This window comes from Rhinoderma darwinii, chromosome 12 (genome assembly GCF_050947455.1).
Source record: "Rhinoderma darwinii isolate aRhiDar2 chromosome 12, aRhiDar2.hap1, whole genome shotgun sequence".
NCBI lineage: Eukaryota > Metazoa > Chordata > Amphibia > Anura > Rhinodermatidae > Rhinoderma > Rhinoderma darwinii.
The window spans coordinates 36719397-36791485 of NC_134698.1; the positions used below are offsets into that span (position 1 = coordinate 36719397).

Below are 72089 nucleotides of genomic sequence, written 5' to 3' on the forward strand. Positions count from 1 at the left end.
ACGACTTCTTTCCATGTACAAAGAGACGCCTTACACAATTCCGAGTTTGAAAGACTAAAAATTTTTTGCAAGGTACTAAAACGTAACAAACGATAAATTTGGGATCACCGTGATCGGACAAAGCCACAGAATAAAGATGTAATTTTCACTTTACAGAACACCATAAAAACAAAACCCATAAGAACATGGAGGGACTGCTGTTTTTTTTTCCCAATTCCACCCCATTCTGAATATTTTTTTTCCAGCTTCCCAGTACATCACACAATATTAAATCTAACGATTAGAAAATACAACTTGTCCTGTGAAAATTAAGCCCTCATATGGCTGTCAACGAACAAATAAAATTATGAGCTTTTGAAGGCAGGGAGGCAAAAACAAAGGCATAAAAACAAAAATTAGTCTGGTCCTGAAACGGTTAATGTCTGCCAGATTTGTCAAAATAAGATCAGACCACTTTAGTGAGAGACGCACAGATTAAATGCTATGTACACCTTTGAAAGGGATTTATATATATATATATATATATATATATATATATATATATAAATATTTTTTTAATAAAGGTCAATCAGTGTGTTTGCAACTTTTATAATTCGTTTTTTAAAAAAATGTTTGTTTATTGAGATGCAGCTGCTCTGTATTCTGCATACAGAGCAGCTGTAGTTAGCTGAATCCTGTACTCGTCAGGTCCGTGGGACTGACAGACACGCGGGACCTGCTTTCACTGAACCTGACACGCAGGATCCACATGTTATCCGGCACATCTAAGTTCAGAACTTAGATTTGATAGATTACAGGACACGCAGGACCTGCTGACACTGAACCAGTCAAGTCCGTGGGATTGACTGATTCAGGTCTTAGCGGATAACACAGTTGCTCTGTAAGCAGAATAGAGCAGCTGTATCTCAAAGTAAGAATAATCTTACATAAGAACTAATTATAAAGTTGCACCAAACTGCCCTTTTTTTTTAAATAAAAAAAAATAAAAATCCTTATCAAAGGTTATCATCCTTATCATAGCCTTTAAGTCGTCCTAAGCCTCATTTTTTTTTTTCTGCACCCAGTACGGTGGCAATGCCAGTTTGTGCTGATAAACACAATTTAAATTCACTGCAGTATTTAAAGATGTTATGGTGGGATAACCATCGCCTATCCATAGAATAGGTGATAAGTGTTTGATTACTGTGGGACCCGTCGTTTACGCTCTATTCATACGTGATGAGCGCATTGCGTTCAGATTCCGGTCAGTCACTTACACAGAGGCCTATGCAGCTATTCTTGAAAAAACTTGCAGATCTCCCTTTGATAATGGCGTTTCATGAAGCCAAAACTTTTAAGGAAGTTTTGCTTATGCCTGACAACCACTTCACTGCAAATTGTCTTTAAAAAAAAAAACACCAACTTTTCAAACATGTTCTAATCTAATATACCTGATGGATCAACTTTGTAATTTACTTACAGTTCACAGAATTTGCATGGATAAAGAAAAATGCTAAGTTACTGCCACTAGGTGACTCCCTTCCTGTAATCTGCTGTCCACTCCCTGTTGTCAAGCAAAGTTCATCCCTGGTTACTGAGCAGAATAGACAGACTGCAGATGGTTGGGATGTGTCTCTTCACAGCCTGCCTATAGAAGTCTATGGAGAAGAGAGGGTGGAGCAGAGTGAGTTAGACAGACACGCTGTCAATACAAGTCTGGAGTAAGGAGGAAGTGAAAAAGGTACACTCCAACATGCTGCAGCAGCTCCTGGTAAGTTCTCACCCTAGTGCTGGATTCTCAGCTACACTGCTCATTACAGCTGTATTAGCTCCTCCATGCTGCAGCAGCTTCTGTTTACACTACTCAACGTTGAACTTGCAACACCAAGATGGAAAAGTTCCTTTAATTGTGGAAATCACAGGATCGATAGACATGTTAATGATATGCAAATGATGAAAAAGTGGAAACAAAATATTACTAACATCTTGGTTTATTCGGTATAGTGCGAGCGCCCCGTTCAGAAATACATTCCCCAGCACGCATTGGCATACTATCAATGAGGTTAATGGTTGTCTGAGGAATGTTATGCCACGCTGAAAGCACTTGAACACGCAAATCATCAAGTTTGGCGACTGGTAGCTCCCTTTGCAATTGCCAACCAATGACATCCCAGATGTGCTCGATGGGAGACAAGTCCAAATACAATGTAGGCCATGGTAGCACATTTAAGCCACACAGGCTGCTCACAGTAGCACGAGCAGCATGCGGCCTGTTTTTGTCCTGTTGAAAACTAGTCTAGCCATTTCTCCAAAGTATCCCAGAAGCTAGAGGGGTCTGACTACTGTATATTATGCCAACTCACACCAGTAGGACTGGTGTCACGTTGCCTTGTTAAGGTCTCTTCATGGCGTTGCCCACGTGGTTTACAGACCAATCATTGCATCCGATACAAAAGCGGGACTCATCGCTGAAAGGGATAGACCTCCATTGCCGTCTTGTTGTGCACCATAATAGCCATTGAGAGCGGTGGCGTATGGTCAATGGAACACATGTAGCTGGACTTCTGGCTCGTGGCCCAATGTCGTATCCGCCTTCTGATTGGTTGTGTCTTCCAATCAGACTATTCGTCCATGCAGAGGTTCGCCTCTGCACTTCTTGCTGTCATTACCGTTCGTTATTGTTCTCCCAACCTCTGGGACGTGCAACGTTGAACGGTGCTGACCTCGGCCTAGACGCATATCTATCTGCCTGAGTGATAAACCAAGGTCTCTCAGTTAAGGGATTCATTCTGTCCCCCCTCAGTCTGTGCCAAGTGGCGATAACTGGCACGTCGACAAACAGGCATCGCACAATCTTCCCACACCACTTGATCCGGTTTTTGATGTTTCAGGTGGCTAATAAAAACTTTCCTTTTAAATCTGACTTTTATGCTTCTCCCACATGCCACAGATTGGAGCGAGGTGCTTGAGAATTTGATAATGTGCAGATCTTAGAGACACCTGCTACTTCCTCGATTTGCATAACCTTATGCCTTGTCCTTCTTGGTGTTGCAATTTCAATGTTGAGTGTATATATGTGATGGCAGAGCAGAATTCTCCTTTTCTAGCTCTATATGTGCAGTGTATATAAGACCGCAGTTAGGCTCCGTCCACTAGCACAGAAACAACTGAGAATTGGAGAGAGCCTGCAGAGGGGATAACTGCTAAAAAAAATAATGTAATATAATGGCCAGAAATGGTGATGTTCCTCATGTACACACACATGACAGATTATTCTGAAAAGTTAGGTACGCTTTAACCGAACAGACTTCGTAACCCAGTAACTGAGCACATATGGCAGCTGATGAATTTATAAATTCACGTGATTAAAAATGACCTTGCAGCACAAGTGGAAAAGTTTTTATTTCCGCTTGGGTTACACTTTCTTTTCCTCTTTCTTTAGGTGTTGCTGACGATTACAACCGAATAGGCTCCTCCATGTACACGTTGGGAACCCAGGATAACACTGATATATGCAAGTAAGATACATATGTACATAGAAATCTTTGACTGCATCTTTGGAGGCAGTCCTTGACCAGTTTTTTGGGAATCTCTAATGCAACCGTTCCTTTAACCCCCTTCACGCACCAGGACATGCCTGTACTTCCTGGTGCGGGGAGGGTGAATTATGGAGGGGGCTCGCGCGCTGATCACACTCCATACGCTGCGGGTGTCAGCTGTGTATTACAGCTGACACCCTGGACTATCTGCCAAGAACAGTGATCGCAGCATATGAGCCGTTAGAAAGAGGGGCGGTCCCCTACGAAACCCCGTCGGCCCCCGATCAGAGTGCCAATGGTTATCATGGCAGCCCGGGGTCCCAATTCAAGCTCCAGGTCAGCCGCCTTTCTGCCTCAGAAGCCTGTAAAAATGACAATCCACTGCAATACATTAGTATTGCAGTATATTGAACCAGCGATCTGAATATCACTGGTTTAAATCCCCTAAGGGGACAAACGTAAAAAAAAAATTGAACAAAGTTTTCAGTATTGTACCGAAAAAATAACAAAAGTGTAAAATAAAGAAAAAACAAAAAAACTTCCGAAACGTTAAAAAAAAAAGTGAACATAACTGGTATCACGTCTGTAAAAGTTCAAACTATTACAATCTAACGTTGTTCAACCTTCTTGGTGAACGCTGTAAAAAAAAAATACATTATTCCAAATTTGCTGTTTTTTGGTCTCTGTAGCTCCCCCAAAAAATGGAATAAAGTCGCATATACCCCAAAATTATGCCAATAAAAAACCACAGCTCGCCTTGAGAGAAAAAAATAAGCCCTCACACCACTCAATTGACAGAAAAATAACATTATGGCTTTCAGAATGTGGCGCCGCAAAACTTTTTTTTTTTTTTTTTCAACAAATATTTTTTTAGTCGTTAAACATAAAAAAATTGGTATTGCTCTAATCGTATTTAGAATAGAGTGCACATGTAGTTTTTACCACACAATGAATGTCGTAAAAACAAAACCCCCAAAAAATCGCACAATCACTGTTTTTTGCTTCTCACCCCACTAATAATTTTTTTGCAGTTTCCCAGTACATTAAAGGGCGCCATGAAAAACTACAACTGGTCCTGCAAAAAGCAAGCCCTCATATGGCTGTCTATTTTAAAAAAATAAAGCCTTTTAGAAGGCGGGGAGGAAAAAAGGAAAATTAAAAATTGTCCGTGTCATTAACCCCTTAAGGACGCAGCCTAGTTTTGGCCTTAAGGCTCAGAGCCCATTTTTCAAATCTGACATACTTCACTTTATGTGGTAATAACGTTGGAATGCTTAAACCTACCCAAGCGATTCTGAGATTGTTTTCTCGTGACACATTGGGCTTCTTGTTCGTGGTAAAATTTGGTCGATATATTCAGTGTTTATTGGTGAAAAATTGCAAAATGTAGAGAAATTTGAAAAAATTGCATTTTTCAGAATTTAAATGCATCTGCTTGTAAAACAGACGGTTATACCACCCACAATAGTCACTAGTTCACATTTCCCATATGTCTACTTTAGATTGGCATAGTTTTTTGAACATTCTTTTATTTTTGTTGGACGTTACAAGGCTTAGAACATAAACAGCAATTTCTCATATTTTTAAGAAAATGTCAAAAGCCTTTTTTTTAAGGTACCTCTTGAGTTCTGAAGTGGCTTTGTGGGGCCTATGTATTAGAAACCCTGATAAAACACCCCATTTTAAAAACTAGACCCCTCAAAGTATTCAAAACAGCAGTTAGAACGTTTTTTAACCCTTCAGGCATTTCACAGGAATTAAAGCAATGTGGAGGTGAAATTTGCAAATTTCATTTTTCTTGCTGAATTTCAATTTTATTCATATTTTTTTCGGTAACACAGAAGGTTTTACCAGAGAAACACTACTAAATATGTATTGTCCAGATTCTGCAGTTTTTAGAAATGTCCCACATGTGGCCCTACTGCGCTCGTGGACTAAAACACAAGCCCTAGAAGCAAAGAAGCACCTAGTGCATTTTGAGTCCTCTTTTTTTATTAGAATATATTTTAGGCAGCATGCCAGGTTTGAAGAGGTGTTGAGGTGTCAACACAGTAGGAATCCCCCAATAGTGACCCCATTTTGGAAACTACACCCCTCAAGGAATTAATTTAGGGTTGTTGTTACCATTTTGGCCGCACAGTTTTTTCACAGCACGTATTTGAATTGGGCTCTGAAATGAAAAAAATGTCATTTTTTCCAATAAAATGTCATTTGTGATCAAAATTTCTTATTTTCACAGGGAACAAAATACCCCATTTTGTTGCCCAATTTGTCCTTAGTGTGGCAATACCCTATTTGTGGTGATAAACTGCCGTTTGGGCCCATGGGAGGGCTCAGAAGGAAAGGAGCGCTATATGTTTGTTGGAGTCCAGATTTTGTTGGATTGGTTTTCAGGTGCCATGTCGCATTTGCAGAGCCTCAGAGGTATCAAAGCAATGGAAACCCACCAAAAGTGACCCCATTTTGGAAACTACACCCCTCAAGGAATTCATTTATGGTTTTTGTTAGCATTTTGACCACACAGTTTTTTCACAGCACCTATTTCAATTGGGCTGTGACATTAAAAAAATGTCATTTTTTCCAATAAGATGTAATTTTTTACCAAAATTTCTTATTTTCACAGGGAACAAAATACTCAATTTTGTTGCCCAATTTCTCCTGAGTGCATCAATACCCCATTTGTGGCAATAAACTGCCGTTTTGGCCCATGGGAGGCCTCAGAAGGGAAGGAGCGCTGTGTGTTCTTTGGAGTACAGATTTTGCTGGTTTGGTTTTCGGGTGCCATGTCGCATTTGCAGAGCCCCAGAGGTATCAAAGCAATGGAAACCCACCAGAAGTGACCCCATTTTGGAAACTACACCCCTCAAGGAATTCATTTATGGGTAATGTGACCATTTAGACTCCATAGTTTCTTCACAGAACTTATTTGAATTGGGCTGGGAATTAAAAAAATATATTTTTTTTTCCAATAATATGTCATTTTAGCTCAAAAATTCTTATTTTCACAAGAAATAAAATACTCAATTTTGTTGCCCAATTTGTCCTGAGTGCGGCAATACCCCATTTGTGGTGATAAACTGCCGTTTGGGCCCATGGGAGGGCTCAGAAGGAAAGGAGCGCTGTGTGTTCTTTGGAGTACAGATTTTGCTGGATTGGTTTTCGGGTGCCATGTCGCATTTGCAGAGCCCCAGAGGTATCAAAGCAATAGAAACCCACCACAAATGACCCCATTTTGGAAACTACACCCCTCAAGGAATTCATTTATGGGTGTTGTGACCATTTTGACCCCATAGTTTTTTCACAGAACTTATTTGAATTGGGCTGGGAATGAAAACAAAATTATTTTTTTCAAATAATATGTAGTTTTGGCTGAAAATTTCTTATTTTCACAAGAAACAAAATACCCCATTCTGTTGCGCAATTTGTTCTGAGTGCCGCAATACCCCATTTGTTGTGATAAACTGCCGTTTGGGCCCATGGGAGGGCTCAGAAGGAAAGGACCACCATTTGGCCTACTGGGGATTTTCTAGTGCGAAGTCATGTATGCAGAAGCCCCTGAGGTACCAGTACAGTTGAAACCCGCAAGAAGTGACCCCGTTTTAAAAACTACACCCTTAAGGCATTCATCTAGAGGTGTAGTGAGCATTTTGACCGGAGACCTACACCCCATAAACTGTAATGTGGGTTCTCCCGGGTATGGCAATACCCTACATGTGGCTGTTATCAGCTGCCTGGACACACAGCGGGGCCCAGAGGGGAAAGACAAGGGGGGATAAGCTGTGTGGAGTGCATCAGGGTAAGTAAAATTGGGGTAAATTATAAACCAAGGGATGTATGATACATTTTAAAACACTTTCATACAGAGCTCTGGTTATTCGGGACACGTGTCACATTGATATATTGTGTCATCCATTATCGCCCTCTTATAGCAGACTTTGCACCTCTTTTGACTTTTTCCCTTCTTGCCAGTTTGGGGAACTTCTCCTGGAAAGTGTTGCCCTGGTACGATGCGTGTGGGCTCGCTTCCAGAAGTACTGGGTGCCCCCCCTTCTTGGTCCCTAAAGATTAGGTTCTTGATAATCACCTCTTGAAATTCCAGGAAAGTTCCCGTCTGGCCTGCACATCGACGTAGCATGTACGCATTGTACAATGCCATCTGTATGATGTGCCCGGCCAGCTTCTTATACCACACCGCATGGCGCTGTAGGGCTTCAGGGCTTGATCTTACAAGTCCATCCCTCCCATGTACCTATTGTAGTCCAGGATGCAGTCTGGTTTGGGGGTGGCCTTTCCTTCATATATCCTAAACCTGTAGGTATACCCTGATGCACTCTCACAGCTTATACATCTTCACGCCATACCTTGCCCTCTTACCCGGCAGGTACTGGCGCAATTGAACCCTCCCTTTAAAATGTACCAGGGACTCATCAATAGAAATACACTTCTCGGGGGTGTATGCTTGGGAAAACCGGGCACTGGAACGGTCTAATAGGGGTCTCTGTTTATACAAACGGTCAAAACTGGGGTCATCTCGGGGTGGGCACGGCTCATTATCAGTATAATGTAAGAAGCGAAGTATTGCCTCATTTATTTATTTTTTTAGGTTCCAGTTCAGTTCTGAAGTTGCTTTGAGGGGCCCATATATTAGAAACCCCTATCAAATACCCCATTTTAGAAACTAGACCCCTCAAAGTATTCACAACAGCATTTAGAAAGTTTATGAACCCTTTAGGTGTTTCACAAAAATTTAGAGCAAAGTAGAGGTGAAATGTACATTTTTTTTTTTGTCAGAAAATCCTCTTTATACCATTTTTTTTATAACACAAAAGGATTTATCAGTGAAACGCAACTTAATACGTATTGCCCAGATTCTGCAGTTTTGAGAAATATCCCATGTGTGGCCCTAGTGCGATAATGGACTGAAGCGCCGGCCTCCGAAGCAAAAGGAGCACCTAGTGGATTTTGAAGCCTCTTTTTTATTAGGCACCATGTCCGGTTTGAAGAGGTCTTGTGGTGCCAAAACATTGGGAACCCCCCAAAAGTGACCCCAATTTGGAAACTAGACCCCTTGAGGAATCCATTGTAGTTTTCTTGGGGTGCATGCAGCTTTTTGATCAGTTTTTATTCTATTTTTAGGTGGCGTGGTGACTAAAAAACAGCAATTGTACGATTTTGTTTTTTTTTTCTTTTTTACAGCGTTCACCGTGCGCTATAAATGACATATTCACTTTATTCTGCGGGGCGATACGATTACGGCGATACCAGATGTTTATAGTTTTTTTTTATGTCTTATGGCGTTTGCACAATAAAATACGTTTTGTAAACAATCATTTACTTTTTGTGTTGCCTTATTCTAAGAGCCATAAAGTTTTTATTTTTCAATCAATAAAGCCGTGCGAGGACTTATTTTTTGCGTAACGAACTGTAGTTTCGATCAGTACCATTTTTAGGTACATGCGACTTTTTGATCTCTTTTTATTCCATTTTTTGGGAGGTGAAGTGACCAAAAAATTGTGATTGTGGTTCGGTTTATTATTATTTTATTTTACGGCGTTCACCGTGCGGGATAAATAATGAAATAATTTTGTAGTTCAGGCCGTTACGGACGCGGCGATACCAATTATGTATAGTTTATTTGTTTGTTTATATATTTTTATTAATAATAAAGGACTGATAAGGGAAAAAGGGGGATTTTTACTTTTAATACTTTTAAATCTTTTATTTTCTTATTTTTACAACTTTTTTTTTTACTTTTTTTTTACTTTATTACTTTGTCCCACTAGGGGACTTAAGGGCAGGAGGCCCTGATCGCTATTCTAATACACTGCACTACATGCGTAGTGCAGTGTATTAGAGCTGTCAGCTACTCACTGACAGCAAGCATAGTGGGTCCTGACGTTGTCAGGACCCACTAGGCTTCCGTCTATGACATAGCCGGACGCCATTGTTTGGTGTCCGGTTGCCATAGTCACCATCGCCGGCCGCTATCGCGTAGCAGGCCGGCGATGGCAGCTTAACCCCTAAAAGTCTGCGATCTCTATAGAACGCGGCTTTTAAGGGGTTAATCAGCGGGGACACAGCGATCGGTCCCCGCTGTAGGAGCTGTGACAGCTGCTGAACAAGACAGCAGCGTCACAGCTCCTGTATGTGTCGGGAGGACGGCCGTTACTCCCGAGACGTACTATTACGGCATGGAGCGCGAACGATACAGCTGCCATGACGTAATAGTACGTCAAGGAGCGGGAAGGGGTTAAGGGCTTAATATTACAAATGCCAAAAAATGCTGAGTATATGAACTCAAGAAAGGTATAGGAATGGATCCAGCGCTGAGACCAGGTTGATTGGTTTTAAAATCGGAAACTTCTTCCAAGTTTTATTTTACGAAAAAAAGGTGGTTTTAAAAAAAAATAGACAATCAGTGTTCCTTCAGGATACAATGGCTAGTTGAAGGGAATAGGCGGGTGCCTACGCGTTTCAGACGCGATCTGCATCCTGGTGCAGGTAGAGTTTATATCCGGTCGTTCATGCGAGGTTAATTGCGGTCCAAACTAATTACTAAGTTGAAACGCTTCTTCATTTTATATCCAGCAGACTAATTGGATGAATACGAGCAAGGTGACCGGAAACAACTAAACTGGTAAGATGAATACTTTATTAATGTATCTTATGTTGTTTTTAATTGTGCCATGGCCTTAGTTTATCAGATAAATATAAAAGACCAGTAAACAGAGTTTTGTCTAATTATGAGCGAAGTGGGTTAACCCCTTAAAGGGGTTGTCCAGGGAATTTTTTTTTTCTAAAAAATGTCCCCCAGCCTTGAATTGCCTTCCCTAATACCCCCTATTAAACTTCTAACCAGTTTCTGTTTGATTTCCATCGTCACTGCTGCTTTTTCTGTTTGTTTACATCCCTTGCTGTTTGTTTACATCCCTTACTGGCTGTTTCCTGTCTTGTAACCCACTATACCCATGATCCCCGGCTGCATCTGAGGAGACAGTTGCATCCTCCCCCTTCCTCCAAAGCACCTCAGCTATTTGCATACTGCCACGCCCCTCTATGGTCACATGGTCCTTCCCTGCTCTAATTACAAATAACAGGCAGACGGCTCCCTCCCTGCACACTGTCTGAGGCCGGATTACACCAGCGTATGCCTTTTGCTTGCGCAAAAAACACGTCGTTTTGTGCGCGCAAAAGGTACATAACAGCTCCGCGTGTCAGCCCCGTATGATGCGTGGCTGTGTGATTTTCGCGCAGCCGCCATCATTATGACACTCCGTTTGTATGTTTGTAGCACGTAGTGCTTTTCTGTTTTCATTCATACTTTTTACTGCTGTTGCGCGTACCACGGAAGTGCTTCCGTGTGCTGCGATTGATTTTCACGCACCCATTGACTTCAATGAGTGCGTGATGCGCGAACAACACACAAATATCGGACATGTCGTGAGTTTTACGCAGCGGACACACGCTGCATGAAACTCAGACAGTCTGCACGGCCCCATAGACTAATATAGGTCTGTGCGAGGCATGTGAAAATCACGCGCGTTGCACGGACGTATTACACGTTCGTCTGAATAAACCCTTACACAGTAATAATCATCATTATCCTTTGTGCCTCCATCTATCCCTGATCTAAGTACAGGCACCCGTCTCCCTCCCCCGCCCCTTCCACAGCCTGATAAATGTCAGGGTATGTTCACAGGCAAAGACGTCTCAAAATACGGAGCCGTTTTCAAGAGAAAACAGCTCCTGATTTTCAGAAGTTTTTTGTGCAAATCGCGATTTTCGCTGCGTTTTTTACGCCCGTTTTTGGAGCTTTTTTCACTACAGTCTATGGAAAACGGCTCCAAAAACGTTTCAAGAGGTTTCCTGCACTTCTTTTTCGCGGTCGTTTTTTTTATGTGTAAAAAAACACATCAAAAAACACTCCTTCGGAACAGAACGCCGTTTTCCCATTGAAATCAATGGGCAGATGTTTGGAGGCGTTCTGCTTCGGATTTTTCGGGAGTTTACGGCCCGAAAAACGGACGAAAATAGGCCGTGTGAACATGCCCTAAGTCTGCCCACTCCACCTAAGTCCGACATCTTGGTACACACAATCCAGTCAGCACATTTACCTCACCTGCTGCTGGATCTGTTCCAATAGATCCTGTATTAGGCCCTGTTCACAATTAGTTGTTTTTTTGCTGGCAGAAAATTCTGCATCAAGATTCTGTCTTGAATTTGGAGGCAGATTTTGACCTGCATGCACGCCGTTTGCCACGTTTTTTGCCCGTGGCCATTGAGGGAAAAAGAAGCGACATGCCCTATCTTCGGGCGTTTACTCCTCTGACCTCCCTCTGACATCTATGGAAGGCAGAGAAAGCGTTTTTCGCAGCGTTTTTGCCCGTTGCGCTCAATGCCCGCGGGCGAAAATCGTGGCAAACGGCGTGGAGGCAGATCAAAATCTGCCTGAAAATTCAAGCGAAATTTTGAGGCAGAATTTTCTGCCTGCAAATAACTGTGTGAACAGGGCCTTACAGTGAAGCAAACACCAAACACTACTCCAAACAATGGTAAAACGTTTCTTTTTTTTTTTGCACATAATTTACTATAAATGTATGTAAGGCCCCATACACACTAACGTGCTTTTGTGGGCGCAATTCCCCCGAAAATTCACGAGAGAATTGCGGCCCCATTCACTTCTATTGGCCCATGCAAAAGACCGTGGTTTCCAAGGTCCGTGCATGGCCCTGGACCGCGGAAAGAACGGACATTTCTTAGTACGGCCGTGTTCTGCGGTCCAGGCTCATAGAAAATAATGGACGCGGCCATGTGCGCGGCCCGCAATTTGCGGGTGGCTCGCGGGTGACACTCCGGGGCAGGCCGACCCGAAGATCACGGCCGTGCACATGGCTACGATCGTGTGCATGAGGCCTTAGTGTGTCTCCCTATTTATATATATTTTTATATATACAATTTTGTGTGTATATGTATGTATGTGTATATATATATATATATATATATATATATATATATATATATATATACACATACACACAAAATTATAGATATATATAGATATATACACACAGTGCGGGAACTACAAGTGTGAAGAAGGATGAGAAGGTGTGGACGACGAGATTGTCAGAGGAGGGGGCGTGTTCTGTGATTGATGACGCTCCGTGTCTTTGCGAAGACAGCACTTTCGACTGTGTAAAGACACGGCGCGCCATCAACTACCTTTAGGCTCTATTCACACGAGAGGGTCTGAGTGTCGGCCTATAAAAAACTGCGTTTTTGGTCAGTTCTCTCGGCCGTTTTGCATCTGTTCCGTTCCGGGCCATGCTTTCGTTTTTAACCCGTTTCGTACCCATTTTTTTTCCTTGTCCGTTTTAAAAACAGATGAATTTCATTTGTCAATTTCCTGCCACACACTGCCCCCCTGTAGATAATGCCACACACTACCTTCTATAGATACTGCCACAGCCCCCTGTAGGTAATGCCACACAGCCCCTCTGTAGGTAATACCACACAGCCCCTCTGTAGGTAATACCACACAGCCCCCCTGTAGGTAATACCACACAGCCCCCCTGTACGTAATGCCACACAGCCCCCCTGTACGTAATGCCACACAGCCCCCCTGTACGTAATGCCACACAGCCCCCCTGTACGTAATGCCACACAGCCCCCCTGTAGGTAATGCCACACAGACCCCCTGTAGGTAATGCTACACAGCCCCCTGTAGGTAATGCCACACAGCCCCCTGTAGGTAATGCCACACAGCCCCCTGTAGGTAATGCCACACAGCCCCCTGTAGGTAATGCCACACAGCCCCCTGTAGGTAATGCCACACATCCCCGCTGTAGGTAATACCACACAGCCCCTCTGTAGGTAATACCACACAGCCCCCCTGTAGGTAATACCACACAGCCCCCCTGTACGTAATGCCACACAGCCCCCCTGTACGTAATGCCACACAGCCCCCCTGTACGTAATGCCACACAGCCCCCCTGTACGTAATGCCACACAGCCCCCCTGTACGTAATGCCACACAGCCCCCCTGTAGGTAATGCCACACAGACCCCCTGTAGGTAATGCTACACAGCCCCCTGTAGGTAATGCCACACAGCCCCCTGTAGGTAATGCCACACAGCCCCCTGTAGGTAATGCCACGCAGCCCCCTGTAGGTAATGCCACACAGCCCCCTGTAGGTAATGCCACACAGCCCCCTGTAGGTAATGCCACGCATCCCCGCTGTAGGTAATGCCACGCATCCCCGCTGTAGGTAATGCCACACATCCCCGCTGTAGGTAATGCCACACATCCCCGCTGTAGGTAATGCCACACATCCCCGCTGTAGGTAATGCCACACATCCCCGCTGTAGGTAATGCCACACATCCCCGCTGTAGGTAATGCCACACATCCCCGCTGTAGGTAATGCCACACATCCCCGCTGTAGGTAATGCCACACATCCCCGCTGTAGGTAATGCCACACATCCCCGCTGTAGGTAATGCCACACATCCCCGCTGTAGGTAATGCCACACATCCCCGCTGTAGGTAATGCCACACATCCCCGCTGTAGGTAATGCCACACATCCCCGCTGTAGGTAATGCCACACATCCCCGCTGTAGGTAATGCCACACATCCCCGCTGTAGGTAATGCCACACATCCCCGCTGTAGGTAATGCCACACATCCCCGCTGTAGGTAATGCCACACATCCCCGCTGTAGGTAATGCCACACATCCCCGCTGTAGGTAATGCCACACATCCCCGCTGTAGGTAATGCCACACATCCCCGCTGTAGGTAATGCCACACATCCCCGCTGTAGGTAATGCCACACATCCCCGCTGTAGGTAATGCCACACATCCCCGCTGTAGGTAATGCCACACATCCCCGCTGTAGGTAATGCCACACATCCCCGCTGTAGGTAATGCCACACATCCCCGCTGTAGGTAATGCCACACATCCCCGCTGTAGGTAATGCCACACATCCCCGCTGTAGGTAATGCCACACATCCCCGCTGTAGGTAATGCCACACATCCCCGCTGTAGGCAATGCCACACATCCCCGCTGTAGGCAATGCCACACATCCCCGCTGTAGGTAATGCCACACATCCCCGCTGTAGGTAATGCCACACATCCCCGCTGTAGGCAATGCCACACATCCCCGCTGTAGGCAATGCCACACATCCCCGCTGTAGGCAATGCCACACATCCCCGCTGTAGGCAATGCCACACATCCCCGCTGTAGGCAATGCCACACATCCCCGCTGTAGGCAATGCCACACATCCCCGCTGTAGGCAGTGCCACACATCCCCGCTGTAGGCAGTGCCACACATCCCCGCTGTAGGTAATGCCACACATCCCCGCTGTAGGAAATGCCACACATCCCCGCTGTAGGTAATGCCACACATCCCCGCTGTAGGTAATGCCACACATCCCCGCTTGTAGGTAATGCCACACATCCCCGCCTGTAGGTAATGCCACACATCCCCCCCCCCTGTAGGTAATGCCACACATCCCCCCCCCTGTAGGTAATGCCACACATCCCCCCCCTTGTAGGTAATGCCACACATCCCCCCCCCTGTAGGTAATGCCACACATCCCCCCCCCTGTAGGTAATGCCACACATCAGCCCCCCTGTAGGTAATGCCACACATCAGCCCCCCTGTAGGTAATGCCACACATCAGCCCCCCTGTAGGTAATGCCACACAGCCCCCCTGTAGGTAATGCCACACAGCCCCCCTGTAGGTAATGCCACACAGCCCCCCTGTAGGTAATGCCACACAGCCCCCCTGTAGGTAATGCCACACAGCCCCCCTGTAGGTAATGCCACACAGCCCCCCTGTAGGTAATGCCACACAGCCCCCCTGTAGGTAATGCCACACAGCCCCCCTGTAGGTAATGCCACACGGCCCCCCCCTGTAGGTAATGCCACACAGCCCCCCCCTGTAGGTAATGCCACACAGCCCCCCCTGTAGGTAATGCCACACAGCCCCCCCCTGTAGGTAATGCCACACAGCCCCCCCCTGTAGGTAATGCCACACAGCCCCCCCCTGTAGGTAATGCCACACAGCCCCCCCCTGTAGGTAATGCCACACAGCCCCCCCCCCGTAGGTAATGCCACACAGCCCCCCCCTGTAGGTAATGCCACATAGCCCCCCCCTGTAGGCAATGCCACATAGCCCCCCCCCCCCCGTAGGCAATGCCACATAGCCCCCCCCCCCCCCCTGTAGGCAATGCCACCCCCCCCCCTACTTTCTGTAGGGGACGGCTCTGGAGAAATCCCTCACTTCACTGTCCATATATGAACAGTGAAGTCAGTGACTTCTCCTGGAGCGGAATCCCCGGCCACATCGGCGGGGATTCCGCTTCAGAAGTCCCTGACGGCACTGTCCATATATGGACACAGTGAAGTCTGTGACTTCTCTTGGAGCGGAATCCCCGGCCACATCGGCGGGGATTCCGCTTCATTAGTGCCTGACGTCACTGTCCATATATGGACACCGTGAAGTCTGTGACTTCTCTTGGAGCGGAATCCCCGGCCAATTCGCCGGTGATTCCGCTTCAGAAGTCACTGTGTCCATATATGGACACAGTGAAGTCCGTGACTACTCCTGGAGCGGAATCCCCGGCCACATCGGCGGGGATTCCGCTTCATTAGTGCCTGACGTCACTGTCAATATATGGACACCGTGAAGTCTGTGACTTCTCTTGGAGCGGAATCCCTGACCAATTCGCCGGTGATTCCGCTTCAGAAGTCACTGTGTCCATATATGGACACAGTGAAGTCTGTGACTTCTCCTGGAGCGGAATCCACAATCCCGGGCTTGGGGATTTCGCTCCTACAGTCACCAAATAAACACCCTCCTCCTCCTCACATGCGCTTCGGACTGTCAGGAGGAGAAGGAGAGAACGAGCTACAGCAGACACGGCCGTCACAGTGTACACCGACGCCACATATTAAAACTTGCGCATGCGCAATGAAACACTGCTGCTGAAGACGCAGCCATATCATTTAACAGCATGCGTGGTAGTGTCAACCACGCATGCTCTAAGCAGATGGGGAAAACACGTGGTACAGTTACGTCATTTATGACGTAACAGTACACTGTGAAAACCGGAAACCGCAAACCGGAAGTTAGGCACGAATGGACGGGTATGCACAGGAAGTGCAAATTTTACATGGACAAGCGGTCACGTGACGGAAGAGGGGATACGACGATACATCCAGCAAATCAAACGTAAGTACATTACAAAGTTAAATGTTTTTTATTGTTTCGTTTAATTAAAAGTAATTTTTTACTTCTGGAAAACCCCTTTAATGACCAGCTTATTTTAGACCTTAATGAGCAGGCTATTTTTTACGTTTTTTCATCGTCTCATTCCAAGAGCTATAATTTTTTATTTTTTTTGTGTCGACATAGCTGTATAAGGTCTTGTTTTTTGCGGGACAAGTTGTATTTTTTAATAGCACCATTTTGAGGTACATATTATTTATTGATTAACTTTTATTAACTTTTTTTTTGGGGGGGGGGGATAGAAAAAAATCTGAAATTTCACCACTCTTTTTTGCGTCCTAAATCTACGCCGTTTACCGTGTGGTATAAATAACACAAGTTTATTCAGCGGGTTGTTCCTATTGCAACGATACCAAATTTGTATAGTTTTTGTATGTTTTACTACTTTTACACAGTAAAAACCCTTTTTTTTCAAAATTATTTGTTTTTGTGTCTCCATATTTGAAGAGCCGTAACGTTTTTATTTTTTAGCCGATGCAGTTGTATTAGGGCTTTTTTTTTTGCGGGAAGACTTGTAGTTTTTATTGGTACCATTTTGGAGTAGATGCGACTTTTTGATCACTTTTTAATCACATTTTTTTAAAGTCCGGATTCACAGAAAACTGCAATATTTCCGTCGTTTCTTTTTTTACGGCGTTCACCGTGCGTGTTAAGTAATGTAATAGCTTTATAGTCGGGGTCATTACGGACGCAGCGATACTAAATATGTGTAACTTTTTTACTTTATTTTGGTTTTTTAATAGTAAAGCAGTTTGTAAGGGGAAAGTGGGTTTTTCATTTTTATTTCACTTTTTTTTTAAATTAACTTTATTAAACTTTTTTTTTTTTTTACTAGTCCCACTAGGGGGCTTCACTATACGATCCTCCGATCGCTATTATAATACACTGCAGTACTTTTGTATTGCAGTGTATTACTGCCTGTCCGTTTAAAACGGACAGGCATCTGCTAGGTCATGCCTGCGGCATGATCTAGCAGGCATTCATTACAGGCAGACCTGGGGGCCTTTATTAGGCCCCCGGCTGCCATGGGAGACACAGACACTCGGCGATCTTATCGCCGGGTATCGGTGGGATGAGAGGGAGCTACCTCCCTCTCTCCAAAACCACTCAGATGCGGTGCACGCTATTGTGCACCGCATCTGAGGGGTTAAACGGGTGAGATCGATACTAATATCGATCTCACCCGGTCGAGCAGGGACGCCCCCAGCTACCTCTGGCAGCTGAGAGCAGGGAGATTTGACAGCTCCCTGCTCTGTTTACTTATGCCGATGTCGCGACGTAAAAAGTCTATGGCATCGGAATAAGGCCCGTTAGTGACCGACGTAAAAAGACTATGGGCCGGTCACTAACGGGTTAAAATATACACATGTGGGTGAAAGTGTGTTGCATAAAATCGTTTTATTACACTGTTACTGGAGATAGGTAGAACTATTAGTGCAATGTTGTTTTATTTTATTTTTCTTGTATTTGTTATATATTTGTTGCTTGGAATGTGACAGGTGTTGAGTTCGATGCAGATAAACAAACAACGAAATGTATCAGTTTTTCAATGTCGTACCCTGTTTGTATATCTATCATTGCTATTCCCTCTTCCATTGAACTAGGTTCAATATTCTGTACATTGATAATGTTAAATTAAATAAGCTTAGCACTAAAACTAAATACCTATACTTGTATAAGTGGGAAAAGTGCTGGAAAGAATGGTTTTATTTTATTATATTATTACTAAACGTAGGTAGAAAATCAATACGAGTTATTTTGTGTTGTAATTCTTGTGTTATGTACTGTGTTGTTCATTGGGGTGTGACAGCGAAGGAATGTATACTACTTGTATCAGTTTGTAGTATAATGACAATATATTTTAATGTGAATATTTATTTATTTTACGGTCGGATAAAATGTAATATTTTATATTTCATATGATAATGTTGTTAATTGAAGTGATGTTAGGTGGTGAAACTATAGGCTTGTTGGATTATCTCGTTTGAGAGTTTTCAATATTAGGCATCGAGATTGAGCAATATTTTGCGGGTATTTGTTTTCCCGTCAATTAAATCTAATGTCTTATTAATGGACTTAATAGTATAATTTCATGTGGGTTGTTTATTATTGAGTTAAGGGTTTTCAAAACAGAACCCTCTCTGACTCGTAATGTATTGCGAGTATATGTTTTCCCGTTAATTACTACTATTGTCTCATTGAGCAATAGTATTGGTATTGGTTTAAGTAGAGGAAACTTAATATAATTCCGTGTAGATTATAAGTTTTCAGGTTTTATGTAGGTGGTCAGTAATGGAACATTAATTCCTTTTGGCACCCTGGTTTGTAATCTAAAAATCCGATCTGCTGCAATAGCAGATAGGGGTTGCAAAATCTGGTGACAGAGCCTTTTTTAAGGGAGATAATAAAATATCATATGCACTACACAAAATTGAGTTTTTGGTTTGTGGCATTTTTTAAGCAAATTTGCGGTCGGTGGTGTGTTTTTCCAAATACAGTATACTCTGGGTATGGCATTTTTTTTTTACAAGCATTTTTCCCATAGGCTTCTCTAAGACTTCCAAAATGCCAGGAATAAAAGCATATTCAAAATAACACCTAATGAGAGGCATTAAAAACGCCATAAATAAATGCATTTCCAAATGCTCTTTATTTGTCATATATTGCCCTTTTTACAGAAGGTGTAAGTCGTGTGGGGTCCAATTCTAGTCGTTTATACTTGGTACCTAAAGGAATAAATTGTGTACTATAATTACCCAAAGTAGATTTTATTAAAATCTCCCATTTATCATTTGTACCATTATTTGACATTAGTTCTTCCCAGTCTATCTCCTGAATTGTAGCCCTCACCCTGGGGAAATTGGCCTTCTTAAAATTAAGTGTTTTTGTCCTCCCAGCCTACGTTTGTTTTTTACAGTATAGGTAAAATATAACTATATTGTGATCACTGTTACCGAGGTTTTCACAAACATTAACATTCCCAAAAAGCTCTGCATTATTAGAAATGACCAGATCCAACAGAACTTCACCTCTAGTTGGGTCTTCCACAAACGGGCCCATAAAATGTTCCTGCAACAGGTTGAGGAAATTTCTCCCCTTTGCAGTTGAAGCTGAACCATGATAACAATTAAAGAGGCTCTGTCACCAGATTCTCAAATCCCTATCTCCTATTGCATGTGATCGGCGCTGCAATGTAGATAACAGTAAAATTTTTATTTTTTTTTAAACTTTCATTTTTGGCCAAGTTATGATATATATTTATAGATATATATTTATATATATATATATATATATATATATATATATATATATATATATATATTATATACAAATGAGCTTTGAAATGGACAACTGGGCGTGTTTTTTTTCGTATGTCCAACTGGGCGTGTATTGTGTTTTTAACTGGGCGTGTTTACTTGTTTTACTAACTGGGCGTTGTGAATAGAAGTGTATGATGCTGACGAATCCGTGACCAATCAGCATCATGCACTCCTCTCCATTCATTTACACAGCACATCGTGTTCTTACTAGAACGATGTACAGCCACATACACAAGTGTCCTGATAATGAATACACATGACATCCAGCCTGGACGTCATGTGTGTTCAGAATCCTGACACTTCTGAATCTTTTCTGTGAGATTTCCAGCAACGGAAACGAAATCTCGTTTACCTCGTAATCTGGCGAGATTACGTGTGGTCCTGCTAACCCATGCCTTCACCCTCCAGTTATACCTCACTACCTCACTAACTGCTTGCTCAGGGGCATACTCCGCTCAAGATTGTCTATCACCCTCAGTGTTGTATTTTGCTCCTCCAGATCTCTAATGCGAGCTTCCAGATGAACAACATGCTTAGATCTGTCACAGAAGTATTCACCCTGGAATTCCGACTCCAGTCGTGCATAAATATGGGTACTTTCACATGTGCAGATTTGGTGCATTTAAAATGTGCATGCAGATACTGAAAAAAACCGCGTTAATTTTTTGGGTGTGTCTTTTTAATTGATGCTGTTATTTAATTAATTAGGATTTTTAAAGTATACATTTTTCAAAACTAGGACACAACGGCACGTTTGAAAGTACCTTAAAAGTGGAGCTGTTGCTGTAACTCCAGAAATTACATTGGCATAATAGAGAATTTTGCAAACCAGTGTTGGAGTGGAACAGATTCTGAGGGCTTACTCTACAGCTGTATAGATAATGGGTTACTTATGAGATAAACCCCCCCAGAAAAAATTATAAACCTCAGCAGCATGTGATCTATTTTTACTGTAGCTCCTAATGGGCTTAAATGTTGCTGGATACCATTGAACCCCATTATGACATATTGAGCAATCCCATTAACCGTGTCCTAACATAATCCCATCCAAGTGTCCTAGAAACAGTGTCCGCATAACAGTAACGGAAGAAAGAAGTTGAGATCCAGCGCACAAATGTGTTTAAAATGGAATCCAGTTCCAATTTTATTGGAAAAACAGCATAAAACAGGGAGTCTTATTCCCCAGTGGGTAGGGTGGATGTAGGTAGAAGAAAAATGAAAGCGTAGCTTTCATTTTTCTTCTACCTACATCCACCCTACCCACTGGGGAATAAGACTCCCTGTTTTATGCTGTTTTTCCAATAAAATTGGAACTGGATTCCATTTTAAACACATTTGTGCGCTGGATCTCAACTTCTTTCTTCCGTTACAATTTCATCAGCGTGTGCCGACACGAGGATCCGTGCGCATCAGGCATTCTGTTATTCTTCTGCCTCAAGGTGAGCTGGAGGTTCCCTCCTATTTACTTTCTTCCGCATAACAGTGTCAAGAATGCCCCCATAAAACAGTGTCAGTCAGTAAGTTTCAATTTATAAAAAGCATTATGATAGACCAATTTCTTGATTTTCACTGATTCTATTTGATACACAGTCAATGATTTGTTATATTACACCTGGCTTTTGGTTTTTGTTGTTTTCTAGGGCGCCTGACAACGCACCTCTTAAAAGCAAGATGATATATGCCAGTTCAAAAGATGCAATTAAGAAGAAGTTCACAGGTATGTGCTATAGTACTTCCTATACTTCTGTCAGCTTACTTAAAAAACAGGTTACTAAATCCTTTATATCCCAGATTACAACTCCTTCAGGTACAAATGTCACATCCACACCTGATATTGCGGAAGCTTTTAGAACATATTACTCTTCTCTGTACAATCTAACCAGTGAAATCCCTTCTCACCCGTCTTCTGACACTTCTGAATTGGTAGATAATTTTCTCTCCATGATGACTTAACCACAACTTAGTCCCGAGCAAAAAGAAACCCTTGTCCAGCCCATTATTTCGTCTGAAATCTTGGCCACTCAAATCTATTCCTAATGGTAAAAGTCCCGGTCCTGATGGGTTTCCTATAATCTATTATAAAAAGTTGCTGGATCCCCTCCTTCCTCATCTAGTCACTCTCTTTAATGGATTGTTGAGGGGGGATTCTCTCCCTTCACAGGCTTTATCAGCTCATATCACCATTCTCCCGAAAGACGGAAAAGATCTGTCCCTATGTAGCAGTTGTAGGCCGATTTCATTATTAAACACAGATATTTAGCTTTGGGCCAAGGTACTGGCGAGACGGATGGGTACTATTCTCCCATATATTATCCATCGAGAGCAAACAGGATTTGTGGGGGGTCGTGAGGGGAGGGACAACTCTGTTAAACTTCTACATATAATCAGACACGCTTGCGTGAAAAAGGTACCATTGGTACTTCTTAGCACTGATGCTGAAAAAGCGTTTGATAGGGTTAGCTGGTCATATATGGTAAAAACCTTAGAGCATTTTGGATTTCCGGCTCAGTTTGTGGAAGCAGTGCTGTCGCTCTACTCGGTCCCTACCGCAAGGGTGAGGGTGAATGGTTCTCTATCATCTACGTTTAGGATCTCTAATGGGACAAGACAAGGGTGTCCCCTATCACCCTCCCTTTTTATAATAGTTATGGAAACATTAACTCAAAGCATAAGGGAGACACCGCAAATTTGTGGCATCACTATAGAGGGAAAAACCTATAAAATGGCTGCGTTTGCAGACGACTTGTTAGTCCTGGTTTCGAACCCCCTTCAGGCCTTTCCAATTCTTATTTCCATATTCAAGGAATTTGGCCAGATGTCAAATTTTAAAATAAATTATTCAAAATCTGAATTATTAAATATTTCCCTGAACCATACCTCGGCAGATATTCTAAAGCGTACTTCACCGTTCAAATGGGCTGAACACAAAATTAAGTATTTAGGTGTTTGGCTGGCAAGGGATACAAAAGGCCTATTTGTTTATAATTACACTCCCTTATTGAACTCCTTGAAATCCCTACTAAAGGCCTATGATACACTTATGCTCTCGTGGATGGGACGTAAAAATGTCTTAAACTTATATTATGCCCACGATATTATATTTGATGAATATGGTACCCATCAAACTGCCTTTATCTTACTTTACAGCAGTTCGGCGTATGTTTTCTCAATATCTATGGGCGCATAAGAAACCTAGAATTGTGCATCATACACTAATTAGACCTAAAGGGCTGGGAGGGATAGGCTTGCCAGATGTTTTATATTTATTATATTTCTCTTCACCTGGGTAGGTGGCTGGACCTGGTTAGATCTCCTCCCAGGACGTTAGCAATTGAACTCGAACTTGCTCTGTTAGGTGCTGACCGCCTACATATATTGTGGACGGAATCACCGAAAAGTGCCTCGTTAGGAAAAATCTCAAATATTACTTGGAATACTATTATGGTGTGGCGTAAAACAAATGTCCAACTCCATCTGTCACCTTTTCCATCCCCCATAGCACCCGCTACGATAATTGCTTATGTTTTGGAAGGTTCGTTTAAAGACCCTTTCAATATTTGGAAGGACCTATGGTCCACTCCGTGGACAAGATTATTAGTGGATGGAAAGTTGCCAGTTGTGCATGAATGGAGTAATTTTCTGGGAGGGAGACGGCTAGGCACAGCCCACCTATCTTATCTCTCAGTGACTTGTACGATATTTCTTTCCAAAGTCCCTTCTTCAAGGGATATTTCGTGGTTTGAAACCTATGTTATGTTACCAAAACCTATTCCGAAACTACTATCTTCTTTGTATAATAAAATAATATCTCTCCAATATCCTGAAGTGCCATTATATCTGAGACAGTGGGAAGTAGAGTTAGACACCAACTTTTCAGATGCAGATCTTAAAGCTTTTGGGAAAAACGCATTGCATCAAAATGCAAGAGAGCTTCTTTAAACTAATTGCTAGATGGTATAGGACCCTTGAAATATTATATAGATTAAATCTGACAGAAAATGATCTTTGTTGGAGATGTCACGCAAATACAGGGTCCTTGTCTCATATTTGGTGGACGTGTACCAAAATTCTAAAGTTTTGGTCAGAAGTAGAAGGGTACCCGAGGGACATTGGATTGGTTTCTTCCCCTTTGTCAATCACAGAGGTGTTGTGATCTTTGTCTTCTCAAACATATCGCCCCTCTAAAACTAATTTGGTAACATATCTGTTGATCGTCGCACGAGCTTTAATTCCTCTCCATTGGCTAGACGGTAAACCCCCGGGACTACAAGAGTGACTGGATAAGGTCCAAGATGTATATAGATTGGAAGAAATCTCTAGTTGGCATACACATACACATTCTCTATTCCTCAACATATGGGCTCCTTGGCGCATCTGGAAGCAATCACAAGGTGAAAATAATAAGGGAGGCTCTTCCCAGTTAATCTGTTCCCTCTACTTAGGGCCCAACACAGGTTATCTATCGTCTCTTGGGCTTTTTGTTTATCCAAACTTTCTTTTATTGGTGTGCATCTCAAACTTTATAAAATTAAATTAGAGAGCAGAGGATTCTCAGTATCAATATCATTATAATTATAATATATTTATTTCTCGGCAATTACTCAACTCTTTGTATGGGGTTTTCTTCTTCTTCTGTATAGGGGTATTGAGGGCTTACCTAAGTTGATGATTCGACGTCTAGTATCTAAATGAATATATATCTACGTACTTATTATATATGATGTATCATGAAATGTTTATTTTTCATTGTTTTATTTTTATTCTCATTTTTATATTTTATTACTTCTTATTTTTATGTCTATGTCATTATTAATTCGCTGTACTGGATAGGTCTCCCGATAAGGTAGACTTCTACATGTAATAATATTTTTTGAAAAATAAATAAATAAAGAATTTAAAAAAATTAAAATAAAGTACATTGTGGCTGGCATGGGGGATTTGTGACTGGGAAAATGGATATAGCTGTTGTCATTTTGGCATTGTAGATTGCACAGGGGCATTGTGGGTGGTATGGAGACTTTCCTTTTGGAAAGATGGCAATGAGGGCATTCTGGCTGGCATGAATTTAATTGTGGCTGTAATAAGGACATAGTGGCTGAGATGAGATATTGTGGGTGTCATGGTGGCATATTGGCTCTTATGGTGGGCATTGTGACTGGAAAATATGAGTTTTTGCTGGCATGGAGTACTGTAGCTGGTATAAAGGATATGATGGCCTTCATGGGGCAATGAGACTGATTAGAGGATCATTAAGCTTATTGCAGTTGTCTTTGAGGAATTCTAATTCAGTGTGGCTGTCATGGGGGCATTTTAATAGTTATGAAGGTATTAGGGCTGGCATGGAGGGCATGGAGGTATTTATGTGGGCATTGTGGCTGGTAAAATGGGCAATGAGCGCATTGTAGTTGTCATGAGGGCATTTTGGCAGATATAAGGGATATTGCAGATGTCATGGGATCATCGTGGCTGTTATGATAGTTTAGTGGCATTCATAGAGACATTGCGGCTGGCATAGTTAGTTACATAGTTAGTTACATAGTTAGTTAGTACGGCTGAAAAAAGACACATGTCCATCAAGTTCAACCAAGGGAAGGGAAAAGGGAAGGAAAAATTTCTACACATAGGAGCTAATATTTTTTTGTTCTAGGAAATTATCTAACCCTTTTTTAAAGCCATCTACTGTCCCTGCTGTGACCAGCTCCTGCGGTAGACTATTCCATAGATTCACAGTTCTCACTGTAAAGAAGCCTTGTCGCCTCTGCAGCTTGAACCTTTTTTTCTCCAGACGGAGGGAGTGCCCCCTTGTTTTTTGAGGGGGTTTTTACAAGGAACAGGATTTCACCATATTTTTTGTATGTGCCATTAATATATTTATATAAGTTAATCATGTCCCCCCTTAGTCGTCTTTTTTCAAGGCTAAATAGGTTTAATTCTTTCAATCTTTCCTCATAACTTAAATTCTCCATGCCCCTAATTGGCTTCGTTGCTCTTCTTTGTATTTTTTCCAACTCCAGGGCATCCTTTCTATGAACTGGAGCCCAGAACTGGACTGCATATTCTAGATGAGGCCTCACTAATGCTTTGTAAAGTGGTAATATTACATCCCTGTCCCGCGAGTCCATGCCTCTTTTAATACACCACAATATCCTGCTGGCCTTTGAAGCAGCTGATTGACACTGCATGCTGTTATTGAGTTTATGATTTACAAGTACACCCAGATCCTTCTCAACAAGTGAATCCGCCAGTGTAGCTCCCCCTAGGACATATGATGCATGCAGGTTGTTGGTACCCAGATGCATAACTTTACATTTATCTACATTAAACTTCATCTGCCAAGTGGACGCCCAAACACTTAGTTTGTTTAAATCTGCCTGTAATTCATGAACATCTTCCATAGTCTGAACTATATTACATAGCTTGGTGTCATCTGCAAAAATAGAAATAGTGCTATTAATCCCTTCCTCTATATCATTAATAAATAAGTTGAATAATAGTGGTCCCAGCACTGAACCCTGGGGTACACCACTTATTACCGGGGACCATTCAGAGTAGGAATCATTGACCACAACTCTCTGGATACGGTCCTTGAGCCAATTCTCAATCCAATTACAAACTATATTTTCTAAACCTATAGTCCTTAATTTACCCATTAGGCGTCTATGGGGGACAGTGTCAAATGCCTTTGCAAAGTCCAAAAACACTAAATCCACAGCGGCCCCTCTGTCTAGACTTCTGCTCACCTCTTCATAAAAACAGATTAGGTTAGTTTGACAACTTCTGAACTTCTGTCCTTAGTAAAACCGTGCTGGCTGTCACTTATAATGCTATTTATTGTCACATAATCCTGTATATAGTCCCTCAATAGCCCCTCAAACATTTTCCCCACGATGGATGTTAAGCTTACTGGTCTATAATTACCTGGGGAAGACCTAGAGCCCTTTTTGAAAATAGGCACCATATTTGCCCTGCGCCAGTCCCTTGGCACTATACCAGTCACTAGAGATTCTCTGAATATTATGAAAAGGGGGACAGAAATAACTGAACTAAGCTCTTTAAGAATTCTAGGGTGTAACCCATCTGGTCCCGGGGCCTTGTGCACATTTATTTTATTTAATATAGCTTGGACCATCTCTACATTCATCCAATTCAGTATATCAACTGATATATTAACAGCACTGGCACCGGCTACATCAGCTGCTCCTTCTTCAGTTGTATATACAGAGCTAAAGAACCCATTTAGTAACTCTGCCTTCTCTTGATCCCCTGTGATCAACTCCCCATTACCACTATCTAGGGGTCCTACATGTTCAGACCTGGAATTTTTTGCATTTATATGCTTGAAGAATTTTTTAGGATTTGTTTTACTATCCTTGGCCACCTGCCTTTCATTTTGTGTTTTTGCTAATTTTATTACATTTTTACAGATTTTATTCAGCTCTTTATATTTTACAAAGGCTACAGCTGTACCCTCAGATTTGTATTTTTTAAATGCCCTTTTTTTGTCATGTATTGCCCCTTTCACAGAAGGTGTAAGCCATGTGGGGTTTAATTTGAGTCGTTTATACTTGTTACCTATAGGAATACATTTTGCACTATAATAACTCAAAGTAGATTTGAAAATCTCCCATTTATCATTTGTTCCATTATTTGACATTAGTTCTTCCCAGTCTATATCCTGAATTGCCGCCCTCATCCTGGGGAAATTGGCTTTCTTAAAATTAAATGTTTTTGCCCTCCCAGCCTGCGTTTGTTTTTTACAGTATAGGTAAAATGTAACTATATTGTGATCACTGTTACCGAGGTTTTCACGAACATTGACATTCCCAACAAGATCTGCATTATTAGAAATGACCAGATCCAACAGAGCTTCACCTCTAGTCGGGTCTTCCACAAACTGGCCCATAAAATTTTCCTGCAACAGGTTGAGGAAATGTCTCCCCTTTGCAGTTGAAGCCGAACCATGACACCAATTAATATCCCGGAAATTAAAATCTCCCATTATCACTACAGTACCCGCCTGTGCAGCCTGCTCCATCTGTTTATATATCTGACCTTCCATCTCCTCAGTTATATTGGGGGGTCTATAGATTACACCAAAAGTAATTTTTTCAGTCTTTACCTCCCTTTCTAGTTCCACCCACAAGGTTTCAACCTCCTCACAGTATTCACCCACTATTGTCTCTTTCACACTCGCCTTCATATCATTTCTCACATACAGACATACACCACCACCTTTTCTATTTGTCCTGTCTTTCCGAAAAAGTGTAAAACCCTGTAGATTTACAGCCCAGTCATGTGAAGAGTCCAGCCATGTTTCAGCAACACCAACTATATCTATATTTTCTTCCAGTATCAAGGCCTCCAGCTCCCCCATTTTGCTTGCTAGACTTCTGCCATTTGTGAACATACACTTTAACTTGCCTGTCAGTTTTTCACTTTTATTATCAGAAATGTGATTTGACATTAATTGGGCCTTTTTATTTACACTGATGTTTTGTAACGAAAGGATCTCCTTATATTGTTGTCTAGTCCTCTCCCCACATTCTGTTTCTCCCCCCACCAATATAGTCTGACCCCTCTCTAACCTGGCTACACCTTTTTTTTCTACATTGACCTCCCTCCTCAGCCCTAGTTTAAATACTCCGCCACCCCAGCTAGAATTCTCTCCCCCAGCACAGCGGACCCCCTTCCATTTAGGTGCAAATCATCTGCAGAATACAGTTTGTACCCCAATGAAAAGTCAGCCCAGTGCTCTAGGAACCCAAATCCTTCTCCTCTACACCAAGACTTCAGCCATGCATTTAACTCCCTGAGCTCCCGCTGTCTTTCCTGTGATGCGCATGGCACAGGCAGTATTCCTGAGAATACAACCTTGGAGGTCCTTCCCTTCAGCTTGTAGCCTAGTTCTTTAAAATTATTCTTAAGGCTCCTCCACCTACCATTTATTCTGTCGTTGGTACCGACATGGACCACGACAGCTGGATCATCACCAGCCCCTCCCAGCAATTTGTCCACCCGTTCCACCACATGCCGAACCCTGGCACCAGGGAGACCGCAAACCATTCGGTTGAGGTGGTCTTGGCGACAAATTATTCTATCCGTCTTCCTGATTATAGAATCCCCTACGACTATCAATTGTCTTGGCTTACCTGCATTACCATCCCGCCGACTACTAGCTGGGCTGTTCTCCCGGCTGTTAGGGAGATCAGTATCCACTAGGGCTGCCATTTCTGAGACTGACACCCTCGCATCATCACCCAACTTGGCATGATGTATTTTTTAGCTGTCATACGGCACAGTTGTCCTAGGGTCTTTGAGGGCATTTTGGTTTTCATGGTTGTATTGCGGTTGGCTTATTGGACATTGAGGGTAAGTGGCCAGCATAAGGGGCATTGTGGATGGGATAAGGAACACTGTGTAGCTGTCATAGGGGCATTTTTGTTGGGTTTTGGGATATTGTTGATTTCATGGAGGTATTCTGGCTGTCAAGGAGAATTTGGTGGTCCTGGTTGTATTGCAGTTGGCATTTTACTTCTGCAATGTGAGGCATTATAATTGGCATGAGGACATTTGGGTACACATAGGAGGCATTCAGGGTATTGTTACTTCTATAGAGGACATTGTGGCCTTTTATGGGGCATTGTGACAGGCATAGGGCGCTTGAGGACATTGTTGTTGTTCTCGAGGAATTGTAATTGTTTGACATCGAAGCATTGTTTACTGGCATATGATGCATTAGGGGACTGTGGTTGTCAAGGGCACATTGTGGCCTTCAAGGGCATATTATGACTAGAATTAGAGACAGCGTGGCTGTCATGAGGGCATTTTGACTTTTTGGAGAAATTGTTGTATTAAAGTGGGCATTGTGATTGAGATAGTGGGCATTATCGTTATGAGAGCATTTTGGTTGTTATGGGCGCATTGTGGTTGTCAAAGGAGGCATTGAGGGCATTGTGGTGTTCATGGTTGGCATTGAGGGTAATGTGGCTGGCAAGGATGGACTTGTGGCTGTAATGGAGATATTGTGGCTGGACTAAGACAGTGTGCATGTCATGAGGGCATAGTGCATGTCATCATGGGCATAGTGGCTCTTATGAGGGCATTGTTGCTTGAATAGGAGCCATTGTGACTGCCATTGGAATATTTGGATAAGGCATATAGCGGGTGCAGTGGGTTTCCATGGGGCCATTTTTTGTAGAAAAGGGCAATCTAGTTGGCATAGGGCCATTAATAGCATTGTGACTGGCATGGAGGGCATTGTGTCTGTCATTTCTGCATTGTCGTGGCAAAAGGGGAATTGAGAGCATTTTGCTGTAATGGAGACATTGTGGCTGGGTTAAGGGACAATGTGGTTGGTCATGGGGGCATATTGGCTCCAATAGGAGCATTGTGGCTGGTACGTGGGCATTTCAGCTGCCATGGTATGAATTCTGGCTGACATAGAAACTTTGTAGTAGTCGAGGGGGCATTGTGGTATGCAAAGGAGGCATTTAGGGCATTGTGGTTGAGATGCAGTGCAATGTGGACATTGTGGGGGCATTGGTGAAAGAATAGATAGAATTGAGAACTTGGGCTGTTCTCGAAAAATTTGTAATTGCCACTGAAGGCATTGTGGCTCGCGTATGGGGAATTTGGGGATTGTGGCATTCATGGGGGCATTGTGACTGTGTCATGGAGGCATTGTGGATTTTAGGCTAGCATTGTGGCTGGTAAAGTGGACAATGAGGGCATTGTGGTTGTAATGGGGCATTTTGGTTGTCATGGTTGTTTTGATGTTATCTAAGCGAGCATTGGGGGCATTGTGGCTGGCATAGTGGGCATTCAAATTATTGTGCTTGTCATGGGGCATTGTGTCTGGGATAAATTACATTGTGGGTATTGTAGCGGTCATGGCTGCATTTTAGCTGGGAAAAGGGACATTGTTGAATTCATGGGCGCAATTTAGCTGGCATTTAGAGCACTGTGGCTAGCATGGAAGACAATTTAGCAGTCATGGGGGCATTAGCGCTGGCATAAGGGGCATTGTGGCTACGTTAAATTACATTGTGGCTCACATCAGCATTGTGGCTGCTGGCATTAGGGCTAGTGACTGCATTTTTGGCTAAAATAGTAGCATGATTACTTTTTTGACGGTCATGGGTCATTGTAGTTGTCATAGGGCCATTGAAATTATTGTGGTTGTGATGGTGGTATTGCAGTGTGCTTAGGCGGCATGAGGGCAATGTGGCTTGCATAAGGGGCGTTGTGAAAGGCAGAAAGAACACTGAACTTTGCAGCTGTCATTGGGCCATTTTAGCTGCGATATGGGATATTGGTGAATTCAATGAAACATTATGGCTGTCGCTGAGCATTGTGGCTTTCATGGGGCTTTTTGGTTGGTTGGCATTGTGACTGGCATGGAGGAAGTGCTGGCTAACATTGGGGACAATTTGACTGGGATAAGGGACATAGCAGGTATCATGAGGGCATTGTGGCGTTTATTGGGGTATTGTGGCTATCATGGAGGGCACTACGGTTGACATTTTAGGATTTTGGTTGGCTGAGATGGTATTGAGGGTATGGTGACTTGCATAGGGGGCATTGGTGGCTTTGTGGTTGTCATGTGGGGCAAATTTGTGCATGGCATTAGAGCCATTTAGATACTGTGGGACAATGTAGCTGTATTAGGTGCATTTTGGCTGCCATTGGAACATTGTGGCTGTCATGACTTGTTAATTTAGAGTTTGCGTGAGCAGGGTTTACTATTTTTGCTATGAGTGGAGCAGTATAGTTGATGTTTGCCCTTTTCTTTGCCTCTGTAGTAATTTGGCCAAACGTTGCAAGTCAGTGTCAAGCTATTTTCACTACTAGTGATATCACTTTGTGCCTTAACTTGGCGCATGTGAGGTCTATATTGAATGTGTGATATATTACCTGATGGATGATATTATCTATGCTGTGTCCTCTCTGGGGCACATTTAGGCCAATGACATACATGAGTTGTAAATGCTCCACTGAATAGTTTTCTGTTTTATACAAGTATGAAGGAGAGTGCTGTTTCTTCTTGGCATCTGATAATTGGTGTAATTGGTGAGTAATTTAGGAGTTGTGGCTTCTAGTCAGGATGGTGTGATCGGTCCATTCTCTTGCATAGGAAGACTTTAAGTGGGATTTCTAGTTTGACTCCTCAGAATGTATCCCAGAAAGGCTTTAATTGCCCCTTAAATTTTGGGGGTTTTATCAGAAATTAGGCACACTAACATCTCTTTACTCTTTCCATTACATCTATAGAATGTACCAGGAACGTATTGGCAAAAGCAGAATTAAGGGCATTGTGGCTGGCATGGAGGGCACTGTGGCTTTAATGGAGAGATGGGGGCATTGTGACTGGCATTTGGACATTGTTGCTTGAATGGGAGGCATTGTGGTTGGCATGTGAACTTTGTTGTGGGCATGGAAGCATTGAGGTATGCAAATGAGGCATTAAGGGCATTGTGGCTCATATGAAGGGCAACATGGCCTTTGTAGGGGCATTGTGTCAGGTATAGGTAGAATTAAGGGCATTGTTGTTTAACTTAACAAATTTTATATTGGCACTGAGGGCAGTGTGGCTCGCATATGAGGCATTTAAAGATTGTGGCTGCCATGGGGGCATTGTGGAATTTAGGTGAGCGTTGTGGCTGCTAAAGTGGACAATGGAGGCATTGGAGTTGCCATGAGGGCATAGGAGTTACGATGGGGTTTTGGGGGTTGCCATGGGGGCATTGTGGTTGTCATGGTTGTATTGATGTTGACTTAAGGAGCACTGATGACAATGTGGCTGTTATAGGGGGCATTGAGGTTGTTGTGGGGCAATGTGGCTGGGATAATGGGATAAGCGACGCTTGACATTGTAGCCTTCATTGCAGCATTTTGGCTGGGATAAGATACATTTATTTTATGGCGGAAATTTGGCTAGCATTTAGAGCATTGTAGCTGGTGTGGAGGAGAATTTGGTGGTCATGGGGGTATTGGGTCTGGCATAAGAGGCATTGGCAGTGATAAAGTACATTAGGGCTGCTGGCATAAGGGTCATTGACAACATTTTGGCTGTTATAGCGGCATGTCGGCTGAAATAATAGACATAATGGGTGTCATGGGGCCTTGTGACTAGAATTATGGGTGTCATGAGAGCATAGTGGCTGGTATAAGTGCCATTGCAGGTGTCATGGGATCATTGTGGCTGTCATGGGGTTATAGTAGCTTTCATGAAGGCAATTAGGCTGGCATAGATGATTTTTTGACTGTTGTGGGGTATTGTAGTAGTCATAGGGAGCATTAAGGGCATTGTTGTTGTCATGGTTGTAAAGCGTTGGCTTACGGGCATTGAGGTCGATGGAACTGGTATAGACGGTATTGAAATTGACATGGGGCATTGTGGTCGGGATAAGGTACATGGTATTTTGGTGGGGATTTCTTGCTCTCATGGGGCTTTTGTGGCTGTCATTGGGGCATTGTGGTATGTTGGAATATGGGGAAATTTAGGGCATTGTGACTTGCATTGATAGCATTGTAGTTGCCTTGGTGGCATTGCGTCTTTCATTTGGGTGTTGTGCCAATTCTAAGGAACATTGATATATTGTGTCTGTCATGGGGGCATTATAAATGGGATAAGGTACGTTGTAGATGTTATTGTAACTGTTATATGAGGCATTGTTGCTCACATAGAGAGCATTGAGGTATGTATGTGGGCATTGTGTCTGGTAAACTGGACAATAAGGGCATTGTAGTTGTCATGGCGTCATAGTATCTGTTATGGGCACTGTGGGTGCCGTATGGTTGACGCATTGTGAGTTTCATATGGGTACTGTGATTGGGATTATGAACATTGTGGATGTCATGAGGGCGTTTTTGAGGAGATAAGGAATATTGCAGATGGGGGTTTAGTAAATTTCATGGAGTCATTGTGGCTGGCAAGATGACTTTTTTGACTGTCATAAGGCATTATAGTTATCATAGGGGCACTGAAGCCATTGTGGTTGTCATGGTTTTATTGCGGTTGGCTAAGGGGGGCATTGAGGGCAATGTGTCTGAAATAAGGGACATTGTGAGTTATAACGGATACTCGGGACATTGTAGCTGTAATGGGGGGATTTTGGTTTGGATATGGGATATTGGTGATGTCATATAAGCATGTTGTCTGTCATGGGGGTACTGTGACTGTCATGGTGTTTTTGTGCTTAGTTAGCATTGTGGCTGGCATGGATGAAATTGTGGCTAACATTGGGGGAATTTTAACTGGGATAAGTGACATAGCAGGGGTCATGTGGGCATTGTGCCTTGCAGGTGTCATGGCTAGCATGGGGATTTGTATATGTCATGTGCTAGTTGGCATAGGGGGAAGTGAGCGCATTGTTGCTTTTTATAGTGGCATAGTGGCTGGTAAAGGGATATTGTCAGTTTTTAAATACCACTTGGGCATTGGGGCTGGCTTAAAGGGCATTGATTGTTGCATGTAAGAGAGTTGATTGTGACTTGAAAGGAGGCAATATGGCTGGCATAAGGCATAGTGGCTCTTATAAGAACCTGGTGGCTGGCATGGGGCATAGTAGATGGCATAAGGTACTTTGTGGGTGGTACGGGAGCATTATGGCTGGCCTGAAGAGCATTGTGGCTTTTATTGGGGGTATTGTGGCTGGTATAGAGGGCACTCTGGTTGTCATGTAGGAATTTTGGTTGGCCTAGCAGGAATTGTGGCTTGCATGGGGTTCATTAAAGTTATTGTGGTTGTCATGGGGAAACGTGGTTGGCACTGAGGACTTTGTGGCAGGTACTGCAGCTTTTTAGGTATTGTTGTTCTCAAAGGGGCATTGTGACTTCTTAATTTAGGAGAGCAAAGGAGAAAAAATAACTTTACTCAAAAGGGTTTTTGTTCCAGGAGGCATACGTTAAGTGAGAAATGGTTACTTATACTTTTGGGTAAAAGTATGTTTTCAGTCTTTTGTGGGGCTAATAAATGTTGATAAAATTACTCTTGAAAGTATTATCATTACGTAAAGTAGGCGCGATAGAAATAATTCACACAGTTTTGACAATAAAATTATTTTGAGTTGGATTTCCCTGGTCAGGTTGTGTTTGGTTGTGGTTTGCAAAAGGTTTTTTTTTCGATAGTAATTGTTCTTGTAGGATATTCTTGAGAATGTGATTGGTGAGTAATTTAGGGGATGTGGTCAGAGACTATTCTATGCTACTTGTGGCTTCTAGTCAGGATGGGGTGGTCGGTGCACATTCTTGGATAGGAGTTCTTCAGGTGGGATCTCTAGTTTGGCTCATCAGAAGGTATCCCAGAAAGGGTTCAATTGCCCTTTAAAAATTACTTTTGTTTTATGAGAAACTAGGCACACTAACATCTCTTTACTGATCCAATGCATCTATAGCATATACCAGGAACGTATTATCACACCTCTTTGGTTTTTTTCTAGGTGTCTATTTGAAAGTGAAAAGAAGCAAGATATGGAATCCTCCAGTCAGCGGCAATAGAGGAATCAATTATCAGTAATTAATAATAATATTAATTACCAGTCCTCTATCAGGCTAGTTTCTAGCTCTGGACTTTCAGAGGTGTGGTAATACCTTCCTAGTATCTAAGAATACATGTCTAGTAGTACATATATTGGCGACAGATATTTGAGGGCATTGTAAATGCCTTTGCGTTCTGCACATGGATTCACTGCATTTACATTCCAACATACACATTCATCACCATCTCCCCTTTCCCAATAGGAAATTTTTGCTGTCATGTGGGCATTGTGGCGGGTATGGAGGGTCTTGTGGCCGGCATTGAGAGAAATGAGATAACTGGCCGTCATGGGGCATTATGACTGGCAAAAGCAGAAATGAGGGCATTTTTTGCTGGCATAGAGGACATTTTGGCTGTCATGGAGATATTGTGGCCGGGATAAGGGACATTGTGGGTAAAATGGGTTCATAATGGCTCTTATGGGAGTATTATGGCTTGCATTTAGGCATTGTTGCTTGAATGGGAGCCATTATGGCTGGCATTGGAGCATTCCAGATGGAATAAGGCATATAGCGGGTGTCATGTGGGCCTTTTGGCTTAAATTAGGGGCATTATGGTTAGAACAAGGCCATTCTAGTTTGCATAGGGCTAATAATGGCATTGTGACTGGCATGGAGGGCATTGTGGCTGACATGTGCCATCATTGCTGGCATAGGGATTTGTGACTGTCATGTGGACATTGTGGTTGACAAAGAGGAAGTGAGTACATTGTAGCTGGCATGAAGGGCTTTGTTTTTAGGCAAATGAGAGCATTTTGTCTGTCATATGGGCATTGAATATATGTAGCTGTCATTGTGTCCTTGTGGTTGGCATAAAGGGTATTGGCAGCATTGTTACTGGCTGTTCAGGCGCCATTTTGACTGGAATAATAGACATCGGGTGTTATTGTGACTGGCATGGGGGCTTTGTGGTTGTCATGTTTTCATTGTTTTTGGGCCAAGGGTGAAGTGAGGGCGTTGTGGCTGGCATGGATAATATTGTGTCTCGCAAAAGGGGATGTGAGGACATTTTGGCTGTAATGGAGGCAATATGGTTGGTATACAGGCATTGAAGGTTTGTGGTTGTCGTTTGGGCAATGTGGCTGGCATAAGGGGTATTGTTTCTGGGATTAAGTCATTGTATCTGGTATTGTGTCTGAAATGTGGAATTCTGGCTGGCATGAGGGCTTTGTGGTTGCCTTGGGGATATTGTGGTTGGCTAAAAGGAAATTAAGGGCATTCTGGTTGGCATGGAGGTTATTGTAACTGGAGAAGGAGGAAGTGAGGGCATTTTGGTTATAATGGGGATTCATGGCTGGCATAAGGGCATTAAAGGCTTTTGCTGGTCAAAGAGGCATTGTGGCGAGCATAAGGTGCATCGACAGCATTGTTGCTTTGATAAAGTACATTGTGGCTGGCATGGGGGATTTGTGACTGGGAAAATGGATATAGCCGTTGTCATTTTGGCATTTTAGATTGCACAGGGGTGGTATGGAGACTCTCCTTTTGGAAAGGTGGCAATGAGGGCATTCTGGATGGCATGAATTTAATTGTGGCTGCTATAAAGACATAGTGGCTGAGATAAGAGATATTGTGGGTATCATGGTGGCATATTGGCTCTTATGGGGAGCATTGTGACTGGCAAATATGAGATTTTGCTGGCATGTAGCACTAAAGCTGGTGTAAAGAATATTATGGCCTTCATGGGGGCAATTAGACTGATTGGAGTATAATTGAGCTTATTGCGGTTGTCTTTGAGGAATTGTAATTGGGGGCATTGTGGCTGGCATGTAAGGCTTTTAAGGGATTGTGGTTGTCATAGGGACATTGTGGCTTTCATGGGGGCACTGTCTGGGATTAGCGACAGTGTGGCTGTCATGGGGGCATTTTGACAGTCATGAAGGTATTAGGGCTGGCATGGAGAGCATTGAGTTATTTATGTGGGCATTGTGGTTGGTAAAATGGGCAGTGAGGGCATTGTAGTTGTCATTGGGGAATTTTGTCCATTGTAGGGCAATAGTAACTGTCATGGGCACTCTGGCGCTCATGTGGGCTTTATTGTGAGTTTCATGGGGTTTTGTGACTGGGATTATGAACATTGTGGGTGTCATGAGGGCATTTTGGTGGAGATAAGGGATATTGCAGATGTCATGTGATCATTGTGGCTGTCATGATGGTTTAGTGGCATTCATAGAGACATTGTGGCTGGCATTATGTCTTTTCTTGCTGTCATGGCATAGTTGTCATAGGGTCTTTGAGGGCATTGTGATGGTCATGGTTGTATTGCGGTTGGCTTATTGGACATTGAGGGCAAAGTGGCTAGCATAAGGGGCGTTGTGGATTTGAAAAGGAACACTGTGTATATTGTAGCTGTCATAGGGGCATTTTGGTTGGGTTTTGTGATATTGTTGATTTCATTAGGGTATTCTGGCTGTCAAGGAGCATTTTGTTTGTCATGTTTGTTTAGCGGTTGGCCTTTTACTTCTGCAATGTGAGTCATTATAATTGGCATGGGGCATTTGGGTACACATAGGAGGCATTTAGGGTATTGTTACTTCTATGGAGGACTTTGTGGCCTTCCGTGGGGCATTGTGACTGGCATAGGGTGCATATAGGGCATTGTTGTTCTCAAAGAATTGTAATTGATTGAGATTGAAGCTTTGTTTCTTGGCATATAATGCATTTGGGTACTGTGGTTGTCAAGGGGACATTGTGGCCTTCAAGGGGACATTGTGACGGGAATTAGAGACAGTGTGGCTGTCATGAGGGCATTTGAGACATTGTGGTATTAAAGTGGGCATTGTGATTGAGATAGTGGGCATTGAGGGCATTGTAGTTATGAGAGCATTGTGATTGTCATAAGAGGTATTGTGGGCATTGTGGTGTTCATGATTGCCTTCCGAATGGCTAAGTTAGCATTGAGGGTAATGTGGCTGGCAAGGATGGACTTGTGGCTGTAATGGAGACATTGTGGCTGGGCTAAGGGACATTGTGCATGTCATGAGGGCATAGTGCTTGTCATGGGGGCATAGTGGCTCTTATGAGGGCATTGTTGCTTGAATGGCAGCCATTGTGGCTGGCATTGGGATATTTGGATAAGGCATGTAGCGGGTGTCATTGTGGATTTCATTAGGGGCATTTTTGGTATAATAGGGCAATCTAGTTGGCATAGGGCCATTAATGGCATTGTGACTGTCATGGAGGGCATATTGGCTCCTAAGGGAAAACAAATGAAAAAGGAAGGGGAAGACAAGGGCAAGAAGCATAAAGATCAATGGATCTCTTTGAATAGGAAAAAAAATAATACAATACCAGCTTAGAGAGGTGTAGTATACCTAACAGGGATGGGTTGAACGTTCCCTCATTTGAGTACACCCCATGAAATTAACAGATCCCATTCAACTTATATGATTGAAATAGTTGGATGGGAATAGAGAGGGAAAGGTGCATACATTAAGTATCCGGTATCTACAGTAGGGTGCACAGAGGGGCAAACATGTGGTAATGTTGTATCCCGAAGCACGCCACTATACTGTATTCTGATACTAGGTTATGATAATGGAATTAGTCAGTATCTGACTGCGTAGACTATACTTAGTGATATATTTGGTATGTCTCACTAGATGTCATAATGCAGCCAGCTGCACACATTAGTGTAGTGAAGTGTGTCATAGACCACAGACTAAATACAATTGTCAATGCTAAATATTATATTTTATTTTATTATCAGCAAACTTATTAATTGTAGCAATCTGGCAGGATGAATTGCAAGGCAAACTGAGCCAGTACTTATGTTAAAATTAGTACCAGTAACACTTTAATATTTGTTGTGAATATCTGGCAACATAAGAAGCAATGAGAGCAGCTTGAGGAATGCTGCCCCTCTCTCCAGTAATTTCGGAGAGCACGTTGCCAAGCAGCAGGCCGGATGCCGAAGAGCTAAGGCAGCAAGTCTGCTGTTTGATTCACTGCTCACACGCTGTTCAAGCGCTGTGAGCAGCATAAGTTGATATTCAGCTGTAAGTTTAGATCACTCGTGTATGTATACACGTAACTTTGTGAGCGGTGTCCAGCAGTGCAACTACAGGGATGTGTTTCCCTGCCTGGTGATTGCTCACCAGCAAGTATTGTACCTGAATAATCTTTCCCTTCAGATTTGTATTGTCATTCCCTGATCTTAGACCGGATAAGTCCCGACGCGGGTTTTGATGACATCCGTCAGCTTCTTCTAGGATTGGTTGTGATGGTTGGCTTAGGGGGCAATGTGGCTTGCATAAGGGGTGTTGTGAAAGGAATAAGGGACACTGTACTTTGTAGGTGTCATGGGGGGCATTTTAGCTGTGATATGGGATATTGGTGATTTCAAAGAAACATTATGACTATCACTGGGTATTGTGATTTTCATGGGACTTTGTGGTTGGTTGGCATTGTGACTGGCATTGGAGGTAGTTCTGGCTAACATTGGGGACATTTTGACTGGGACAAGGGACATAGCGGGTGTCATGACGGCATTGTGGTTAGCCTGAAGAGCATTGTGGCTTTTATTGGGGGTATTGAGGCTGGCATGGAGGGCACTACGTTTGTCATGTGGCAATTATGGTTGGCTGAGCAGGTATTGAGGGTATTGTGACTTGCATGAGGGGCCTTGTCATACATGAGTTGTAAATGCTCCACTGAATAGATTGTAGAATCGTTTTCAGTTTTATACAAGTGTGAAAGAGAGTTCTGTTTCTTCTTGGCATCTGATATTTGGTGACTAATGTAGGAGTAGTGGTTATAGCCAATTATATTCTACTTGTGGCTTCTAGTCAGGATGGTGTGATCGGTGCATTTTCTTGCATAGAAAGACTTGAGGTGAGATTTCTGGTTTGAGTCCTCAGAATGTATCCCAGAAAGGCTTTAATTGCCCCTTAATTTTTTGGGGTTTTATCAGAAAGTAGGCACATCTCTTTACTGTTTCCAATACATCTATAGCATATACCAGGAACGTATTATCACATCTTTCTTTTTTTTTTCTAGGTGTCTATTTGGATGTGACGAGAAGCATGATATGGAATCCTCCAGTCAGTGGCAATAGAGGAATCAGAGGACTGGTAATTAATATTATTATTAATTACTGATAATTATCAGGCTCGCTTCTAGCTCTAGAGTTTTAGAGGTGTGGTAATACCTTCCAGGTATATAAAGATATATGTCTAGTAGCACATATATTAGCTATAGGCGCTGTAATGTAGATAAAAACAGTGGTTTTTATTTTGAAAAACAATCAATTTTGAGCAAGTTATGAACAATTTTAGATTTATGCTAATAAGTTTCTTAATAGACAACTGGATGTTTTTGAACTTTTTACCAACTGGCGTCATACACTTCTCATCGTTCCAGCCCAGCTGGTTTCACTGCATACACAGCGTGATCTCGCTGTGAATGACAGCACAGCGTTATAACGTGAGATCACGCTGTGCTGTCACTTATCACACATACCAAAGTGTATGTCACTTATCACACATACCTCCAGCCAGGATGCAATGTCTATTCACACTCTAGACTCTTCTGCAAAGTTTCTGTGGGACTTACTCACGCAGCACAGAGTGGTCTCATGAGATCACGCTGTGCTGTCATTCGCAGTGTGATCTCGCGAGATCACGCTGTGCTGTCATTTAAGTCCCACAGAAGTTTTACCAAAGTGTCGAGAGCGTGAATAGGCATTGCGTCCTGGTTGGAGGCAATGTCTATTCACTCTTAAGACACTTCGGTAAAGTTAATGTGTGAGTAAGAGACAGCACAGTGTGATCTCACGAGATCACGCTGTGTTGTCATTCACAGCGATATCACGCTGTGTGTGCAGTGAAACCAGCTGGGCTGGAACGATGAGAAGTGTATGACGCTGATTGGTCAGCGTGATACGCTTCTCTTTACAACTCCCAGTTGGTAAAAAAAAGTTCAAAAACGTCCAGTTGTCTATTAAGAACTAATTAGCATTAAATCTAAAATTGTTCATAACTTGCTCAAAATTGATTGTTTTTCAAAATAAAAACCACTGTTTTTATCTACATTACAGCGCCTATAGCTAATATATGTGCTACTAGACATATATCTTTATATACCAGGAAGGTATTACCACACCTCTAAAACTCCAGAGCTAGAAGCGATCCTGATAATTATCAGTAATTAATAATAATATTAATTACCAGTCCTCTGATTCCTCTATTGCCGCTGACTGCAGGATTCCATATCTTGCTTCCCGTCACTTCCAAATAGACACCTAGAACAAAAAAGAAAGAGGTGTGATAATACTGCCGAAACCCACAACCTTCTGATTGCCGGGCATAGCCAGAAACAATGGATCAAATCTGTGTTCACTCCTTCACCCCTTTCCGCTTTTGGGCGTGACTGTACGTCCAAATTCAAAGTGCGTTCATACACAGCTGACATCCCGCTGCAATGGCTGTGATGGCTGTTACCGCTGATCGCAGCCATTTAACCCCTTCAATGCGGCTGTCAATGACGTCTGCCGCATTGAAGTGGTTGACAGAGGGAGGGAGCTCCATATGTACCCCCCGGGCCCCCCCGCGATGGTTGCTATGGCAACCAGGAAGCCGTTACTAGACTTCCTGGTTGCCCAGGTACAGTAGCCTATTAGGTCCCTCCCGAGGCAGGACGTAATAGGCTAACTGTCAAATGAAGAATGACAGTTACGATACACTGCTCTACATAAGTAGTGCAGTGCATCGTACCAGGGATCAGAGACCAGATCTTCAAGTCCCCAGGTCAGTGTAATAAAAAAAAGTGAAAAAAGAAAAGTTAAAGAAAAATAAATAAATAAAAGTTAATAAATAATAACTAAATAATAAAAACAACACTTGCCCTGTTTCCCTGATCAACTCCTTTATTAGAAAAAAAATGAAAATATGATAAAAAAATAATGGGTATCTCCGCGTTCGGAACAGCCTGATATATAAAAATATCACATTATTTTTACCGCACGGTGAGCACAGTAACATTTTTTAATAAGAAACTATGAGAGCATTTTATTTTTTGGTCATCTTGTCTCAAAAAAAATGGAATAAAAAGTGATCAAAAATCGCAAAATGGTACCAATAGAAACTACAGTTCGTCACGCATAAAACAAGCCGTCCCGCAGCGATCTCAACTAAAAAATAAAAAAGTTATGGCTGTAAGAAAATGGCAACACTAAAACATGATTTTTTTAGAAAAGAGTATTTTTATTGTGGGAACGTTGTGAAACGTAAAAAAACGATATAAATTTGGTGTCGCTGTAATCGTCTCGCCCTGCAGAATAAAGTTAACATGTTGTTTATGCTGCACGGTGAACACTGTAAAAAAGAAATGTGCTAGAATGGCTGTTTTTTGGTTTCCTCATCTCCCAAAAAATGGAATAAATAGTGATAAAAAAATCGCATGTACCCCAAAATGGAACCAATAAAAATTACAGCTCGTTCCACAAAAAACGTGCCCTCACACAGCTCCGTCAACAGAAAAATAACACGTTATGACTCAAAACGCAATGATACAAAATTACGGCCCAGACTCACTTTTAGGTCCAGTAGAATTTCACTAAATATCCCACATCATCATTTGCTTTACCTCACAGGTGGACCCTGTAGATGCAGCGGAGATGAGGAAACTTTAGGGCCTTGTGCGGCTTATAGGGCTAGTGAAGAAGTCAAATATAAGGCAATACTGGAGCGCAGATATTTTGTATAATACCCAATAAACCCGGCCTGTGTATAAAGGATTGGTTCAAAGCGTACCACATCAATCCATGGATTATTCATTCACCCCATTATTACATCATGCTATTATGACCTGATGCACTCTGCCCAGCTTACATATGCCCTTATGTACTCCGCCCAGCTTACATATACCCTGATGTACTCCGTCCAGGTCACATATGCCCCCACATTATAAGCTGAAATACCGGTAAAACACCAAGCAAAATCTGAGCTTCAAAAGCCAAATGGTGGTCCAACTGAGCCCGGCAGTGTACCCAAACGGTAATTTATGACCACATATGGGGTATTACTGTATTCTGGAGAACCCGCTTAACAATTTATGGGATGTGTGTCTACAGTGGTACAAGCTGGGCACAATACATTGGGCACTGAAATGGCATATCTGTGGAAAACAGCAATTTTCAATCTGCAACAACTATGGTTTACTCATTTTTGCAAAACACATGTGCGGTCAAAATGCTCACTACACCCCTAGATCAATTCTTTGATGGATCTAGTTTCCAAAATGGGGTAATTTTTCGGGAGTACCACTGTACTGGTACTATAGCTCAATGCAACATGGTGTCAAAAAACGAATCTTATAAAATCTCCACTCCAAATACTAAATGGTGCTCCTTCCCTTTAGAGCCTTGCTGTGTGTCCAAATAGCATTTTATGAGCACATGTGGGGTATTTCCGTACTCCGGAGAAGTTGCTTTACAAATATTGGGGTGCTTTTTCTCTTTTATTTGTTGAGAAAATGAAACATTTTGAACTAATGCTATGTGTTATTGGAAAATAATGTAATTTTTCATTCTCACTGCCCATTTGGAATAAAATCTATGAGACACCTGTGGGGTCAAAATGCTCACTACCCCCCAGATGAATTCCTCAATTAGTGTAGTTTGCCAAATGGAGTCACTTTTGGGTAGTTTCCACTGTACTGGTACCCAAGGGGCTTTGCAAAAGCGACATGGTGCAGAAAAACCAATCCAGCAAAATCTGCTCGCCAAATGGCGCTCCATCAATTCTGAGCCCTGATGTGTATTCATACCGTGGTTTATTACCACATATGGGGTATTTCCGTACTCTGGAGAAGTTGCTTTACAAATATTACGGTGCTTTTTCTCCTTTATTTGATGAGAAAATGAAACATTTTGACCTAAAGCTACATCTTAGTGGAAAAAAATTTAATTTTTCATTTTTACTGCACAATTCTAATAATCTATGAAACACCTGGGGGGTCAAAATGCTCACTACACCCCTAGTTGAATTCCTCTAGGGGTGTAGTTTCTCAAATGGAGTCACTTTTGGGGGGTTACCACTGTACTGGTACCTTTAGGAGCTTTACAAATGCGACATGGTGCCAAGAAATCAAACCAGCAAAATCAGCGCTACAAAAGCTAAATGGCGTGCCTTCCCTTCTGAGCCCTGATGTGTATTCATACAGTGGTTTATTACCACATATGGGGTATTTCTGTACACTGGAGAAGTTGCTTTACAAATGTTGGGGTGCTTTTCCTCATTTATTTGTTGAAAAAAAAAAAATTCTGAGGTAAAGCTACATCTTATTGAAAAATAATGTAACTTTTCATTTTCACTGCCCAATTCTAATGAAATCTATGAAATACATGTGTGATCAAAATGATCACTACACCCCTAGATGAATTCCTCTAGGGGTGTAGTTTCCCAAATCGAGTAACTTTTGGGGGGTTTCCTTTTTGTTTTTGCACCACAAGACCTCTTCTAACCTGACATGGTGCCTGAAATATAATTTAAGAAAAGGAAGGCCGAAAAATCCACTAGGTGCTCCTTTGCTTCTGGGGCCTTTGTTTCAGTCCAGTAGCGCACTAGGGCCACATGGGGGATATTTCTCAAAACTGCAGAATCAGGGCAATAAATATTCAGTTGTGTTTCTCTTGTAAAAACCTTCGGTATTACAGGAAAAATGGATTAAATTGGAATTTCTGCAAAAAAAATGAAATTTGCAAATTTCCCCTCCACTTTGCTTTAATTCCTGTGACACGCATAAAGGGTTAAGACATTTTCTAAATGCTGTTTTTAATACTTTAAGTGGTGAATTTTTTAAAATGGGGTGATTTGTGGGGGTTCCTAATATATAAGGCCCTCAAAGCTGCTTCAGATCTGAACTGTTCCCTAAAAAAATATGAGAAATTGCTGCTAAACTTATAAGCCTTGTAACGTCCTAGAAAAATAAAAGGATGTTCAAAAAATGATGCAAACATAAAGTAGACATATGTTAACTATTTACTATTTTGTGTGGTATAACTATCTGTCTTACAAGCAGATACATTTGAATTTAGAAAAATGCTAATTTTTGCAAATTTTCTCAAAATTTTGGTGTTTTTCACAAATATAAAATTTATCTACCAAATTTTTTCACTAACATAAAGTACAATATGTCACGAGAAAACAATCTCAGAATCACTTGGATAGGTAAAAGCATTCCAGAGTTATTACCACATAAAGTGACACATGTCAGATTTAAAAAATTAGGCTGTGTCATATGGTCCAAAAGTGGCTGCGTCCTTAAGGGGTTAACCCCTTAGTGACCACCAATAAGCCTTTTCACAGTTTTTGTCACTAAGGGGCTTTAGGCTAGGCTGACGCCTTTTCACGTGAGCCTAGTCTAAGTCCTGCACGGGTGTCCCGTGCAGGCAGGAGCCGGGGCTCTGCTGTCTGATGACAGCTGGGCTCCTGCTCCAACGGCGTTTAACCTGTTAAATGCCGCCGTCAATAGCGACCGTGGCATTTAACTTGTTTACAGAGGGAGTGAGCTCCCTCTGTCACCCATCGGCGGCCTGCAAATGCAATCGCGGGTCTCCGATGGGGTGTCATGGCAGACGGGGGCTTGATAAAAGCCCCCAGGTCTGCCCTGGACATATGCCTATTAGGACGTGCCGGAGGCTGACAGGCAATAATTCTCTGGTATACGAAGTATACCAAAGCATTCTAGCAGCGATCTGAAGATCGCACAGTAAAGTCCCCTAGTGGGACTAATGAAATAAGTCATAAATGTGAAATAAAGATTAATAGTAAAAATTACAGTAAAAAAATAAATGAATTTTTTTCCATAAAAAGTGGTTTTATTTAGTAAAAGTGTAAAAAATAAATAAAAGTACACATATATGGTATCGCCGCGACCGTATTGACTGTTAATAAAGTTAATATGTAATTTAAACCGTAAAAATAAAACGCAAAAAACAATGGTGAAATTGCAATTTTTTTTCATTGCCCCCAAAAAAGTCATAATAAAAATTAATCAATAAGTCCCATACACCCCAAAACAGTACCAATCAAAACCACGTCTCGTCCCGCAGGAAACAAGCCCAAAAAATCACTACATTGATGGAAAAATAAAAAAGTTACGGCTCTTGGAAAGCAACGATGCAAAAACAAATTATTTTAGCTCAAAAGTGTTTTTATTGTGCAAAAGTTGTAAAACCTAAAAAACCTCTACATATGTGGTTTCGCCGTAATCGTACCAACCCATAGAATAAAGGTAACATGTTATTTACGCCGCACAGTGAACGGCGTCAATTTAAAAACGCATAGAACAATGGTGGAATTTCAGGGTTATTTTTATAACACCCCCCCCCCTAAAAAGTTAATAAAAGTTAATAAAAAAATTATATGTACCCTAAAATGGTGCTATTAAAGAGTACAACTAATCCCGCTAAAAACAAGTACGTAGACGAAAAAATAAAAAAGTTATAGCTCTTTGAATGCAACTATAGAAAAACGAATAAAATAGCTTGGTCATTAGGGCCTAAAATGGGCTGGTCACTAAGGGGTTAAGGACCCAGCCGATTTTTTTTTTTTTCAAATCTGACGTGTTACTTTATGTGGTAATAACTTTGGAATGCTTTTACTTATCCGAGTGATTCTGAGATTGTTTTCTCGTGACATGTTGTACTTTGTTAGTGAAAAAATGTGGTCGATAAATTCGGTATTTATTTCTGAAAAGACACCAAAACTTAGAGAAAATTTGCACAAATTTGCATTTTTCTAAATGTAAACGTACCTGCTTGTAAAACAGATAGTAATACCACACAAAATATTAACTAGTTAACATTTCCCATATGTCTACATCGTTTTTTGAACTTCCTTTTATTTTTCTAGGACATTACAAGGCTTAGAACTTTAGCAGCAATTTCTCATATGTTAAAGAAAACTTCAAAAGGCTATTTTTACAGGGGGCAGTTCAGTTCTGAAGTGGCTTTGAGAGCCTTACATATTAGAAAGTCCCCATCGATTACCCCATTTTGAAAACTTTACCCCTCAAGGTACTCAAATCAGCATTCACAAAGTGTTTTAACCTGTTAGGCGTTTCACGGGAATTAAAGCAATGTAGAGGTGAAATTGCCACTTATTTTTTTTTTTTGCAGAAATTAATTTCTAATAAAAAAATTGTACCACAGAAGGTTTTACCCGAGAAATGCAACTCAATATTTTATTGCCCAGATTCTGCAGTTTTTAGAAATATCCCACATGTGGCCCTAGAGTGCTAATGGACTGAAACACAGGAGCACCTAGTGGATTTTGGGCACACTTTTTTTTAGAATATATTTTAGGCACCTTGTCAGGTTTGAAGAGGGTTTGTGGTGCCAAAACAATAGAAACACCCCAAAAGTTACCCCATTTTGAAAACTATACCTCTCAAGGAATTTATCTAGGGGTATAGTTAGCATTTTGACCACACAGGTTTTTCGATAAATATATTGGAATTAGTCTGTAAAAATGAAAATCTATTTTTTTATGAAAAAACATAGAAATTTTTAATATTTACAAGGAATAACGAAGAAAATGCATCCCATTGTAAAGCAATGTCTCTCAATTACAATAATACCCCATATGTGGTAATAAACTGCTGTTTGGACCCACAGCAGGGCTCAGAAGGGAAGGAGCGCCATTTGGATTTCTGATTTTGCTGGAATGGTTTTCGGTGCCATGTCGCATTTGCAAATGCCCTGGAGGGACCAAAACAGTGGAAACACCCCTAAAGTTACCACATTTTGGAAACTACACCTCTCAAGGAATTTAGCTGGGGGTTATAGTTAGCATTTTGATCACACAGGTTATTTGCTAAATATATTGGAATTAGTCTATGAAAATCTACTTTTTTTCTGAAAAAACACATTTTTAATTTTTACAAGGAATAAAGGAAAAAAAATAACCAATATTTGGAAAGCAATTTCTCCTGATTACGGCAATACCCCATATGTGGTAATAAACTGCCGATTGGACCCATGGCACCGTTCAGAAGGGAAGGAGCGCCATTTGGATTTTGGAGCACAGATTTTGCTGGATTGGTTTTCAGAGCCATGTCGCGTTTGCAATGCACTGGAGGGACCAAAACAGTGGAAATCCCCCCAAAAGTTCCCCCATTTTGGAAAAACCCTCAAGGTATTTTTCTAGCGGTATAGTGAGCATTTAGACCACACGGGTCTTTTGCAGAATTTATTAGAATTAGGCCGCGAAAATGAATATCAAAATTTTTTTAAATGTTTAATTTTCTCATTTTTACAAGGGCTAAAGGAGAAAAAAAAACAACCATTTTTTTATAAAGCAATCTCTCGCTAGTACAGAAATACCCCACTTGCGGTCATAAGTGTTTTCATCAGAAATGAATTAACCCTTTCAGGACTGATCCGTTTTTTGCTTTCTTATTTTAGTTTTTCACTCCCCACCTTCCAAGAGCCATAACTTTTTTTTCCATCAATAGAGTGGTGTGAGGGCTTATTTATTGTGGGAGGAGCTGTAGCTTCTATTGACTCCATTTAAAGTACCATAAAATTTACTGGGAAACTGAAAAAAATAATTTGCGAGCTGAAATTGGAAAAACATCTGATTAAATTTTTTGTGGGTTTCGTTTTTACAGCTTTCGCCATGCGGTAAAAACGTAAACTTTACTTCTGCGGCTCAATACAATTACGGTGATACCAAAGTGATATCGTTTTTTATATATTTACTACTTTTACAAAGAAAAATCTAGTCGTTAAAATAAAAATTGTTTTGTTTCACCACATTCTGAGAGCCGTAACTTTTTTCTTTTTCGGTTAGTTGAGCGGTGGGAGGTCTTATTTTTTACAGGATGAGCTGTCGTTTTTATTGGTATAATTTTTTGGTACATAAAAAGTGATTCAAAAGTTGTATTACATTTTTTTTTAGGGCTAAGGTGACAAAAAAAAAACAGTGATTTTGTAGGTTTAAATTCTTAAATTTTTTTACGGTGTTCACCGTGTGAATTAAATAATGGTATATTGTAATAGTTCGGACTTTTACGGACGTAGCGATATTAATTTTGTTCATTTTTTTTTACATTACTTTAGAAGAAAAATGGGAAAAGTTTTTTGTTGTTTTTTTTAACTTTAAAAAAAAAAAAAAACATTCTCACTACTAATAACTTTAAGTCCTCATGCACACGACCGTAGCCATGTGCACGGCCGTGATTTTCGGGTCGGCCGGCAGCAGACGGTCAGCCGAAAGCCGTCCGCACATAGCGGGCCATGCACATGGCCGCGGCCATTATTTTCAATGAGCCCGCACCGCAGAAGATGGCTGTAATAAGACAGGTCCGTTCTTTCTGCGGTACGGGCTCCCGGGCCATGCACGGACCGTAACAATTACGGTCGTGTGCATGGCCCCATAGAAATGAATGGGGCCGCAATTCTCCCGCGGCCGCAGAAGTACGTTTGTGTGCATGGGGCCTAATTCTTCTACACATTTTATTAGTCCCCTTAGGGGACTTGATCTAGAGATCATTGGATCGTTGGTACAATACACTGCAATACTAATGTATTGCAGTATATTGTTATTCTTACAGGCTTCTTTAACAGTTTAACTAGTGATAGCTGTACCTGTCCGTTAGTCCCGGGTGTCAGCTGTAATACACAGCTGACTCCCGCAGCGTATGGAGCGGGCTCAGCACGTGAGCCGGCTCCATATATCAACCTCCGCACTATGACGTGCTATTAAGTCATAGTGCGCAAAGGGGTTAATGCACAGCAGATGGTTCAAAGGGAAAATTGCAATTTTCCACTGATATACCATTTTAGTGCATAATATGTTGTGCCCAGTTTGTGCCACCGAAGACAAATACCTCATAAAATGTTAAGCGGGTTCTTTCGGGTATTGCGATGCAATATATGTGGGCGCAAACAGGGCATGCTGCAGGGCTCGGGAGAGAGCGCCATTTTGCTTTTGGAGCGCAGCTTTTGCTTGGTAGTAGTTTTTTTTGGGCTTTTACTGGTATTTCAGTTTATACTGTGGGGGATATGTAATATGTGCGGAGTACATCAGGGCATAATAAGAGTGTATAATAATAGGGTAAATAAATAGTAATTCATAGATATGGGGCCGGTGTTGCACTGATAAATGGTGCCCAATCTTATCCGCTTTTGGAACACTGAAAGCCAGAACCTTTTTTCACCACCGGAGCTGTGTGAGGGCTTATTTGTTGTGGGACAATCTGTCGTTTTTTATTGGTACCATTTTCGCATACATGCGATTTTTATTTATTTATTTATTTTTTTAAATTTCTCACATTTTATTACATTTTTTTGCAATCCTGACTAAAAAACAGGAATTCTGACAATGTTTTTTAGTTTTGTTTTTTTGTGGTGTTCACCGTGCACTATAAATGAAATTTTTTCTTTATTCTGCGAGTCGGTACGATTATGGCGATACCATATGTACGGATTGAAGTTTTTATTGGTACTATTTTTGGGTACATGCGACTTTTTGATCACTTTTTAATCTTTGTTTTGTGAGGGGTGGTGACCAAAAAAAAAGCGATTCTGGCGTAGTTTTTTATTGATTTTTTTTGGGTGTTCATCGTGTGGGAAAAATAACATCGTTTTATAGTTTGGGTCGTTACGAACGCGGTGATAACAAATATGTGTACTTTTTTAACATGTTCATTTTTTTCCTATAATAAAAGTCTTATTATAGGAAAAAAAACATTTTTTGTTTATGTAACTTATTTCTACACTTTTTTAAAAACATTTTTATTACCTTTTTTTAACTTTTTTTACTTGTCCCACTAGGGGACATTTATACTTGCAGATTTGATCGCTGCTAGAGTACATTACACTACGTAGTGTAATGTATTCTAACTGCCATTGTGACGTGACTGTAAAGGATCTGCCAGGCACAACTTCTGTGTATACGCCCATAGGTAATCCGTCTGCACCTGAGTCTATGTCTCTGAGACTGACTCCATCTTCCACCACTCAGGATGGCAGGCTTAGGAGTGGGAGAGCCTATCGCAGCCTGGCCAGACGGAGCTAGCTCCCGCCCTCTGTCTATTTATACCTGCCTTTCCTGTTCCTCCTTTGCTTGTGATTCTTCTCCTGTGGTTTCCTGGCCCAGCTACAGCTTCTAACTATTTGATCCTGCGCCATACTGACCCTGGCTTACTGACTATTCTCCTGCTCTGCGTTTGGTACCTCGTACACTCCTGGTTTGACTCGGCTCGTTCACCACTCTTGTTGCTCACGGGGTTGCCGTGGGCAACTGCCCCATTTCCCTTAGCTTTGTGTACCCTTGTCTGTTTGTCTCGTGCACTTACTGAGCGTAGGGACCGCCTCCCAGTTGTACCCCGTCGCCTAGGGCGGGTCGTTGCAAGTAGGCAGGGACAGAGTGGCGGGTAGATTAGGGCTCACTTGTCCGTTTCCCTACCCCCATCATTACAGTGACAGTCACACTGACTGGAAGCCTCGGAGGACCGGCCGAGGCTTCCGTACATGGCAACCCGGAGGCCATTCTCTGGCCTCCGATTGCAATAACAAGCATCGGCAGCCCCCACAATCACTTTGTGGGGGCTGCCGATGTGCTTCAAACTACTTAAATGCGGTGATCGCAATTGGTCGCCGCATTTAAGGGGTTAATTGCCGAAAGCAGTGGCGATGGTCCGCTGACTGGCAAAACTGTTGTGTCAGCTGTCTGGGACAGCTATCAGTGCGGGCTTGTCACTCAGTTTGAAATACTGATGAAAATTAACTTCCTGGTGCGGGAACTAGCACCCGACCATGATGTTCATTTTTGTCAAAGGTCGGGAAAGGGTTATCTCCCCGTATTTTGGGCATTGTCATGTATAATTAGGTACATATTTTTCGTAAGGCAGGTTAAATGCATTATAAAGTCTAGCCCCTACCTTCCACTACATCTCTCTTAAATTTTCAGATGACGTTGCCCTCCTAACCCGGGCCCATCCTTTTACCAGACGTTCTTCTACTTCTTCCTCCGAAATATGTGTATCCAGATCTCTTTTCCATTTTTTTATTATATTTTTTTTATACCTTTCCTATCCTTCTTAATCGGGATTTTTTCTTTCTAATAAATGCAATCGATGGACTCCCCTGCATACCTCTCATCATATCTCCAAATTCTTTTTGTTTGATAAACAGTCATTTTTTTAAATCCCCTTGTTTTTTTATTATGTGGCATATTTGAATGTGTTGCAAGAAAAACCCTTGCTCAAGACAAAATTGTTCTTTTATTTGGCCAAAGCTTTTAAGTTTTCTATTTTGTTTATACATCAAATCCGAGATTCTGCATATACCTTTTTGAGCCCATCTTTTTGTCCATTCTATATTATTCCGATAGCCTTAGGCCCCATGCACCCGACCGTATTTTTGTCCACCCGTAAATACTGGCGGAAATACGGGTCCTTGGTCACACGTATTCGACCCGTATTGCACCAGTATTTACGGACCCGTGCCCGTAAATACGGGTCCGGTGTCACCCGTATTCCACCCGTATTTACGGGCACGGTTTTGGCTGCAAAATTGCACTGCACTAATCGGCAGCCCTTCTCTCTATCAGTGTCCCTTCTCAGCCCTTTCCGTAATAAAAGTAAAAGAAATTCATACTTACCCCGCCGTTGTCTTGGTGACGCGTCCCTCTCTTGACATCCAGTCCGACCTCCCTGGATGACGCGGCAGTCCATGTGACCGCTGCAGCCTGTGATTGGCTGCAGCGGTCACATGGGCTGTAACGTCATCCCAGGAGGCCGGACTGGAGGAAGAAGCAGGGAGTTCTGGGTAAGTATGAATGTCTTTTTTTTTACAGCTTTATCTATATTGTGATCGGTAGCCACTGTCCAGGGTGCTGAAACAGTTACTGCCGATCGTTTAACTCTTTCAGCACCCTGGACAGTGACTATTTACTGATGTCGCCTAGCAACGCTCCCGTAATTACGGGTGCACACACGTAGTCACCCGTAATTACGGGAGCCCCATAGACTTCTATGGGCTGCCCGTGCCATAATTATGGCTTGAAATAGGACATGTTCTATCTTTTTCAACGGCACGGGCACCTTCCCGTAGGCATACGGGGAGGTACCCGTGGCCAATAGAAGTCTATGGGCACGTAATTACGGACCATAATTACGGCCCGTAATTACGGGAGTTTTTACGGTTGTGTGCATGGGGCCTTAGATTGTAAATATTCCCTAATGGTCAAAAACCCTGACAAGCTGTAGGATAAATCAAAGCTTTTTCTCAGCAATCTCCATACTATTTTAGAGTCTCTCAACAAAACCGAAGATCCTGTCCTCAAGGGACCCCCACCCAGTGATTGATGGAGATATGTCCGCAAGGAGTTTGGTACTGTTAATTGTTATTCGATTTTAGAACTAACAAATTTATTATTAGCATTTATCCACTCTATAACATATCTTGCAATACAAGCAATATTATATGACCTGATGTCCGGGAAGGATATCCCTCCTACTCTAATATCTTTTTGTAGATTCTTCATCGACATACAGGATTTTTTATGTCTCCACATACATTTCTGAAAGGCTTTATTGATATTATTTATGTCATTATGTTTCAATAGGAGTGGAATCATTTGCAGCTTATACAATAATCTAGGAAATATCACCATTTTTATTAGAATCTTCCTACCATATAATGATAATGGCAAATCCTTCCAAAAAATGAGTTCCCTTTTGGCATCATCCAGTACCGGCTCAAAATTCATCCTGTAAATATCATGTATGTCTCTCCCAATATAGATCCCAAGATATGTTGATCTTGTATTTTTCAATCCAATCTCTCGATTCTATCCCACATCCATCTGTTTATCCAGCAATAAAACCTCAGTTTTTGTGCTATTCATTTTATAACCTGCCAAATTTTCAAACTCGTGCAGTGTTTCTAATATTTTCCCTATCTGCTCTTTTATATTGCGTACAAACAAAATCAAATCATCCGCAAATAGAGCTATTTTAACTTCCTCTTCTCCAACTTACCTTCTATCGGTGAAGACTGTGATACATATTTCGCTAGAGGTTCAATAGCTATATTGAATAATAATGGTGATAAAGGGCATCCCTGCCTTGTGCCACAATACAGTCTAAACTTTTCTGATATAACTTCTTGTGTAACTAGTTGTGCATATGGGTGGTGATACATAGCATTAATTGCTGCTAAAAAAGAACCCTTTTATCCCTATCCTTTCCATCACTTTGTTGAGCCAGGGCCAGGCCACACTGTCAAATGCTTTCTCCGCGTCAAAAGATATTATTGCCGCATTTTTCATTGAAGATGGACTGGCCCCGGCCCAGTCAAGTACCCCAAGTACCTTTCTTATATTCCTCACCCTGTGTCTTTCTTTTATAAATCCATTTTGCGAGTCATGGATGATACCAGGAAGTCTATCTGCTAATATTTTTGAATACATCTTGGCATCCACATTAATTAGTGATATTGGCCTGTATGAGACCGGATCTAATGAGTCACCTTTCCCTTTGGGGATCACCTTTATATAAGCTGTATTTCTGGTTTCCATTATATCTGCATCTTTAAAAAGTTTATTGTATACTTCCATCAAAATATCTCCCACCTTACAAAGCATTAATTTAAAGAATTCTGAAGTGTACCCATCTGGTCCCGGAGCTTTTTGTTTTGGTGACTTTTTGATTGTCTCGTATACCTCCTCTTTTGTTATTGGGGCTTGTAATTGGTCAAATTGAGCTTGTTTTATTAGAGGCATCTCTATATTCTCGATATATTTTTTATATTATCCATGGACACCCCTTTGCCTTCATATAGTTTCTTATAATAATCTGTCATGATTTGATTTATTCCTTTCATATGTGTTACTTTCTCTCATTTTTCATTTTTTTAAAGCCCCTATATGACCTGTACCATCCCTTGTTTTTATCAAATTTGAAAGTAATTTCACCTATTACCCCAAAGGAAGAGCCTTTTTTCTCTTTTTTATGTTATTTCTTTCTATCACTTCTAAATAATATTCGAACATGGTCGAATATTCCAACATCCTGCTCTTATTCTGTGTAGTTGGGTTTATTTTATATTCCACAATCTTTTGTTTGTATAAATTGCTCAGGGTCATATATTTAGCTCTTTGGGCTTTTTTAGTTCTTATTGTATATGCTATCATTTTACCTCTAAGTTCTGCCTTTGCAGTTTCCTATAGAGGGATTGGCTGTTCTTCATGGCCTTTATTATCCATTTTAAAATTCTCCTATTCACCGAACATTAGTTCCTGAAATGTGTTATCATGTTCTAACCCTCTTGGGAACCTCCAAATACCAGATTGTGGTTGTTTACCAAAACCCTCTATGCCGATAGATATAGGAGCATGATATGATATAATCCCCTCATAAATCTTGCTGGTTGGTATCCTTGACACCAGGGAGGGAGATGCAAGGAGGAGGTCAATCCTAGACCAAGTATCACGTACTTTGGACAAATAAGTATAGTCTCTCTCTGCCGGATTATGTACTCTCCACATATCTACCATATTAGTTGACTCAATAAATCTCCTCATGACCCCCCCCCCCCCACATCTACTCCCAGGACCCGATTTATCTAAGACCAGAATTATGACTGTTGAAATCTCCTCCTATTATTTTATATATTATATTATCTCTATTTATCCAATCTGCTAGTTTCTGAAAAAAACTTTGATTTATACTAGGGTCATTTGGGGCATATATATTATAAATTATAATTTCCTTATTCTGATACCTAATTAGGGTGCGCATTTTTCTCCCCTCTTCCGTATACTCAACATTTCGATTTTTATTAAATAACATAACTACACCAGTTTTGCACTGTGTTGTCCCTTTGCCCCTTACCTGTCCAACCCAGCCTTTACTTAATTTTTGAATCTCTTTCTCTGAAAGATATGTCTACTGAAGCAATGCTATGTCAGTATTAATCCTCTTCAGGTAATTCACAATTTTTTTTCCCTTTTTATCGGGGTAACCACTCCTCTTACATTCCATGAGACTATATTTAGCTTAACCATTATTTCTCACAGAGAAAGAGATTAAACATGAAGATTCTGCACGGACCATGGATCCCCCTTACCCTCTTTTTCCTCGCATATTGACTTCCTTTCTTCCCTGACAGCAATTACTAATATATAAGCTTTCCATACGAATTGCTCTCCGGTATACCTATAGTAGCTAGACTGTTTTCTTGTTTATACTTAATATATTTTAATGTTTTCCTCCTTAATAGTAGGTGGGGACCCCTATCTATCCATCCAAAGTGATTTCAAATTTGTCTCTCCAATATTTGGCGGCCTCCTTTGGTTAGTCATATGATTACACTGTGCCATCTTGTGAAAATATCTTCAAGATTGCAGGGTATTGTAGCCTTAATTTTATATATTTTTTATACATTTCTAAACATATAGCTGAAAATCACCTCCTTTTCATGCTTGTTTCCGCAGAATAGTCGGGAAATAATAGCTTTTTGTCTTCCCAGATAAGCTCTTTTTGTCTCTATATTGTTTTACAATCTCACATTTATCCTGAAAGTCCATAATTTTTGCAATCACCACTCTTGATCTCTTGCCCTTCTCCTCTGGTTTTGTTAGACCAATTCTGTGGGCTCTTTTAACTTTAATTTCTTTATTAAGCCCTAATAACTTGCGTATCTCTTTAGAGATCACATCTCTCAAGGCTGTGTTGGAGACCCTCTCTGGGATACCGACTAGAGATGAGCGAACCGGGACAACCGAACCCGGTTTCGGTCCGAACTTCCGGTAAAGTTCGGTTCGCAGCGAATCCGAACTTCACCGGGTTCGGCCGAACCCGTTTTGACCGAACCCGGTCAAAAACATTATACAAATCGGGAGCCACTTATCTCTATCAATCACTGATAGAGAAAAGAGGCTGCTGATTAAAAATAAAATAAAAAGCATTTCATACGTACCCGGTCGTTGTCTTGTTGACGAGTCCCTCTTCTTCCTCCAGTCCGACCTTTTCTGACGCGGCAGCCTGTGATTGGCTGCAGAGGCCTCTGCAGCCTGTGATTGGCTGCAGAGGCCGCGGCAGCCTGTGATTGGCTGCAGCGCTCACAAGGCTGCATCGTCATCAAGGAATGTCGGGCCGGATGTCGAGAGGGACGCGTCACCAAGGCAACGGCCAGGAGACCGGACTGGAGGAAGCAGAAAGTTCTCGGTAAGTATGAACGTCTTTTTTTTTACAGGTACTGTGATCGGTAGTCACTGTCCAGGGTACTGAAACAGTTACTGCCGATCAGTTAACTCTTTCAGCACCCTGAACAGTGACTATTTAGTGTATGTGCACACACACTAATTACGTCCGTAAATGACGGACGTATTTCGGCCGCAAGTACCGGACCGATCACAGTGCAGGGAGCCGGGCTCCTAGCATCATACTTATGTACGATGCTAGGAGTCCCTGCCTCTCTGCAGGACAACTGTCCCGTACTGTAATCATGTTTTCAGTACGGGACAGTAGTTCCACGGAGAGGCAGGGACTCCTAGCATCGTACATAAATATGATGCTAGGAGCCCGGCTCCCTGCAGGGTGTTCGGTCCGGTACTTGCGGCCGAAATACGTCCGTCAATTACGGACGTAATTAGGGTGTGTGCACATACCCTTACTGACGTCGCCTAGCAACGCTGCCGTAATGACGGGTGCACACATGTAGCCACCCATCATTACGGGGCCTCATGCACACGACCATAAAAACACCCGTTATCACGGGTCGTAATTACGACCCGAAATAGCGGGCCCATAGACTTCTGTTAGCCACGGGTACCTTCCCGTTTTCTCACGGGAAGGTGCCCGTGCCGTTAAAAAGATAGAACATGTTCTATTTTTTTATTTTACGGGCCGTGCTCGTAATTACGACTCGTAAGTACGAGCACGGCCGGCCGGCCACGGGCAGCTGGCCGCTTTTGCGAACCGTGCTGTCATTATAATTATAGCAGCACGGCCCGTAAAATAGAAAAATAGAACATGTTCTATTTTTTTAACGGCACGGGCACCTTCCCGTGAGAATACGGAAAGGTACCCGTGGGTAACAGAAGTCTATGAGCCCGTTATTGCGGGTCGTAATTACGACCCGCAATAACGGGTGTTTTTACGGTCGTGTGCATGATGGGAGCACGGCTCGGAAAAACGAACGGCTGCCCGTGCTCATCTCCTGAAATAATCTGTGCTGCCTTAAACTCTGTGGACAGGTCAGGATCCTGTTTCTTTTAAATGCTGCTAGGGAACCCGCTCGATCCACTATATAAGGCTACGCTACAGTGCAGCATTTAAAAGAAACAGGATCCTGACCTGTCCACAGAGTTTAAGGCAGCACAGAGTATTTCAGGAGATGAGCGTGCGGATCTTGTGCGTGGTGGTGACTTGCCAATCATGTGAACGTGTTATAGAGGACAGGAGTGGAGGAGATGTAACAGACTGAGCTACGTAATGGTAAGAACAGAGTTCACAGCAGCACAGAGTATTTCAGGAGAGGAGCGTGCAGATTCAGTGCTGCTGTGAACTCTGCTCTTACCATTACGTAGCTCAGTCTGTTACCTCTCCTCCACTCCTGTCCTCAATAACACCTTCACGTGATTGGCAAGTCACCACCCCGCACAAGATCCGCACGCTCATCTCCTGAAATACTCTGTGCTGCTGTGAACTCTGCTCTTACCATTACGTGGTGACTTGCCAATCATGTGAAGGTGTTCTGGAGGACAGGAGTGGAGGAGAGGTAACAGACTGAGAGCTACGTAATGGTAAGAGCAGAGTTCGCAGCAGCACTGAATCTGCACGCTCATCTCCTGAAATACTCTGTGCTGCCTTAAACTCTATGGACAGGTCAGGATCCTGTTTCTTTTAAATGCTGCACTGTAGCGCAGCCGTATATAGTGGATCGAGCGGGTTCCCCAGCAGCATTTAAAAGAAACCGTGTTTGTGTATGTGTGTTTGTGTATATATGTGTGTTTGGGTATGTGACTTTGTCTGTTTTTGTTTTTATATGTGTGTGTGTATATATGGGTGTGTTTGTGTATATGTGTTTTGTGTATATGTTTGTGTATATATGGGTGTATTTGTGTATATGTTTGTGTGTAGATGTTTGTGTGTGTTTTTGTATATGTGTATATGTGTGTATATGGGTGTGTGTTTGTGTGTATATATGGGTGTGTTTGTGTATATGTGTTTGTGTATATGTGTGTTTGGGTATGTGTGTTTTTGTTTGTATATGTGTTTGTGTATATGTGTTTGTGTATATGTGTTTGTGTATATGTGTTCGTGTATGTGTGTATAACTGTGTGTGTGTGTGTTTGGATATGTGTGTTTTTGTTTGTATATGTGTGAGTTCGTGTATATGTGTGTGTTTGTCTGTTTATGTGTGTGTGTATATCTTGTTGTGTTTGTGTATATATGTGTGTGTCTGTGTATGGTTGTTTGTTTGTGTGTGCGTGTATATATGTGTGTAGGTGAGTAGAAGTATTGGTATTGTTCACATTGATAACTTTTTTTTTATGTTGTTGCAGATTTTGATGTACCGATTGGACTACATCTACGATTCGTTGGACTACTGCGTAGATCTGCGTTTTTTCAAATTTTAATAAAATGGTTAACGAGGGTTTTGTTGGGGATTTCTTATTTCAATAAAAAAGAATTGTCTTTGTGTTTTTTTTTTCAAACTTTATTAGTGCCTAGATAATGGTAGTTGGCTGATTGACAGCGTCCATTATTAAGGCGGTACTTAGTGTTAGCCGGTGCAGAGGCTAGCACTAACCACCCATTATTACCCCGGTACCCACCACCACCAGGGGTGCCGGGAAGAGCTTGGTACGATCCAGTACCCGACCATCTGTTGTGATGGTCGGGTACTGGGGCGGCCGTAGGCTGGTATTATGAGGCTGGGAAGGGCCAAAATCAGTGGACCTTCCCACCCTTGTAATGCTAGGCTGCTGCTGCTGTGTTGTATCGGGCTGGTTATAAAAATGGGGGGGACCCCCACGTCGTTTTTTTTTTGGAATTTAACAAATTTAGCAATAGACGGGTCCCCCACATTTTTAATAACCAGCCATATACAAGGCCGCAGCAGTCTGGCATTACATGGGTGGGAAGGGCCACTGGTTTTGTCCATTCCCAGGCTAATAACACTGTGTTGTATGTGGCTGGTTATGATAAATTGGGTGGAACCCCATGTCTTTTTAAAAAAAAAATGTAAATAAATAAATAATTTAAAAAAATGACGTGGGGTCCCCCCCACTTTTATAACCAGCCAGATACAACACAGCAGCAGCAGCCTAGCATTACAAGGGTGGGAAGGTCCACTGTTTTTGGCCCTTCCCAGCCTCATAATACCAGCCTGCGGCCGCCCCAGGGCCCGACCATCACAACAGATGGTCGGGTACTGGATCGTACCTGGCTCTTCCCGGCACCCCTGGTGGTTTTGGGTACCGGGGTAATAATGGTGGTTAGTGTTAGCCTCTGCACCGGCTAACACTAAGGGTATGTTCACACGGCCTATTTACGGACGTAATTCGGGCGTTTTTGCCCCGAATTACGTCTGAAAATAGCGCCTCAATAGCGCTGACAAACATCTGCCCATTGAAAGCAATGGGCAGACGTTGGTCTGTTCACACGAGGCGTATATTTACGGGCCGCTGTCAAATGACGGCGCGTAAATAGACGCCCGCGTAGAAGAAGTGACCTGTCACTTCTTTGGCCGTATTTGGAGCCGCTATTCATTGACTCCAATGAATAGCAGCGCTAATTACGGCCGTAATTGACGCGGCGTTCAAGCGCCTGCACATGCCGGTACGGCTGAATTTACGGGGATGTTTTCAGGCTGAAACATCCCCGTATTTCAGCCGTTACGGACCCCCGCCGTGTGAACATACCCTAAGCCTCGCATTAGTAATGGATGTTGTCACTCAGACAGCGGCCATTACTAAAGTGGTAATAATAAAATTTGAAAAGAAAAAGACAAAGATATAGATAAAATATTTTATTGAAATAAAGCACCCCCAACACAACCCTCATTAACCATTTTATTGTAGAAAAAAAACCGTCATCGAAGTAGTCCTCGAAACCGACGTAGTCCAAACACCAAACCTGTAAAAAAAAAAAAAATGAAATAAAACATGTCGTAGGCTTAGATTCAGTTTAATGTGTGATACTGACTGTTATACCATGTATAGAAGCCTGCCGCGAAGTTGACTTAGATACAGGGCGCCAGCAGACAGTATCATACATGGCCATACATACATATATACAAATATACATACATATATACAAACATACATACATATATACAAGCATGCACATATATACATGCAAATATACATACATGCAAACATACACACATATATACATGCAAACTATCATACATACATGCATACACACACACACACACATGAAAACATACATACATACAAACAAACATGCAAAGATACATACATACATATATACAAGCATGCACAAATATACATGCAAACATAAATACATGCAAACATAATTACATACATGCACATATATAAACATACATGCAAACATACATGCAAAAATAAAAACATGCAAACATACATACATGCACATATATACATACATACATGACAACATACATACAAACATACATGACAACATACATACATGCAAACATACATACATGCAAACATACATACACACATGCAAACATATATACATGCAAATATACATACAAACATGCACATGTATACATACATGCCAACATACATGCAAACATACATGCACATATATACATACATGACAACATACATACATGCAAATATACATACATACACACATGCACATATATACATACATGCCAACATACATGCACATATATACATACATGACAACATACATACATACATGACAACATACATACATATATATATATATATACACACATGCAAATATACATACATTCATGCAAACATACATGCAAACATACATACATACATACATACAAATATACATACACACATGCACATATATACATACATGACAACATACATACATACATGACAACATACATGCAAAAATACATACATGCAAACATACATACATGCAAATATATACATGCAAATATATACATACATGCCAACATACATGCAAACATACATGCACAGATATACATACATACATACATGCCAACATACATACATGCCAAAAAATAATAATAATACGTTCATACTTACTTTCCTCCTGTCCGGCCTCCAGCGATGACGTTTCATTCATGTCGCCGCTGCAGCCTGTGATTGGCTGCAGAGGCGGTCACGTGGGATGAAGCGTCATCCTGACGTGCGTGACCGCCACTACAGCCTGTGATTGGCTGCAGCGGCGAAAGGGATGAAACGTCATCGCTGGAGGCCGGACAGGAGGAAAGTAAGTACGAACGTATAATTTTTATTTTTTTATTACATTTAAATGGTATTTTCCGCGCGCCGAGCATGTACTGTGAAGGTTGCTGAAAGAGTTAGTGCAGCCCATTAACTCTATCAGCACCCTGGACAGTAGCATGCTCGGCGCACGTAAGTGACAGGTTCGGTCAGAACTAGTTCGGTCCGAACCGAACTTTTTTGTGAAATTCGGCGAACTAGCCGAACCGAACTTTTGATAAGTTCGCTCATCTCTAATACCGACTATCCGAAAAAATTATTTTGTCTGGATCAATTTTCTAGGTCATTGACTTTGTCTTTAATTGTTTCTTTTTCCCTTTGTATGTCCTGCATTTGACAGTGCAAGCGCTCCAATTCATCCTCCATTGTTGACACTTTTTGTTCTAAATATTCCACCTTTTCTCTTTGTTCCTCCATTTGTTGACTCACTTTCGCAAAGGCCTTTTGAACCACTCTGTCTATAATGTCGTCCATCATTGGCGATATTTCTTTTACAACCACTTGTGCTATTTCTTTTACATTTTGTGTTGGTAGGTTCTCCACCGCGGTTCCTCCCATTGATTGTCTGCCTGTAGATGTCATGGTTGTCACTCTCATCCCCCCTGCTTTCTCCGGTGTACTTCTAGCGGAGTCAACTTTATGTGATTCTGTAGTGCCTCTCAAGTTTTTACGCTGCAAATTCCCTTTAGGCATTTTAGAAGGGGAGAATGAGGGAAAGCAGCAGCAGCAATGGGCAAAAAATAAATAAAAAGGAGACCTGCAAGCATCAAGCTAATCAGACTACCACCTGGTGCAAATTAAGGCCTGTTTCCCCCCACCCCACTATTTCCCCTTTGTCTCTTTCCTTCTCAGGTCTTTCTTTTTAGTGAAGCTTTCACCAGTTTTTATTTTATTTTTTTTCCTTTTTCTCTGCCCTCTTTTTGTTTTTTTATCTTTGCTTTTTAGCTCATTCAGATCTTTTTCCCAGAAAGAGAAAAGAAACGTATCCAATGTTCTTTCCACACTTAATTAACTATTATACTTTCTGGAAATTATGATACGCAGGTTTCTTTTCCATATTTGCACACCGTTTTTCATTTGTGTTTTCTTTTTTCATTCTTTTTATTCTGCTCTCCTTAAGCTCATGCATATACTAGATGAAAACCATTTTTTATTGCATATCTTCCTCTATAATCTAATTAAAGCAGCATTGTTCATAGGTATGAAAATTTTTTTTTTTCAAAATCAGGATTAGATTTATAGGTACAAGTGGCTTGTGATTTCTCCTCAATCTTTCACAACATGTACTTGTTGCTATTGCATATTCGCCCACATCATTTCTAGTGCACTCCTCAGAGACCTACCAAGACGTTTTTCTATTTTAGAGAAGGAAGCACCAAAAAAAAAGTGCAAGAGGACAAGAAAATACAGAAAAAAGGTTCAGAGAGTAGGGCATACGACCTGATCAGATGCACATCTGAAATTCCGTTTTTCATATAGTGATGATTACGCTTTTAATTTTCAACTCTTACTTCCTTCTTGTTCAGTTTGGACATTTTAAACATTTGATGTACAAAACAAGGCTTTCCACAGGCATGTCTGTGGTATGTTTTTTTTTTTCTTTTTTCCTTTCAGGAGAGAGAGAAAGCTGGGTCATTCATAGTACTTCCTCACATTGCCTGCACTGCTGATATGGCGGTCTCATTTTCAGAAAAAAACATCAGGTAGTGAGCAAAAATCTCTGCTGAGGATCACGTTCGTCACGCTGTATCCTCGCTATGAGTGCGTGGGCTGCATCTCGTAGAGCCGGTCAGCTACAGGTCCCGGATAGAGCTACTCCATCAGCACAGCGCAAACCATGTGTGCTACACCATCGGGTGCTGCCTCCGTAAGCCTACTCCAGTTCAATGAAGTTAAAGGGGTTCTCTACTACTGAACAAGTGATGACTTATCCGCCAGATAGGTCATCAGTATATAATCGGTGCAGTGCTGACACCCAGACCCCGCACCATTAAGCATCTTTGCTATCGCCGTGCACCAGATGTTATGGCCCATTATGCTATGTACGGAGCCAGAAGCAGTACATAGCATAGTGGCCTTGCTGCCGAACTGCAGCTCTGCTCCTATTCAACTTGAATAGGAGCAAAGCTGCAGTACGGCAGCTCGCCGCTATTCAGTGGCCGGAGCCAACTGCTTCCGGCATGTACGTCCGGTGCTCAGAGGCAGAGTGTTGGACCCCCACAGATCATGTACTGATGTCCTATCCGGTGAATATACAAAATAACTGAGATTATTAAAGTATATATTCTGTTCTGATCCCTACTGTAAAGATACCTTGGGCTCTTTGCTGCTTTGTAAAACACTCTACAATCCATCTAATTCAAGCTGCTTTCTCATTTTATATAGCATTTAGCCTGAACATTTACATAATAGTTACAATATTTTCAGTAATTTTTGTTATTCAGCAAAGTTTCCCTACACACAGCAGAAGCCTATTCCTCTATGCATCACTTTTATATTGAAGTTAAAATGGAGTATAGAACAATGAGACAAAAATGGTGGAGTTGGGGTTCATGCACATTTTTGCAGTTTTGCAGCGCTTATTTGCGAGCGGCAAAACCACAGCGTAATACATTACCAGCATAGTCAATGAAATTCCAGGAAAACTCTTTACATGCTGCAGTATTTTACTGTACGTAAATTGACCTTTGGTGTGGATTTTGAATTTCTGCAGCATGTAAATTTATCTTGCGTTTCCGCTTGCGAATTGTATATGCCTAGTGCTGAGGAAAATTGCACCACAATCCGCAGCATGAAAACGCGCCAAAAAACACATCAAAATGTAAAAATTTCTTTCACACGCTCATTGGTAATAGAGAGGCTCCTGTAACAATGGAAAAGTCTGTAACTTGTGACAGGCACCTGCTTCAAGAAATCAGAGGCTCTACTTTAGTGCAGGAGAAGCGCCTGGTACCAGCACTTTCTGCTCTGCTCTTGGCAGCTCCTGTATCTTCTCTGCTTCAGATTTCTAATATACTGCAACCTACTGCTCCCCTTTCTCATGCAGACTGTGGCAATATAAGTATGTGTATACATGTGTGAAGTGTGGCTGGAATAGGGGCATTGTGGCTGGCATAAGGGACATTGTTGCTGTCTTGGGAGAGGTATGTGTTGTAAAAGTGAAGATCCTGGGTCGCAAACTCTGCAAATGCATGTTATAGCTTGAAGAAGCCTTTATTCCAGTCCAGGCCAGATTGAAAAGATGGGGAGAGTAAAAGACTACATTCACAACGTTACCTTTGAGGGCTTTGTATGTGTCATGGATTGCGTTATGGCTATCATGAGGGCATTGTGGCTGGGGGAAGGGACATTTTGGGTGTCATGTGGCAGAGGCGTAGTTAGGTTTCCCTTCACCCGGTGCAAAGATTTTGTTTGGTGCCCCCTCATCTGTAGCTCTAAGGTGCGTTTCTACGTTGGGGTGGCCACATACAGACGAAATTATGCCTTTATGCGGTGGCCAATAACCGCATGATTTCGCCCGTAATACTATAGTGGGCATGTTTTTGTCCACATTCAGCCACTGCAACACAAATTATTGTGCCGTGACTTTTCTTTTTATTTATCTTACATAGCCTTACTTGCATAGTCAAACATAAGGTTTTATGCAGACCAGGTCCACTGTCCAACAGGTCTAGGGAGGGAGAGGAGGCAGCCGCAGTTTCGGGCAGGCAGGCCGCTGGTGAACGTCACAAAGCATGAAGTCACATCCTCACGTCTCAGAGGGCAGCAGAGTGTACTCGGCACAGAGTCTATGGCACTGATGGATGGTGTGGGGGTGGGACTTGTCAGAGGAGGAGTTCTGGAGGGCAGAGTCAGGATCTAGCTGTTTTCTTCATTGGACCTCTTCTCTTTTAAGTACTCTAGCCTCCATTGGACAGTCAACAGGCCTCGTTTCATCCGGCGGCTGCCCAGCACACTAACAAAACTCTGATTTATATGTATGCCAGCCGGGCCAGCATCATAAATCATTTAGCTGTTAAATTTATCTGACACTGGACCTCTTTTATATAGAGCAAGTGAGCAAAAATGTAAGCTGAAGAAAACAACTAATTACTATAGCAGGCGCCTGTACACTTACAAATCGCTGATTTGTTGGTATGCTGGCCCGGCTGGCACACTTAAAAATCTGCGATTTGGAAGTGTTTTGGCAGGCTGCCGTAATCAGCTGTTTTCTTTCGACTTAGTAACTTACACAGGCTGAAACACTGTTTGGCCAGTCCGTGCCCCCACATGCACTCAATCCAGTGGCGAATTAAGTCTACCATAGGCCCTGGGCTGTCACCCAAACTTGGGCCCCCTTCTCAACCACCGCCCTGCAGCGCCGTAACTATTGTTAACACTACCTTTTTGTGCAAGCATTAACAAATGGGTGTTACGATTCCCCTTGTCACAGGGCTGTGTCCCTACACATCCTCCTGACAAGGGGAATGGTAACATCAATTTGTCTATCAGTCCTGGACTGCACAAAGACTTTTTGTGAAATACAAGGTTTTCCTATAATAAATATGGCAGGAGAGGTGACAGATTCTCTATAAATCTAGTGACTCACAGGTGACGATCTCAGATTCTACTAATTTCTTCTCCATCCGGCCCAGCTTCATAACGACTTCTCCTGGCTATGACCCATTTCTGTAGAATTTTCCGCCCAGATGTCTTCGTCTCCTCACTTTTCCAACATTTCCACACCTATAAATGATGATAACATCATCATGGTGCCACACATTATGCCTCTAAATATAATCGCACCATAAACTGCGGCCCTGAATGAAATAGTACAAAACACTGTGCCCCTGAATATAATTGTCACACACTGTAAAGTAAAGCACCACATACACACTGCCCCCTGTAGACAGCGCCACCCCCCCTGTAGTCAGCGCCACATGTAGATGGTCAACACACACCCGCTATAGATAGCATCACACACAGCCACCTATAGATAGAGCCACACAGACCCCAGTAGATGGCATCACACACATCCCCCTGTAGACAGCACCACACACCCTATAGATAGCATCACACACAGCCCCCATATAGATAGCGCCACACAGCGCCTCCCCCTTGTATATAGTGTCACACAGCGCCTCCCCCTTTTATATAGTGTCACAAAGCGCCTCCCCCTTTTATATAGTGTCACAAAGCGCCTCCCCCTTTTATATAGTGTCACACAGTGCTTCCCCCCCTTGTATATAGTGTCGCACTGTGCTCCCCCCTTGTATATAGTGCTACACAGCGTTTCCCCCCTTGTATATAGTGTCACACAGCGCTTCCCCCCTTGTATATAGTGCTACACAGTGCTTCCCCCCCTTTTATATAGTGCTAGACAATGCTCCCCCTGTATATAGTGCTACACAGCGCTCCCCCCTTATATATAGTGCTACACAGTGCTTCAAGCCACCTTGTATATAGTGCTACACAGCGTTTCACGCCCCTTTAATATAGTGCTACACAGCGCTCCCCCTCCTTGTATATAGTGTCACACAGCGCTCCCCTCTTGTATATAGTGCCACACAGCGCCCCCCTTGTATATAGTGCTACACAGAGCTCCCCCCTGTGTATAGTGCTACACAGCGCATCCCCCCTTGTATATAGTGCTAAAGAGCACTTCACCCCCATTGTATATAGTGTTACACAGCGCTCCACCCCTTGTATATAGTGCTACACAGCGCTTCATCCCCCCTTGTATATAGTACTACACAACGCTTCACCCCCCTTGTATATAGTGCTACACAGTGCTCGCCCTCCTTGTATATAGTGCCACACAGCGCCCCCCTTGTATATAGTGCTACACAGCGCTCCCCCTGTATATAGTGCTACACAGTGCTCCCCCTCCTTGTATATAGTGTCACACAGCGCTCCCCCTCCTTGTATATAGTGTCACACAGCGCTCCCCTCTTGTATATAGTGACACACAGCGCCCCCCTTGTATATAGTGCTACATAGCGCATCCCCCCTTGTATATACTGCTACACAGCGCATCCCCCTTGTATATAGTGCTACACAGCGCTCCCCCTCCTTGTATATAGTGTCACACAGCGCTCCCCTCTTGTATATAGTGCCACACAGTGCCCCCCTTGTATATAGTGCTACACAGCGCTCCCCAGTGTATATAGTGCTACACAGAGCATCCCCCCCTTGTATATAGTGCTACACAGCACTTCCCCCATTGTATATAGTGTTACATAGCGCTCCACCCCTTGCATGTAGTGATACACAGCGCTTCACCCCCCCTTGTATATAGTGCTACACAGAGCTTCACCCCCTCCCTTGTATATAGTGCTACACAGTGCTCCCCCTCCTTGTATATAATGTCACACAGCGCTCCCCTCTTGTATATGGTGCCACACAGCGCCTCCCTTTTATATAGTGCTACACTGCGCTCCCCCTGTATATAGTGCTACACAGCGCATCTCCCCCTTGTATATAGTGCTACACAGCACTTCCCCCCCCATTGTATATAGTGTCACACAGCGCTCCACTCTTGTATATAGTGCCACACAGCGCCCCGCCTTGTATATAGTGCTACACAGAGCTTCCTGCTTTATTTCAACTGTGTTTTTATTGAAAATATCAAAATAAACATATGGCTTATAGATGCATGGAAGACCATGCAGTTCACATGACAAAACAGTAAATTTCAATAGACAAACAAGACATCAGGGAAAAGACACAGGGGATAAAGGGGGGGAGGGATAGTCGGAGCTCAACCAACAACCTAACCTTGGGATATCCGTAGCCAGTACTTGTCCCACGGGTCCCACACCACTTTAAACCTATCCAGTTCATTGTCAATAGAGGCCGTCATATATTCCATTGTACGTATTTCCCTGATTCTAGTTACTAAGTCGATGTGAGAGGGAGGGGTTGTCTGTCTCCATTTCCAGGCTATCAACGTCTTAGCGGCAGTGAGAAAGTGTCGAAAGAGTCAGGCTAATGATTTCCCCAAAGACCTAGGGGGGACGTTCAGGAGGTATTGAAGAGGGTCTAGAGGAATATCCTGCTGTAACACCGCCAATGCCAAATTCCTAACCTCCAACCAGTACTGTTGTACCAACGGACAGCTCCAGAAAATATGGAACAGGTCCCCTCTCTGATTTCTACATCGCCAGCAATCCGACGGAATACCCGGATTGAAGCTATGCAAAAAGGCAGGGGTATGGTACCAAAATATAAGGATTTTATATTGGTTTTCCTTATATGCAGTGCAGATGGAGGGTTTAGCTGCTTGCGACCAGATAATCTGCCATAATGAGAGAGGGATAGATTTATTCAGCAAGGACTCCCACTTCAACATGTACCTATGCCCAGGTGGAGGGGAACCCTCCGGGGATAGCAATATTGCATAAATGGCGGAAATAAGCCCCCTAGTGGTGGTAGCATACCGACATAACCTTTCGAAACTTGTAGGTGTAGTGACCCGTGTGGATCTGAAAGTTTGCTGCATGTAATGTCTGATCTGAAGATAGTGAAAAAATGCAGAGGAGGGGACATTATGATGTTTTTGAAAGTATGAGAACGGGTGAAGCTCTAACGTGTGGGGATCAACCATGTCAGCCAGGTGAAATACCTCAATTCCCGCCCACAATCGGACCATTCCAGGGGGTAGTGCCGCCTGGAATAGTGGGAGTGTAGAGTACTGAAGTCAGTGGCGGGCAACCCGGCGCCAAATGAAAGCGTTTTTTACAGGTTTCCCACACCTCTTTTTTGAAATCTCATGGGACCCAATAGAGATGCCGACGGCATTACCAGCGGGTCGCCCCATAACAAGGAGTTTGGGTGAACCGGGGCCATCCATAGCTTCTCTATTTCGGTCCACTTGTTGTAAGCCCTTAAAGACACCCAACTGGGTATGCGACGGAGGTGTGCCGCCCAGTAGTATTTCACCACATCAGGGACCGATAGCCCACCCGCAGATCGACCAGATAATAAGACTGATTTCGGAATTCGATGTCTGCCGGAGTGCCATATGAACCTGAGGATGGAAGACTGCATGGCCCGCAATTCCCTCATAGGTACTGCTACTGGCAGAGTCTCAAAGTAGTACAGTAATTTAGGGAGCAAGGTCATTTTGACCGCCGCTATGCGCCCAAAAAATAACATGGGAAGAGGATCCCATCTGGCCATTAGCTGACGTAACTCCAGAAACAGAGAGGGTAAATTAGCCTTGTAAGCCGACGTATAGGAGGGAGGGAGTGAGTTGAACTCCTAAGTAAGTCAGGGAGGTTTCCTTCCAGTTGTAGGTGTAGTTATGTTTGAGGAGCAGGAGCTCCTGGTGTGGGACATTAAGAGGGAGCGCTTCTGTTTTAGATGTATTAGTTTTATACCCTGATAGCCTCCCATACCTACGGAGAACAGTAGTAAGGGTAGGAAGGGAGGTATGAGGTTTAGTGATAGTCAGGAGGACGTCATCTGCAAACAAGGAGACCTTGAATTCTTTATCTTGTATCTGGACCCCCGCTATATCGATGGATTTCCGAATTTGAGCTGCTAAGGGTTCAATGCAGAGCACAAATAAAAGAGGGGACAGGGGACACCCCTGACGCGTACCATTCCAACGGAGGGGAGGTGGAGTGTGGGAGTTTAATTGCCGCTGTCTGGTTGGAGTAGAGACCACGCAGTGCCGTCAAGAAAGGGCCCGAAATCCCAAATTAATTCAGAGTTTCAAACATAAATGGCCATCCCAGGCGATCAAACGCCTTCTCTGCATCTAGGCTAAGAAGGATCGCCGATTCCTTTTGCTTGTGGAGGGCATCAATGAGATCTAGGGTCCTTCGCGTGTTGTCTCCTTGTCTGAGAGGCACAAAGCCCACTTGGTCCTTGTGGATCAAAGAAGGGAGCCAGACATTAAGTCTATTAGCTAAAAGACAAGTGAAGATTTTTAGATCAGAATTCAGAAGAGCTATGGGTCTGTAATTGGAGCATTCTGCGTGGTCCTTACCCGGTTTAGGGATCAGCGTAATGTGAGAATGCAGAAATGTTT

General features: G+C 42.4%; 1 long non-coding RNA gene across 1 annotated transcript; it reads left to right on the plus strand.

Annotated features, from left to right (window-relative positions):
* The first annotated feature begins 1467 nt into the window (after positions 1 to 1467).
* On the plus strand, positions 1468 to 21847 carry LOC142665151 (uncharacterized). The gene is made up of 4 exons (XR_012851441.1): positions 1468 to 1750; positions 3422 to 3497; positions 10107 to 10155; positions 21770 to 21847. It is a non-coding gene; the product is annotated as an uncharacterized LOC142665151 (long non-coding RNA).
* The last annotated feature ends 50242 nt before the right edge of the window (positions 21848 to 72089 follow it).